This window comes from Ricinus communis, chromosome 9 (assembly GCF_019578655.1).
Source record: "Ricinus communis isolate WT05 ecotype wild-type chromosome 9, ASM1957865v1, whole genome shotgun sequence".
Lineage (NCBI taxonomy): Eukaryota > Viridiplantae > Streptophyta > Magnoliopsida > Malpighiales > Euphorbiaceae > Ricinus > Ricinus communis.
The window spans coordinates 16,255,665-16,327,753 of NC_063264.1; the positions used below are offsets into that span (position 1 = coordinate 16,255,665).

The following is a 72,089-nucleotide window of genomic DNA, read 5'->3' on the forward strand; positions in this document are numbered from 1 at the left end:
TAAAACTATTAACCCTAGCTGCCACATAAGAAAAATAGGCAATAACATTGTTTTGAACTTAAAGAAGAGATTTATTCAAATATTAGCCCACATTAGTCTTCATGTATTTGGACTTGCAAAACATTAAATAAAGCCCATTCAGATGTGTTTTTACTTGGGCCTATCCTAGCATGACCAATTGGGCTTCCTTGACTAGCCCAATCTTGCATATAGCCAATTAAGGTTTCTTGTAGCTTCTTGGACCTTGACCTTGTAATTGGGCCTTGTAGCATGCTCAATGGATCCTTAGCTTTATCTTTGGTTTTCTTGTTGTCCTCTCCATCAAGTCCATCTTTAAGTTTGGCTATGTCCATATCATTATTTTAATTATATTAATATTTTGATAGCATTTGTTTGAAATTTGAATTAATGCTCACTTAGATTTGATTTTAGGGGTCAACTACACAAAAGTGAAAACAAAACTAAAAAAAAAAGCTATTGGTGGGCTTGTTTGTTCAACTATTATTGAAATACTGAAGGTTATAATATTTAAATTTCTTCATTAGATTTTCTTGGCGGCCAATTGTGACAGCTTGGCCTAAAAAAACGGTCTGATTAGGGCGGGAAGTACAGCTTCAATTCATAACAACTCAAATTTAAAACTTCTCACAAACTCTTAATTTTAAAATGAATAGATTAAATTAACTTTTTATTATTTAGTTAATCTTATTTACTATTCTTTTAATTTTAATTTAAAATAACTTATTTTGAATTTCTTCTATAAATAAATAAATAACTGTTTAAAATATTTTTTAAATTCCTTAAAAATACTAATTTAATATTAAAATAAAAAAAATATTTTATTTTATAAAATTCTTTTAAAAGAATAAGTAATGCTGCACTTAATAAAAAGAAGAAAAAATAATTAAATTAATATCTATGTCATTAAGAATATAAATGATAACAATTCACCGATAAACAATCATATTATTAAAACCTCTCTGATCAACAATCAACACAACTGTGATACAGTAATTATTATTTAAAGCCTCCCTGATCAATCACGAATAGGAATTCCAACAAAGGTGATAGAGAGCAACAGTTTCCTCTTTGGTTCAATCTCACTCTGAATTTCCATAACTATTCCATCCTCTCGAATCCCCTCACTGTTGTGTAAGTGTTAAGCCTCAAATTGGTCCATTTTGATTTCCTTAATTTAGGTACATAATATTTTCCAATATAAGATATTCAGAATATTTATCAATCGTTCAATATTGAAATTTAAAATACTATAAAAGATTTTATCAATCATCAAATTTCACAAAATATCTAAAACTCCTCAATTTTTTATTTTACTAAAATCAGTCTTGAAAATTATCAAAACTTTAGAACATTTCATGACCTTTTCACTATTGATCCAATAGTGTACAACCAATATTTAACACATTTAACAGTTTGTTTTTCTCTCATCTTATGTACAATTTTCAGGCTCTCTATCGATGGTTCACCAATAAAACAATTTAAGAACTTGAACTCCAGTGGCATTCCATTCCTAAGGAATCAACCAATAAGGTCGCACTCAAGTATATGGAATGGTGATGACTGGACTACAAGAAGTGGGTTCATCAAAATAGACTGGACAAGAGCTTCATTCACTTTTTCCTTCAGCAACTTCGATGTGAGAGCCTGTGTGTGGTCTTCCAGTGGATCTTCTTGCAATGTAAAGTCCCCATCTGCAAGACCCATAGATTATAAATGGCTGAATGAGGGGCTTCATGTGAACAAGTCTTGAAAGGCTAAGGTGGATGCATAAAAATTACATGATATACTGCACAGACATCATGCGTTTTCCTCATGGCCTGCTCCCAGAATGTGCAGTTACTGCAATCACTTAGAGATGGCTGCCATCATAATTAACATTACAATAATATATAATAATATCCCTTGTACACCACTACTAATGTTCTTGTATGTAAGAGGAAAATTTGTGAAGGAGCCAAAGATAAGTTTAAGTTAAGGGGGGTTGAATGGAAAAAGAAAATCAAAAGTAAAGATTTAAATATTTCAAAATTGGAGGCCCAAAAAGAGGAAAAGAAATCTAAAATCTTTAATGAATTTTTATACATATGTACAGAAATATATATTTATATATTCTTAAAATATATATATATTTTTTAAAATATATTAGCTGCTATATATAAAAAATATTTTTTAATTATGAATACTAAATAAAAAATATAAAATAAAATCTAAATTAGCTGATTTATTAATGATGTATTATTTTAAAAATTAAATGATATTTTTTATATATATTACTAATATTTTTTTAGCTATTTAAGATGCTAACCATATAGAGACAGTATCAATATTATTATTATTTTTCTCTATTGAAAAACCACAAAATTAGAGCTTACTATGATCTACAGTTTTAAGAATTTAATTTATCGTATATTAGTCATAGGAGTGTAAATTAATATACAATAATTTGAGTTTGATTTACTTTTTAATTTTTTTAAATATATGCAAAGATTATATATTCGAATTTAATGTTATGCATAAGCTTCTTAAAATTTGAGTTGAATTTAAAAAAAATAAAAGTAGTCGAATTCAAAAGATAATTGTATTCTCCAACTGACTATAGTCGTAAACTTTTAATTTTGTCATAAAATAAAATATATATAATATTCTTGAATAATTCTTATTTATAATTAACAAAAATTACTAAATATTTTCTTTTCGTTTTTTATGTTTAAGAATATAATAGCTTCCAATTTTTTTCAATTAGAGATTGAAATCTTTTATTTAATTTTTACTAAAATGAGTAGTTTTAGCTAATTTCTTAGTAAATTTTGTTTTTCCAACTTGCTATTTTTTGTAATTTTTCTAAATTATTTACCTTATTTATAAATTGATGCAATAAAGACAAGAATTACAAATGATCCTTTAAGCTTTCAAGGAGGTCCAATGACAAGATCCAAGTCCAAAAGTATGCAAGAAGCTTTGTTGGGCTTAATTAAAGACATTTGGAGTGTTCAAACACAACAAGGCTCAGTCCAAGATTTAGGATTGCAAAAAGGATCCAAAATCATCAATTTAGTGCAATAAGTTTGGGCTGAACTCATAGGTCCAATAAGATTCATTTGAAGCCTTTTTTTTATTTTCATTTTATTAGGTTTTTTCTTAAGTTATGGTGTGATTAGTTGTCTTTTAGAGTTACAAAATAGAATTTTTGAATGATAATCTTTGTTTGCTCTTTGTGAGTGTTTTTGCTTAAGTTCTTGCATGCACTTTGAACTTATCAAACTATTTTTAGTTTGTGGCGTTCTCTAACCAAAATCTTGTGTTTGATTCTTAACTTATCAAATCATACTTGGTTTGTGGCGTTTGGAGTTGAATTCAAGTGCTAGTTTCATTGTTGGAACTAGTTTTTGTCCTAACTTCACTTGAGAAGATCCTTGGGTTTTGGAATCATCTTGATTGGAGGGTGTTTTCTTGCATTCCATATGTATCATAACTCATTAGTTATTGGGGTGTGTGGTTGCTAAGATGATGATTTCCTATCATTTGGTATCAGAGCTTGCTTCAAGTTGAGGTTTGCTTATCTTTGTGTTTTGTGTGTTATTAAAGTTTCTCATCTTCTTTATTTTTTTTTGTGCCAAATTCTTCTTGTTTCAATATTTTCCTTCTAAGTACTCATTCTTTTCAAAGTTTACACCTTTGTGCGCATAAAGTAAAACTTCGTTGTCCTTTGCTAAAAAAAAAAAAAAAAATTGTGTTGTTCATAATTTCTTTCGGTTGTGTTATTATCATTAAAAAAAGAATCACAAGATCAAAAAAAAAAAAGAAAGTTTGAGTAGCATAGAAATCATATTCTATTATTTTATTCTATTGCTTTCTTGTGTCTAGCTACTTTAAATTTGGCCCGACCTAACAACTTAATCTAGACCAACCTTTTTTTCTTTCTTCTTTTCACTCCATTGAATTGCCATAATCTGATTTGGTTTGTTTAGGTGATTAGTTCATCTAAGAACCTAAAGCAAAAGCAAGAGAGGTAAAAGGCAATAGTGGTGAGACTAGCATCGAGAAAAGCCAAAACTTTGAGTGAAACACGAGCGGTGTGACATTTTAATTGAGAGACACACGCGAGCGAGTGTTTTTTTTGTGAGGCTATACTAACTTGTTTTTCAAGTTTTTCGCACAATGTCAAAAGAACAAGTTTCAAGTAGTGTTGGAGCATCCATTGAGCAAACTTTGCAAGCAATGCAAAAAGAGTTTGAAAGAATGTATAGGCGAATGGATGATGTTGTTGAAAGTGTGAGAAGGCAAGGTGAAACTATTACAAGAATTCAAAACGAGCCTAGAAGAGAAAGGCAACTAGCCTTTGAACAAGAGGATTATGATGCCGAAGATGATTTGGAGGATGACCAAGCAACCATTTTTGGTGGAGATGACCATCCTAGGAGACACAATAGGAGATCAAGGCAAGATGGTGTAGATCGCAACCTAGGCAGCATCAAAATGAAAATTCCTTCCTTTCAAGGAAAGAATGATCCTGATGTCTACTTGGAATGGGAGCAAAAGGTGGAGATGATCTTCGAATGCCATAACTATTCGGAGGAGAAAAAGGTAAAACTTGCTGCCGTTGAGTTTTGTGATTACGCTAGTGTTTGGTGGCATCAATTGTATAGGGAAAGGAGACGAAATGGAGAAAGACCCGTAGGGTCATGGATGGAGATGAAACGCATCATGAGGAAGAGGTTTATTCCTAACTATTACTATAGAGATTTGCATCAACGATTGCAAACTCTAAGGCAAGGAACCATGAGTGTGGAGGAGTACCACAAAGAAATGGAAATGGCTATGATTAAAGCAAATATGGAGGAGGATAGAGAGGCTACCATGGCAAGATTCTTGAATGGTCTAAACAAGAATATTGCTGATCTTGTGGAGTTGCAACATTATGTGGAGCTTGAGGACATGGTGAATGTGGCCATGAAAATTGAAAGGCAACTCAAGCGAAAAGGTGCAAGTAAGTTTGATTCTAAACTTAATTCGAGTTCTAGTTCTTCTAATTGGAAATCGAATTGGAGTAAAAGGATGATAAATTTGCTAAGCCTAAAGTGGATGAGAATAAGAATAAAAATGAAATAGGCAAAAACAAAGTTGAGAATCAAGCTAATCAATCTAGAAGCTTGAAGTGTTTTAAGTGTCTTGGACATGGTCATTATGCACGTGATTGCCCTAATAAGAGGACCATGATTGTTAGAGATGGAATTGTTGAATCCGAAAGTGAAAATGAAAATGATGATGAGAATGATGACATGCCAACTTTAGAGGATGTTAGTGATGTTGAGTATGCTAAAGGGGATGTGTTAGTAGTACAACGCACACTTAGTTTGCAATGTAAACACGATGAACATCGAGAGCGAGCGTGAGAATTTGTTTCATACTCATTGTTTAATTGCTAATAAGTTGTGTAACATGATTGTTGATAGTGGAAGTTGTACTAATGTTGCTAGTACTTTGCTTGTGGAGAAATTGAAATTACCAACTACCAAACAACCAAGGCCTTACAAGTTGCAATGGTTGAATGATAGTGGTGTTGTGAAGGTAAATAAGCAAGTGCTAATTTCTTTTTCCATTGGGAGATATAAGGATGAGGTGCTTTGTGATGTAGTTCCCATGTATGCCGGACATGTTTTATTGGGAAGACCTTGGCAATATGATAGGCGTGTGATTTATGATGGGTTCAAGAATCGATATTCCTTAACTATTGATGGACAAAAGTTCAATCTTGGACCATTACCTCCCAAGGCCATTTTTGATGATCAAGTGAGAATTAAACAACAATATGAAGAGCTTGAATCTTCATATGGGGAATATCAGGGGAGGGAGCAAGAAATAGTGAAAAAGAAAAAGGTGAGGTAAGTGGTAAAAGTGAGTGTAATGGGAAACACAAGGTGAGAGAAAACAAGGGAGATGAGAGTGAAAGAAAGATGAATGTGTATGCAAAGCCAAGTGATGTGAGGAGAACACTAACCTTGAGGCAGCCCTTACTTGTACTCATGTACAAGGAAGTTTTGATGATTTCTAATGATCTTAATAAGGATTTGCCTTGTGTTGTTCTTGAGCTTTGCAGGAATATGAAGAGCTTTTTCCGAAGATGTGCCTAAAGGATTACCACCAATTCGAGGGAATTGAACATCAAATTGATTTCATTCCGGGTGCAAGCATACCTAATAGGCCAAAGCATATAGATGCAACCCGGAGGAGACAAAAGAAATCCAAAGGCAAGTGAGTGAGCTTATGGATAAGGGGTACGTAAGAGAAAGCATGAGTCCTTGTGCGGTTCCTGTAATTTTAGTGCCTAAGAAAGATAGTTCATGGAGAATGTGTGTTGATTGTCGTGCCGTCAACAAAATAACGGTAAAGTATCGCCATCCTATACCTATGCTAGATGACATGTTGGATGAATTGCACGGTGCTTGTGTGTTTTCTAAAGTGGATTTAAAATCTGGATATCATCAAATAAGAATGCGTGAGGGTGATGAATGGAAAACCGCTTTCAAAACTAAACATGGATTATATGAGTGGTTAGTCATGCCGTTTGGTTTAACTAATGCTCCAAGTACTTTTATGCGATTGATGAATCATGTTTTGCGCGCTTTCATTGGAAAGTTTGTAGTGGTTTATTTTGATGATATTCTTGTGTATAGCAAATCTTTAGATGAGCATGTAATACACTTAAAGCTGGTTTTTGATGTGTTAAGGCAAGAGACATTATATGCTAATCTTAAGAAATGCACTTTCTGCACTAATGAAATTACTTTTCTTGGATATATTGTTAATGACAAGAGAATTCATGTTGATCAAGAAAAAGTAAAAGTAATTAGAGAGTGGACAAAACCTACTAGTGTGCATGATGTTAGGAGTTTTCATGGTCTTGCTAGCTTTTATAGGAGATTCATTAAGGATTTCTCTACAATTCGCATCTTTAACCGAATGCATTAAAAAGAATGTGGGTTTCAAGTGGGGAAAAGAACAAGATGATGCTTTTAACTTGCTAAAAGAAAAACTTAGTTCAAGCACCTTTACTTGCTTTGCCCGACTTTGCTAAAACCTTTGAGGTTGAGTGTGATGCAAGTGGAATAGGTATTGGTGGAGTCTTGATGCAAGAAGGAAGACCAATTCGCGTTCTTTAGTGAGAAGCTAAGTGGAGCAAGTCTAAACTACCCAACTTATGACAAAGAGTTTTATGCTTTGGTAAGAGTTTTAGAGACATGGCAGCACTATCTTTGGTATAAGGAATTCATTATACACACCGACCATGAGTCTTTGAAATATCTCGAAAGGACAACGGAAGCTAAGCCGTAGGCATGCTAAATGGGTGGAATTTATTGAATCCTTTCCATACATCATCAAGTACAAACAAGGTAAAGAGAATGTTGTTGCCGATGCTCTATCTAGAAGGTATGCTCTAATTTCTACACTTGATGCAAAATTATTGGGTTTTGAGTTCATTAAGGAATTATATAATTCAGACCATGATTTTGCTAATGTATATGGGGCATGTGAGAGAGGGGGTTTGACAAGTTCTATAGACATGATGGTTTTCTTTTTAAAGAAAATAAGTTATGCGTGCCTCAATCTTCTTTAAGAGAGTTGCTTGTGAGGGAGGCACATGGTGGGGGTTTGATGGGGCACTTTGGTGTGAGAAAAACTTTAGATGTTTTAGAAAATCATTTCTTTTGGCCACAAATGAAAAGAGATGTTCAAAAAATATGTGAGAGATGCATCACTTGTAAACAAGCTAAATCTAAAGTGATGCCTCATGGGTTGTATACTCCACTTCCCATACCTAATGAACCTTGGGTAGACATTTCTATGGACTTTGTTCTAGGATTACCTAGGTCAAGGGGAGGGAAAGATTCTATTTTTGTTGTTGTTGACAGGTTTAGCAAAATGGCACATTTCATTCCATGCCACAAGACAGGATGATGCAACTCATATTGCGGGGTTATTCTTCAAAGAAATTGTAAGATTGCATGGGGTTCCAAGGACAATTGTCAGTGATAGAGATGTCAAGTTCCTTAGCCACTTTTGGAAGACACTTTGGAGCAAGATGGGAACAAAGCTTCTATTCTCAACAACTTGTCATCCACAAACGGATGGACAAACGGAGGTGGTTAATAGGACTCTCTCACAACTATTGAGGGCAATAATTCAAAGAAATTTGAAGAATTGGGAAGAATGTTTGCCACATGTTGAGTTTGCATACAATAGGAGTATTCATGGTACAACAAATTGTTCACCTTTTGAGATTGTATATGGGTTCAATCCATTAACTCCAATGGATTTATTGCCATTACCCATTGATAAGGCTAATTTTGAAGGCAAGCAAAAAGCTGAATTTGTTAAAAGCTTACATGAGAATGTGCGTACTCAAATAGAGAAAAGAAATCAACAATATCAAAAGCAACACAACAAGGGGAGAAAGAAAGTTGTATTTGAACCGGGTGACTGGGTTTGGGTACATTTGAGAAAGGAAAGATTTCCAAGCCAAAGGAAGTCTAAATTAATGCCAAGAGGGGATGGGCCATTCCAAGTTCTTGAAAGAATTAATGACAATGCCTATAAGATAGATTTGCCAAGTGAGTATGGCAATGTGAGTGCTTCTTTTAATGTTGCTGATCTTTCTTTATTTGATGTAGGTGATGAAGTTAACAATGAGGCTGATTCGAGGACGAATCCTTACGAGGAGAGAGGGAATGATGCAATAAAGACAAGAATTACAAATGATCCTTTAAGCTTTCAAGGAGGTCCAATGACAAGATCCAAGTCCAAAAGTATGCAAGAAGCTTTGTTGGGCTTAATTAAAGACATTTGGAGTGTTCAAACACAACAAGGCTCAGTCCAAGATTTAGGATTGCAAAAAGGATCCAAAATCATCAATTTAGTGCAATAAGTTTGGGCTGAACTCATAGGTCCAATAAGATTCATTTGAAGCCTTTTTTTTATTTTCATTTTATTAGGTTTTTTCTTAAGTTATGGTGTGATTAGTTGTCTTTTAAAGTTACAAAATAGAATTTTTGAATGATAATCTTTGTTTGCTCTTTGTGAGTGTTTTTGCTTAAGTTCTTGCATGCACTTTGAACTTATCAAACTATTTTTAGTTTGTGGCGTTCTCTAACCAAAATCTTGTGTTTGATTCTTAACTTATCAAATCATACTTGGTTTGTGGCGTTTGGAGTTGAATTCAAGTGCTAGTTTCATTGTTGGAACTAGTTTTTGTCCTAACTTCACTTGAGGAGATCCTTGGGTTTTGGAATCATCTTGATTGGAGGGTGTTTTCTTGCATTCCATATGTATCATAACTCATTAGTTATTGGGGTGTGTGGTTGCTAAGATGATGATTTCCTATCATAAATTTAATTTACTTTTACTTATTCTTATTTAAATAATAAAGGCAAAAAAAAAAAATTCCATATTACATGTTCCAACGTATGCTTTTTTCTTCTTTCCCTCACTCCTTGAATCAACCAAGTTAATATTATAATCTTCTAAAACCTATGGCTATATAATCCAAATCTTCATAATTTTACTCATAAACGTTAGATTGGTAGAATTTAAAGAAAGATAATTAAATCCTTATACTTCAATTTATCTCAATTTTACTCTCAATATTTTTAAAAAGTTCAGTTGTATCCAAATTACTAACACCATTCACTACTCTATTAACACTGAAACCCACTAAAATTTATACCCAGTAATAAAAAGACATTTACCCCTACATTATTTTACTAAATTAATAATGTAATACTAAAGATTAATAATAAATTAAAATTTTATATTATTTTCTATTTTTTTCTCTTTTATTATCCTAAACAATTTACTGTCAGTCACTACCATATCCCGATCATTAACACTTAGCCTCGTTAGTCTTTTTTGTGTGCGTCATTGATCTATCACCACCGAGTTATTGTTTCTCTTTTTTTTTTTTAATTCTTGCTTTTTATTTCTGTATAAAGATCTCTCCTCTTATATTTGCATAATTAATATACTATTCTCTATTCATCTTCTTCATAGACATCTGCATTCCTATCTTTATTCTCTATTTTTAATCCGACGATGACACCAAAATTATCACCTTTTTACTATTCGATACTCTAGAACAAAAATAAAGTTATAATATATATTATCTTGATTTTTAATTTTTAATGGGCTAAAGAAGGTCATAAAAGCACGTCATTAGTGGTCAAAATAAAAAATCCAAATTGGATATTGGTGGAGTTAGAAAGTCCTTCCGATGAAGTCTTTCTGCCTAAAATACCAAATGTCAACTGGTCTTTTGGTCTTTCACAAGAAGTAGAGAGCAAATATTTAAGCCTTGAAAGACCATTGTTGTTGAAGTTTTTGTTCAGGCACAACAAAAGTTGAGTTTAAGAAAGACTCTAGCTGCTCAAAACAATAACACAAAGGAAGAGGAAATCATCTTATCAAAATTTGAAATGATGGCAAGCAATTCCAAAAACCCAATAAGCACTTGACTTCAAATTTTAATTGTTGGGATAAAGTTGAGGATCACTCAAGTGAGGATAATGATTATAGGAGATGCTGACTTAAGCAATATTTTATTTTCGATTGGAACTCCCAGTAAAGTTTACGATTTTCCACAACCTTGCCATTTTGGAGATAACTCTAATATTTATCATATACCTATAATTTCTGGTTGAGTAGACAATGAATTTTTAGGCAAAAATATAATTTTAAGCTTTTGAATTTCAGTTTTATTCTATTGAGTCCTTCAAATTTTTATTTTATTTTTTGAGCCTTTATTTCTATTGTTTTTTTTTTATTGAAAACCTAATAGTCCTTGATCAAAGTATAAAAAAAAAATTCAACAGAATAAACAAGAGTCTTATGAAATGTGTAAAAGTCTTTAATAATACCTAAAATAAAAGTATAAAGATTTTGATAAAACAACTACATCTATTTTTCCATATCCAATTAAATATATTGGATTGGACTTATTAATAATATTAATATTTATAGATTTATATGGTACCGTATATCTATAGTACATTAGAATGACTCCTGTAAGAGAAAACAATAAAACCCAAAATATCTTATATATGGGCTTAGCATAAGAGGGTAATAAAATAAACAAAGGATTCTTTCACAAATACTCAAAAAGAAAAAGCTAAATATATCATTTATACTGTAAAAAAAATTTCTTTTAAATATACTATAAATTAGATATTTTATTTTAAAAGTACGTGGACAACATATCTATTTCATTTATAATTCTTTCAATACTTCTATTCTCATCTTCTCAAACAGCTTTTCCATTTTTCTCTTTACACGTTAGCCAAACACTAGACTCTTATCCTTTTTCTTCCATTTGCCTATTAATATTACTTTCTATAATGATTTTAAAATGAAAGTCAATCATTAAATGGAAAATAATCAGATCTGAAATTTTTATTTTTTTCATTAAAATATAGATCGAGTAACAACAATCTCAGTTTTTCTTTTTCAGGTAGATCTTTGATTGTTTTGATTAAAATTGAGTTTTAATTGATAAATCAATGTTATCTTAGGATGTTGGTAGTAGTTAAAGGGTTTTAAGTTGAAATTTGAAAATCAAAACTGAAAATTGCAGGGAAATATAAAATCCAGAGAAATGGTATATATTTTCTGCAAAAATGTAGAAAATGGTATGCTTTTAAATACAAATGGTATATAATATAAAAATTAGAATTATTTTGAAATATTTTATGAATCATTAATATTAAATTACAAATTAAATTTATATTATTGTTGAATTTATAAGAATATAATTTATTAACAGCTCAATGATTAATATAAAAAATTGGACACTATATCCTGAAAAGGCCTTATCTTCACTAATCATTTACCTGTTTCCATTAAATTCGGGAAGGACATGTACAAAAGTAGAGAAGAGAGGAAAGGAAAAAAAAAGGTTGTGCAGAGAATGGAGAACTGAGGGGCAGCAAAGATAGAATCAAAACGTCAAGAGCATTTGATTCAGGTAGTGAAGGACCTATCTGGTTGAAAGAAAAAAATAAAGGTAAAATTGGAGTGAAAAAGAACAGAGAAGATGGAGACAAAGAAAACAAATAAAAATTAGGAGAGAGAGATAGAGAAGAGACCTAGTTGTGTGATGTAGAATAATTATAGCAGCAACGTTTTATCTCCCTCATGTAGACAATTTGTATCTTATCTAAAGTAACATGGGCTTCTTTCTTTCTTGTAGTTGTTTTATTTTAATTTGGTATGCATGAGACCTTCGTAGATAAGGAAACAGTTAAAGAAAAGGGAAAAAACAGTGGCAGATAATTGGAAATTTTTTTATTTCAAAAAGAGAAGGTTAGTATGGAATAGGAGTATAAAGACAACATAATTATACGTACTAGCAAAGCATAAAAGGAGATAGTTGAGGTCCTTCCATGAAGAGTATGCTAAATAATAGTTTGTACATTCCAGCTGCTGTAGCATCTCCAAGCCGTTGAACTATTACATCTATGCACACCTGCAGCACCATAAAACCATGAAGTTTTGATACTCCAACTATTCCACCTAGCAGCAATACAACATAAGACACCTGATGAATCAGTGCACATATAAAGTATGTAGCATGATATGTCTTGGCATTAGTTAGAAAATAGAAGCACTATTCATCCATGCATAAAGGAGTTTCAAGACCGTCTGTGTGATGGGTTACAATTCCACAAATATATAAAATAGAATGAGGATAAAAATGGTGGGCGGGGAAAAGTACAGATGACACTGTTGCTGATTCACTTAAACGTGACATTCAGAACGGGAAAGGTTTGCAAACCTTTGCTTTATATTTATCTTCTTGTGAAACAACAGTAAACAGAAGTTCTCTTCCAGGCCTGGTCACCACATAAGTTAGCACCTGCAAAGTAAAGAAAAAAGGAACCGTGAGATCCCAGAGTGACCTTTAACTTTCTTGACCAACACAGTTTGCCTCTACTACTGGTAAAAATAAAAGGCCAATGAAGGAACAAAGAGAAATCAGCAATTGTGACAAACCTTCCTTAATGCCTCACAGATGGCAACAGCTACCCATGTTGGCCAAACAGCAACAACAATTAAATTTAGAAAGGCAACAACTGGAGTCAAGCATATAGCTGTAGTAACCCCAGCAATAGTAAGGATGCGCCCCTGTATGTGTTGTGATAAGTGGAATAAAGAGATGAACTATAATAATACGAATTAGCCCCTGGAAAACTAAGGAATAACGAAATTTATCCCATAGCTTTTCTTCTTCTTCTTCTTTTTTTTTTAAGCTGCCAGAGCATGATAGTAACTTCCACAATCTGGAATCAAGCTTCTAAAGTATTATGTCTCTTAAAACATCGTGATAAGATTAACTTTGATTCCCATATATGCATGCATAATTACTAGCACCAAGTGGGAATAATAATAAAAGGACATTATTTTCAAATAAGTGAACATTTTTTAGATCATTATTAAGCCTTATATAATAATTGCCTTCTGGTAAGCAGCCATTATTTTGAAAAAGAAAGTTTTCTTTCAAGTAGATATAACTAATGAAAACACATTGATTCCATTAACCACAACAGAAGCTATAAGGAAATTTAAGTTTTACTATGGCATCTATCACCGCCATGACCTCAAGGATACGACTCCAAATTTAAGGCTAAAAGTTGGTGTTTGTACTTTTCTTTCCAAAAGCGAATAATTAGTTAAAGACTCAAGACTGCACCATTAACAAAAATGACATGTCTTCTATTGTAAAGAACTCATTACACAATAGCATACCGTTAGAGTAAGTTGTCCAGCAAGGACAAAAACAGCAATGAAGCTATTTATCTGGGCAAACAATCTTCTTCTGCCAACCGAACTTGTAACAGTCATGGCAATTACAGTCATTTTCTACACTTGCAAAGATGAAGAGAGGGAAATCAACAGTTAGAGGACAAGCATTGTACATTATCCAAGCAAAAGCATGTAAATAAGATGCCACAACCAAAAGGGAGAAACCTGCCAAGGCCCCAAAGGCAACAAATCAAACTCGAATCAACTGAGTGTTGATTGCAACCAAAAGCAACGATTCCCAAATATGAATTTTAATTGTATTGGAGTCTGAGGATAGAAGTATGTTAATTGTAATACAACCGACATTATAGTTGGTATAACATTTTGTTTTGGGAAGCAACTATTTTCCATACCATTCCAATATGGGTAGTTTCTTACCCTTGCCCGCCAAGTGCCCTAAAATTTAGCGCATAAGAAACTAAGTAATAATATAACCTCTATAGTGAGCCCTTCTTAGCATTTTTCTCTCATTTTATCTCCCCTTATTTTCCTGGTGGACAAATGAATGGATTGTGAAGGAAAAACATAATCTCGGTAGTTCTCCATTCTTGTACAACTCATATTTCCTAGCTATTCAGTCAAACAAAAAGTTTATTTTACCTGAAAATAGAAGAATTATGAGACGACTGCACTCAGCCAGAGGAATAAGGCCACATACAATAAATAAGTTGAAGATTGTATAAGCCAAACTCCATCCAAGATGCTTGAAAGCTGAGGCTTCATTCTAGATGTAGGTGACTTTGGAGAAAGTATTTTCAAAGATGCTTTTGTTTTGTCATCAGTCTTACTTTGCTCATCGGGATCAACCTTTCTGTACCCATAAGCAAACAGTCATTCACAGAAATTAGGGTATACCAGCAAAAAAATGTAAAATTTCAGTTATGAAAATCGATTTACAAGTCCTCTTCAAAGAAGTTTCCTTGAAGAATAACACTCGGCCAATTGTACCAATCAATCTTACACAAAATAATATGAGAAGCACATTTATCATACATATCAAATTGACTAGTGCAAGAGTTCATAGATTGTCAAGACTGTCCAAATGCATTCTCCAAGACCAAAAGATAACTCTATGCTGGGAAACAAGAAAGACAGAGAGAAGAAAAATAAAAGGTATTAAATAGAACTACAGGGATTGAAATAAAATTCATGATCATTTCAACATATGTTGTTGAAAGGAAAGGCTTCAGATGCATCTTGGACTTGACCTACATGTGGACGGATAGACTATACAAGCCATGGCTCATTCATGTGTGCATGCATTGACATGTCTTCTATTATATAAATATGATACAATACACAATCTCATCTGCAGCTATCAAGATGCTTTTAGCAACTACTTGTAATTTGTTAATCTCAACAGTAGGTACTCATTCCAGAGCAAATCACATAAATGGATTAGTGCCTATGGCAACTCCTAACTATACAAATATTCAACTTATAGCAATTAACACATAGTACATGAAGCAAAGAAATACAAAAAGATAGATGACCTTATAGGAGATAATTCTTCAGGAAGTTCGGACATATCTTTCTTAATTCCTTTCGATGCTTGTACTGCAAGTTCCGTCAACAAAGCCGCAAATAAAAGTAGAACTGAAAAGAACCAGCCCATGGTTTAAAGCAACATAAGATAAATAAAAATGTGGAAACTTTACATCATATGATTGAAAAAGCTTACATACATGGCCTAACCAAGCCATTCCTGTGGCAAACACTGATCCAAAAAGCTGTCCAAGTGTAGCACCAGCACCTATGAACCCAAACAATCTTGAACCTGACTGAATGTGAAAACCAATGTTAAATGCAGATTAAGACAACCACAATTCTTTTTAAGATGCCATGTCAATCAGTTTGACTAACATCAATATTTAGATCCTCCTTTAGTTCGGTGGATATGGAAACTGTACCCTACACATTAAATTTAAACTCATAAATTAAAATAATCAAATTTCAGAGAATAATGAAGAAAAGTAGGAAAGAGGTATTAGAAAACCACAATCTCTCATCTTAGAAGTCATGCTATAGCACCTTGGTTCTGAATGTTGAAATTCCACCAGCTGAAGAATGCCATAAAACAAAGAATAGAACAAGTGATACACTAAAAAACCTGTGAATTAAAAGTAAACCCTGAAATTTTAAAAAGCACCTGTTACAAAGACTATATGTATAAGGACATTAATATATTTTTTTTAAAATAATAATTATAAACAGAAAAAAAAGGGAAACGAAAAAACTATTTCCACTAACAAATAAAAAAAAATTATTAGAAAATACGAGAATTGACTAAATGGAATTGCATTACTAAAATGTTAGAGATGCGAGCCTACATCACCCACCTTTTAGGGTTGGAGGTGCTAAGGCTTGTGCTTCGTGCACCTTGCACCCCAGGTGTGCCTTTAACAACTTCAGAATCACTTAAGGCACAGTACTGCATAAAAATATAATTTAATTAAAACTGTATATGCCGGAACTCATATCCTACTTTGAGAAGCAGCAAGGTTTGCGAGGCGAGGAGAAGCAAGATGGTTTTCTATGATGTAATCTAATAATGCACCAGTAGCACTTTGCCCACCCTCTATGGGGTCATCGCTGAATAAATCAAAAGAATAGAAGGCCTTTAGATTAAGTTCAACAATATATTATTGTGGACAGATTAAAGCCGACTTTTGATAAGAGTATGATAATATGTCTGCATGTGTGCTCATTTGGGTGTTAAAAGTCATTTAATTATAACAAAGTGATAGCCTGCCACAGAAGTGCACATGCTGTTTTTCAGTAAGCAAGATGATATTAAAAATTACAGATGTCACCTGACCAAAATGGTCCCCAAACCCCAGGAATGAACAGCTTACTCTGTAATACAGCCATATGACAAGTAGAAGTACCACAGACTAAAGTCATACGATAATATATTGCTTCCTCATCATACTCTAAAACTATTTATTTTGTGGAAGTCCTAATTGTACTGTTTTGGAATTCAAATTGAGTATTAGATTTTCATGGTCAATCTGGCCTGACAGATTGACCTATCTACATTGTTTTATTTAATCCTCCTTGTTCACAAGACCAATTGGAAATGAAGCTAGACTTAATGTCCTTGTGATTTGTAGAGAAGAGCCTCATAAATCTGTCATAGATGACAGTTTGTTGATTATGTATAAATAGTAGTTTGATTCTTCCATATTATAGTACTCAAAATATTGTTCAATAGTTCGAATAATGAAATGTCTGGAAGACAAGGATAAGTAATATAGGATCAAACATAGTTATTAAATGCGCATACTTAGGTGTATGTTTGAGAGACGTGACTTGCAAAATTAGGAGAGAGAGATAGAAAAGAGACCTAGTTGTGTGATGTAGAATAATTACAACAGCAACGTCTTATCCCCCTCATGTAGACAATTTGTATCTTATCTAAAGCAACATGGGCTTCTTTCTTTCTTGTAGTTGTTTTATTTTAATTTGCTATGCATGGGACCTTCATAGATGAGGAAATAGTTAAAGAAAAGGGAAAAAACAGTTTTAAACTAAAATGTTACAGACGCGAGCCTATATCACCCACCTTTTAGCGTTTGAGTTGCTAGGGCTTGTGCTTCGTGCACCTTGCACCCCAGGTGTGCCTTTAACAACTTCAGGAATCACTTAAGCCGCAGTACTACGTAAAGGTATAATTTAATTAAAACCGTATATGCCGGAACTGATATCCTACTTTGAGAAGCAGCATGGTTTGCGAGGCAAGGAGAAGCAAGATGGTTTTCTATGATGTAATCTAATAATGCACCAGTAGCATTTTGCCCACCCTCCATGGGGTCATCGCTGCATAAATCAAAAGAATAGAAGGCCTTTAAATTAAGTTCAGCAATATATTATTGTGGACAGATAAAAGCCGACTTTTGATAAGAGTATCATAATATGTCTGCACGTGTGCTCGTTTGGGTGTTAAAAGTCATTTAATTATAATAAGCTCATTGGTATTCCAAAGTGATAGCCTGCCACAAAATTGCACATGCTGTTTTTCAGTAAGCAAGATGATATTAAAAATTTACAGATGTTACTTGACCAAAATGGTCCCCAAACCCCAGAAATGAATGGCTTGCTCTACAATACAGCCATATGACAAGTAGAAGTACCACAGACTAAAGTCATATGATAATTTATTGCTTCCTTATCATACTCTATGAAGACGCTGTTTATAAGAAAGGAAATATTTTTTCTTTGTCACAAGACTTAACACATAATAAAGGTAAGGGATCCGTGTCTCATTTTAACTAAAATAATACCTTTAACATCAAAATCTGCATCAGGAAGAGGAACACTCTCCATGATCCCCACATCACCAGCATGAGCATCAATCAGTGAAGTCCCGACAAGAGTTCTAGCTTCAAGACCTAGTTCCTAAACATATAGGCAAATACTTGAAATAAACAATACAGAAATCTCCCATAGGCTTATGGTTGATAATAATAGATTCACTCTGCAAATGCGACTTGGTCCGTGGACCCCAACGAAGCACCATCTGAAATCAATGTGAATTCTTCAGTACAAAATGCCTTGCCTTCGCAGCTGCAAGAGTCAAACCAGAACCCAGAGGATGACAAGGGAAAGCTACACTTCATCCCGTTTGATGACAGGTTACAAAAAGAAGAGTAAAATATCAGTAAATTGCATAACTAAAATGATATGTTAAAAACCAACAACATTATGCTTTGCTTTTTTTTTTTAGATGCAGAACTATGTTTCAAATTGTATAACAAATAAACTTTATCAATGTGCATCATAAAAGAAGAAAGTGTTATAATCGGACAAATCATGGAGAGGAGGGTGTACTCTATTGCTGTGTTCATTCAACATAAGAATCTATAAGTGACACAACCTGGAAATTAGTCTTAACATAAGAATTTCTAAAAATACACTTTCCTTTATGTTGATGGCAAGTTTTAAATAAAGTATTATGAAATTGATATAAAAAATAGTGCAATAATAAAAGATCAAATCAGATTATATCAGACTAAATCAGGCGCCACTTCCAACTTAAACTAAGGGCTTAAATCCCATAAATTCTTGTATCAAAGCCTTTCAGATATTCATTGAATTAAGGGGTAATTGCAATTTTCCAATCTAGAAAGCAGTCCAAAGAAACAAGGAAGATTCCTAATTCTAGTTTAGAAAATTCTCTCTGGGTAGTCCCTATAAGAATGGCAATAAGTCAAGATCCGGCCGTTGGACAAAGTGCCCTTTTATACACATAAACTACATAGACGGGAAACAACAATACCCAAAAATCAACCCTTCATGTGTCATAGAATCTGGTGTATGAATTTTCAAATTTGACTGTCAAGAAAAGACTTAGAACAGAATTCAGGACTTAGCAAACAAATATTAAAATCAACCCTTAGCTACCAAACCAAAGCTCCCACCAGCGATGCATCAACAAATATATCACATGGCATCAAAAAAATAGATTTTCTCAAGCAATTAATCATCTAAAACTACTATTTACACACAATCAACAAACTGTCATTTATGACAGATTTATGAGGCTCTTCTCTACTAATCACAAGGACATTAAGTCTAGCTTCATTTCCAATTAGTCTTGCGAACAAGGAGGATTAAATAAAACAATGTAGATAGGTCAATCTGTCAGGCCAGATTGACCATGAAAATCTAATACTCAATTTGACTTCCAAAACAGCAGAATTAGGACTTCCACAAAATAAATAGTTTTAGAGGACGGATCAAAGTTTCTATAGGTTCATATTTTGCCTCATTTGGAGTTGTGGAACTCTAGATAATGCTCAAACAAGTCGACTGTCACACAGCGGACAGAAATCCAAAACTCCAATCAAGTTCACACTAAAAAAGGACCAACCTAAGGTTCACATAATTTGGCATAGCACCAATCTAACATCTCATGCCGTAATACAACAATTAAGCCATAAACACAAATCAAACACGATCAATAATCATCAGTTAAAGTAACCCAAAGCCCTTACTCACTTCATGCAACTAAATAAAATTAAAAAATAGTTACTGAATTATGCAGAGATGAGGTTGAAGTACTAACCTTAGAAATAAAAATGAAGAGAGTGAACAAAATAAGAAAATAAGGAAGTTATAATTAGCCAAAGAATCATCCTCAAACAATGTAATTCTTAGAGTTGATAGCTTCAAACTCATCATCAGTTCTCCAATTTAAACTCTAAACAGCCTTCAATATCCCTTGTGCCGACCCAATCCTTGTGTACTTCGAGCTTAATCTTCAAACATAGACCAAATTTAACAAGCATCAATTTCCAATCCAATCATAATATCACATATATGCCCAAAATTACTAAACCCAACTCAAGCCTGTCAACAAGAAGTTAGTATCTTAAGTAAGCTTAAAGCATAGCCAGGAGAGCTATGGAGTTGGATTTAATCAAAAAAGCCTTTACCATAGACATAAAAAGAGATAACCAAAGGAAGAGTATGGTGAATAGTAAAAGTTGTAGAGAATATGTATCAAGAAAAGAGAATTAGGACATAAATGGTTCCATTATTTGAAAACTAGGTTTACAATCATACACCTCGAAATATTTTAAACTGAGCTAACATACAAGTCTTAAAACATTTTCAAATGAGAAACTCGACTCAAAATCATATCAACATATTGTCAGAATAGCATGAAGCATCCACTCATCTGCGATACACAATAATTATTATTTAAAACCTCATTGAGCAATCACATACATTTCACGAAAAGCAGTCATATCATTATGCACTTGCAAGCACCACGGCTGAATCCTTACAGTTTATTGTGACGTCTCGAGTGCAATCTAACTCTTGTTCGAATGTCAAACATATAGAGAACTTTGGTCCATTGTGGATCTTGTTCGAACCATTCAAATACTTTGATAATTCTTAGCAAAATCTATTTTAGTATACTTTTTCATTTTCTCTTTGTTTTAAACTCGCATCATTGTGTTCGAGACTGACAACCAATATGCTACTTGATGTATTTGACATGTGAATTGATGATACATGAGTGAACACGTGCGACTCGGTACACATGCATACTACTGAAAGACCATTAGACACAAGGCTCAAGTTCAAAACTTAGAGAAAATGACAACGCCATTTTAAAAATAGTTTCAATCATCTTTTCAATGCTTACAATATGTTCAAAGCAATATAGATACATACTTTATTTATAGGTTCATTTCAAACTCTAATGGACCATAATTCTCTAAATATCGGACTTATCAAGGAATCTGATCCTCTTGGACGCCGAGACGTCCCCACTTTCGCTATCCAATTAGCCTCTTTGGATAGTGGCAACATTTTCTTTGATGATTAATTAGTATCAGAATGATACAAGCACAAAAAATCACATCAAATTCAATAAACAGGAAGCAACAATTGTTTAGAATAACAAAGCACTTCTAGACTAAAAGCAAGCAATTCATTATTATCACAAGCAGTTCATATAACATTTGAACAACTTATGAGGAAAATGAAATCATAGCACTTATCATTTTAAATATATAATCTCTCCCTCTATATATACAAAGACACACATTTATTCAAACACAATGGCCAATAAAAATCTGTTAAAGAATAAATAAACAATAAAAATGCAACCTAAAACCTCATTTTCCTTTTCCAATATTTAATTTAAATAAGAGCAGCGCTTCCTTTAGAAAAGAAGTTGAAATCTAAAATATATAAAATTAAAATTAAAATTAAAATAAAGTCAAACAATTGAATTGACAGAATTTTTGATATCACCTTAGGCACTGAATAAACAATTAGCATAAAGATACACAAGTTTCAAGCATTGACAGGAGGAAAAATGCATATCTTTATCTTCAATCACGCTCGAGCCATGCACCAATGCAGAACATAAGAGCAACGCTTCATCTAGAAAAGAAGCTGAAATCTGAAAAATTAAAATAAAAAAATCAACAAATTTAGTTGCAATTTAGTTGACAGAGTAATAATAAAAGATAATTTTGGGTATCACTTTAGACATGAGTTGTGTGATTAAATTGCACCTCTCCTTCATGTCGGCATTGCCACATGGTTTTATTTGCTAAATGAAGAAAGAGAAAACTCAAATATTAATTTTATATTTAGGAACTTTAGGACCGAGAAAGAATTGTACCATGAGAAGGATTACAGATGCGAGGAAGCGTTAGAGTCGTCATTATCAAATGAAGAAACGATGTCGCTGAACTGCATTAACATCAACAGTTCTCCAGGCTCTTATCATGGAGCTTTTGAACTACAATTTCTTCTTAATATTTATTTTTTCACGAAATTGAATGGAATAAAAGAAGAGTGCCTAATGTGTAACAAATGAAAAGGGCATTCTCCTGTATCTTTTTCAAGAATAACAAATGAAAAGCTCTAACAATTGGAAAAACAAACAAAAAGACAAAAATATATAATTTCATCTTGCCAATAGAAAGTCGAAATTAAAGAAATTGATCGCACATTAAACCTATTGAAGAATAAGCACTAGGAACTACGAAATGAGATGCTAGATTTAGAAAGCCTAGAGTTACTCTTTTCTTCTCTTCATTCTATGACTGCTACAGCAATGTCAAGTGGTTGAGAATAAACCCATTTCCCCAGTATGAACTATATTTTCATTTCAATCCACAGAAGAATCAGAAATCAAATAGCATCACAGAAACAAGGAACGGAAGAAAGACATTTTGATTAATACTGAAATTGAGGATTTCAGCCCTAGGAGAATCGCAGGATTCTGATGCAGTGGGTTTCACAGTTGGGTGAAAGGAAAAGGGAAAAGAAGGTTTTGGATGCTCTTCTGAAAATGGACGCTTAATATTACTCGTTCAACGGTAAAATCTTTTCTAATCAGGAATAATTAGGGATGTCCTTTTTCCTAATTAGGTTGCAGTGTATTTGTATTTATACTTTTATAAGTAATTTCGAAAATTGTAAAAAGATTTCTATATTAGTCGATGAAAAATTATCCCCACCTAAAGTGAGATTGCAAATAAAAATAAATAAAAAATACTTTATATTTAATTGGTAGGCATTTGTTCTTAAAATAGATCACATTCAACTGTAAAACTCATTTTTGACATAAAAATATCATTTTATGCATAATAAAATTATCTACTTTTCTTGTTTTCTCCAATAAAGAAAATAACTTTCTAGTTTGTCTTTAAATTCTCTTTTTATATTAAATTATTTATTTTATTTAATAAAATATTCATATTAATTTTATATTATTCTTTTAAAGTATTTTAGTTATTTCTATTTTTATATTGTCTTTTTGACATGATTCATAATATGAAATAATATTTATAATCGATTTTTTAAAATAAAATTATTATCTTTTCTTTATTTTAATAAAAATTATTTAATAACTTATTTTTTATTTTTATAATAGCTATGCTTAAAAATATTTAGAAATTATGAAAACGACTAATAAATAAGAACTTTGAAAAAAGTAATAGAAAAATTAAAGAGGAAAGTTTAATAAAATTAAAATAAAACTAAATTTGAGAAATATTTTATCTGGTGTTTGATTGATTTTATATGACTTGATGACTTGTTTTTTATTAGACCCAAACAATAATCTTTTTTTATTTAATTTGAAATTTTTTATAAATTGAGTCAATAATAAAGTTTATTATGGAAATTGACTTATTGTAGCATGAATTTTGGTGTATATGGCAAATAGGGCTTTTGCTACAATGATAGCAAGAAGAATGGTGTTAGGTTTAATGTGAATAATATGTAGATAAAGTAATTTTAGATTTGACTAGAGAGCAAAAAGGAAAAGAAAAATTAACAATGATTTGTTGATGTAATAGCTTCACCACAAATCGTGTAGTTGTTGTTTTTAAATGCTCATCCAAACGATATAATTTGGTGTAAATTTTTCAGAGTTGCATGTAATTTATCTTCATAAGAACGTGCACTCGTCTTAAAGAGATTTAAAATTGATTAATTTAATTATATTAATACTTTGATAGCATTTTTTTGAAATTTGAATTAATGCACACTTAGATTTGATTTTATATAATATTTAAATATCTTGTCGGCCAATTGTGACAGCCTACCCTAAAAAAACGGTCTGATTAGGGCGGGAAGTACAGCTTAAATTCACAACTCAAATTTAAAACTTTTCACAAACTCTTAATTTTAAAATGAATAGATTAAATTAACTTTTTATTATTTAGTTAATCCTATTTACTATTTTTCTAATTTTAATTTAAAATAACTTAATTTGTATTTCTTTTACAAATAAATAGATAACTATTTAAAATATTTCTTAAATTCCTTAAGAATACTAATTTAATATTAAAATAAAATATTTGTTTTTTTTTATGAAATTCTTTTAAAAGAATAAGTAATGCTGCACTTAATAAAAAAGGAGAAAAATAATTAAATTAATATCTATGTCATTAAAAATATAAACGACAACAATTCACCGATAAGCAATTATATTATTAAAGCCTCCCTGATCAACAATCCACACAACCGTGATACAATAATTATTATTTAAAACCTCCCTGATCAATCACTAATAGAAATTCCAGCAAAGGTGACAAAGAGCAACAGTTTCATCTTTGTTTAGAAATTATTAAAATGACTAATAAATAAGAACTTTGAAAAAGGTAATAGAAAATTAAAGAGGAAAGTTTAATATAATTAAAATAAAAATAAAATTTGAGAAATATTAATTTGTTCATATGCCTTTTCTTCCCTAAAGAAAGCAGAGTTCTCGAAGAGTTTCATATTAGAAATGGATCCAATTGAACTAGGAGCTTCTTCCTGTCATTCCAGAACCCAATAAGACTTTTTTGATCCATATCAACCGAAACCCTAACCTTCTTCATGTTAAAAATGAACTCGAAGGTGTAATAGTCTTCATCTTGATAAAAACCAACAAATAATTTTCTAGTAGTTCTCATATTTTTCAGGTTGATTTTGCTTAGGGGAAGGTTATGGAGAAACCTAGAACAGGCTCTTTAAGAAATACAGTTGATCGATAAACGTGTCAACCAGTCATTCCATAAAAACCCAAGAGAAAATTGAAAATAAACTAAGGAACAATACTTATTTCTTTTAATCTCTGAAAGAGTCAAACATGATAATGGAAGTATTTTAATTTCTTTTCTAAACTAAAAATTCCTTCTCTAACTTCTAGATTTTTTTGAGATGACTCTTCATCATCAACCCAGATACGTTACAAAAGAAAAAAAGTCTACAAACTAGAATCTTCTCCGAGTGAAACATCTGCAAATTAGGAGGTTGAAAAGGTCTTCTCTGAGCACTAAAGGTTCTTCATTCTCTGAATAATTGCACCACAACCACCCACCCTAAAGCTTCAGAACTACAATTTTAAAGGGGAAAAAGGAACTAAAAAGGCACTCTTGAAAAAAGAACCTAAAAGACAAATAGTAAATATACTCTCCACTCAGAAAAAAGAGACGAGAGACAGAGAGAGTAAATATATTTCATGCTCCCGGAGTTTAGTGAAAAAGACTTGCCATCTTAATCTTGTGCTTATTATTTTCCTTTTTCCCCCTCTTTTTTAACAATATTTAATTAATCATATAAACTTTTGCACCTTCTTAATAAAATAGTTTAGTGCTAATATTTTTGGTATTTTAGTTCTAGTATTTTATTAGGACTAATTTTTTTGTTAAAATAGTAAAATTTGAAATATGCACATGGCTAGTGTTTTTACCATTATAGGGAAATATATATTATTTCCATGTAATTTCAACAGTTAACTAATAAAAGAAGGGGTAAATTACACGCACAGTCCTTCATAGGGCTAGTGTCATTAAAGTTTATAAATCTTAATTTGTATCATTAAACCTCTTGGACTTTAATTAGAGTATCATTATCATCTAACGCTATTAAGACTGATAAATGGAAAGTTGACGGTACAACACCTAAGCTTTTTTCCAACTCATTCAACTAGACACATCAACTCATTAATGAATCTTAAGCTTATGTGTGAGTCAAGTTGCACATTACCGTTATCATTTCTCCTATTTCTTCTCTTCAACTCCTCTCTCATCTATTGCATTCATTCTAGATTACTAATGTTATTTAAAAATATTATGTAATAAGAGTAAATTAGTATAATCATTACCATATAATCATGTCAGCTTTTTAAACGACGTAAGTCATTTTTGCCTCTATTTACGAACAACACAAACTACATGATATCTTGACGACTAACGTTATTTAAAAGATTGATGTAATAAGAGTAAATTAGTTTTAATCACTGTCATGTAATCAAGTCAGCTTTTTAAATGATGTAAGTCATTTTTGCCTCCGTATTTTAGAGTGTTGCCATCCTAGAAGCCTGCTAGAATTTTTGCCCTTATCGGATCATTTCTCTAGGCCAGACTATCACATGTCCACCAGTTTCCTCCTGGTTTGTCCTCGAACCACACATCTACTAGGGGAGTCCTACTCTGATACGATTTTTAATAATCTAGAACCAGATCACAATGAGGTATTGTCTGATTTGGTACCCATTGGCCTCACAGTTTTATCGCCTTGGCGGATTCGAGATCCTAGAGACTCATCTTGAAATTTCTTCGAATCAAGCAGATTTAACTTTGGAGTTCCTATAACCCTACAGCCAAATAACGAAAAGGCTTCTCATGTGATTAGTTCCAACTCTTTACATTTATGTTATTAACCATTCTCTGCCCTGTTTCAATGTGCAATACGATTCATTCACGTACCCCGTACCTTAGAGTGTTGCTATCCTAGAAGCCTGTCATAAGCTGCTCCTTGTCCAAGCATCCTATCCTTACCGTGGCGTCAACTTTTGCCCTCATCGGATCATTTTTCTAGGCCAAGCTGTCACATATCTTCTTCACTAAAAAAATACTATATGTATTTATACTTTCCTCTAATTGATATAGCCACTATTTTTATGTGTGTTATTAAAACCAATTAAAAAAAGCCACACAAGAGCAGCAAAATTACGAAAAATAACTCCCACGAATAAAAAGAACTAGTCTAAATTAGAGAAAAAGAGAGTTGTCTAAGCATCTAAACAAAAAGATCTAATAATAATCAATCTTTAACGGTGATAATAACATAAAGAGTGTTTAATGCTAAAAAATAAGCAGAGTTTTGAATATACTTCTTGATGATATATAATTTTAATGGCCTTAAAAACTACATGAGTATCCAAATGGGGCTAACACCTATAGCTATTCAGGTTATGCATTACAATCTATATGTTTGGGGTACTGCTAATCAACCTGCTCCAAAAACTCGGTCTAGGTAATCGTAACATGAATAGGAATATCATTGGTGATTATTATAAAATAGCTATAAAAAGATATTTACGTCCCTGAAATTATATCGATTAGTCAATTTAACACTAACTTTCGATTGAATCGAACAGACGCATGATTTTTTTTTTGTAATATCTAAACACCTTTAGCTTTCAATTTAACCTAACATATACATGAACTTTATTTTGGTAATATTTAAATGTCTTTTATGCAATACACGTGGACGTATTGAATGATGATACAATGTCAAAAAGTGTTAAAATATCACAAAAAGAGCAAGTTCGAGTGTCTATTAGCCTAAATTGAAAGTTAGAGTATTTTTACTGATTAAATGACCAAAGTTCAAGGTATAAATATGCATCCCTTTCGACATTAATTGGAATAAATACAAATCAAATAGATGATGAAATAGTGTTAGGATGTTATGGATGGCCAAAATAAAATAAAAATAATATACATAATACAGTAAACAATAAAAAATAATTTTTAAAATAAATTAAAAAAGTGCAATTACTTTTTCTAGCCTTACCGGACCTCCACCATCATCGGCCATTGTTACCACTACCACTTACCACCACCATCGCGGATGTAACAAAGAACCTTAGTTTAAGGCCATGCATATTCATTGATCTCAATAGAGAGGCCCATGAAACACTAATCTAACTAATGAGAACAGTTGATCACCTATATATCTGATATAAATTAGTTTCAGGCCATTTATGTAATAGGACTAGTACTCATATTCAATATTCTTGTTTTCTGAACTTGGATTTCTAATTCTTTATTGCTTCTTTTGTTGTTACTTTCTACTATAATTGCAGCAAGAGATTATTAAGAGCTCATCCTCCCAAACCTACTACATTGAATTTAAACGATGAAACACAAAGTAGAACAAGAAAATTTCTTTGTTGTTTTGGGTCATATGTAACCCTTTATAACCACTTATTACAAGCTCTCTTAGCATTGATGTATAAAGAAGTATAATTGCTTTTGAAGAGGTGGTCTTTCCTTTCTTGCTTCTCTTTTCCACCAGAGAGAAACCAAGATTTTGGTTTCTCTAAAGCTCTCTTTTATGTACAAGTCAAACATGAATCTTTGTAAAGAACTGTTTTCAGGAATTAAGTATCATACATACATACATACATATATATATATATATATATACACACACGTGTGTTTATATGTGTGTGTGTATGGGTGCATTGCATTTGGCTGCAACTTTTTCTAGTGTAAATAACCTTTCCTCTGACTGGAAAAAGAAAAATATAGTGGCCAACTAAGTTATACTTGTCATTCAGTAAGGAGGTCTTAAAACAAGACTCAATTTTGAACACTTAGAAACTGTATGATTGGTTGAAATCTAATATCCTTTTTTATCATAACAATGAATTGTTGCAATCTGAATAGAACTATACTAAATTGACGAATTAAACACATGCTTCTGGGACTCGTTCCATATAAAGAATGTAGCAAAATTACAAATTTTATATCAAATAATACAAGCAATTTCATTTATGAGATATATTCTTCTTAAATTTAAATGTTACAGGGAAAGAAAGAAGAAGAAGAACAAGGAAAAGGAGAATTAATGGTGATAATTATTTTGTAAATCTAATAGACTCATTATTAGCCACATCAACTTTAAGTAACTGTGATAATTATTTTATTACGTCGAAAAGCTTAAATTATAGGTTTTTGATAATTTAAGAGTTTATTTACGTTTAAAAATAGTTAAGGGCTAATTCACTATCGCATTAAACATTAGGGCAAAAAGTATACCTTTTCCGTTTAGTTTTAATGAGAAGAATTAGTTTTTTTGTTATCTTTTATCTTCAATAGTTGAAAACCTCAGTTTATTTCTATTGTTTTCATACACAACTAATTCCAACACTTACTACCATTACCGCAAGCATCTTAGTTTTCTAATTACTAAAATTGGTAATTAAAATTGAGTTTGATGTATCCCCTATGATATATATTGAAAAAATTAAATTGATATCAAATTCGTTAATTTGGATGCATAAATTATTTGCATTATGTATATTAATTTAACTTTGAATTATTTTTTATTTTTGAATTTAGTTGTATATATTATTTTCATTACGTGTATTAATTACTAAAAAAGTAATAAATAATTGAATGAGTTATCTATGATTTTTCTAACAAATCAATAAATAAAAAAAGATATACTTATGATTTTTTTCTATAAAATAATTCAAGGAAATTAGAAAAATTTAATAATATTAATTATTTTAAAAAAGTTTAACACTTGATAATAAGTTTAAGAATTGAATTTAACTTTCCATTATAAAGACTAAATTAAGCTCTTTGACTGATAAGAAAAAAATGACAAAAAGAATTAATAATTAATTGAGAGCAACTATTATGGAGGCATTATTGTACTTCTTAAAAAGCAAAATTGGACATGTAAATTTGTCCAGATTTTAGTAAGATAATAGTAATTAACTCATATTTATATACAAATGTATTAATATTTAGATATATTCTTTTGATAGGAGAATGTTGTTATTAATAATAATATAAAATTAACAAAATTGAGCAATGCAATATTATTAATTAGTAAAATATATATTTTAAAAATATAAGAGAAACTATAGTATTAAGGATAATGTAAATTATTTTACCAAATTTTAGAAAATATGATTATATTATAATGCTAAAAAGTTATTTTGAATTACAAATATGAAAAAAAAAAGAACTTAAACTTAAGACCTTGCTGAAATTAGTATATGCAACTAATTCTTTTATTTTATTTTTTGATGTAAGAACTTAAATGAAATTACATGCCAACTATTACATGTAACAATTGCTATCATATATTTTCTTTTCAATATATTATAAAGGTAATTCCAAAAACAATGCAGTCTAAGTTTCAATAAATAAATGATGAAACTCGTTAGCTTATCTATTGATAAGATAATACAATTTTTTTTAAACGATGTTAAATCTTAAAATTTATTTAGAAATCGCAGTTAGACCGATATTTTTAGGTACCTGACTCGATTGGACTGTTATGTAACATGTTCGAGTAATTTATACGTGTCGGTTTGAATATGAATGCTCAAATACTTGCTCCAAACACGATTATTAAAACAGATACAGTATCTGATACTCGGTTAAATGATATACATATATATCGTGTATGAAATAAAATAATTAACAATAAAATTAAAAGATTTTGTTTAAAATTACGTATAATTTTGTACTTTTTATTAATATATCTTAGAATTTAATTATTGTAAACGAGTACTTATTTAATTTTTTAAATATTTATGTAAAGAGATATTTAATGGGCAGGATATCCAATATCTATTTAAATATCCAAAAATTTATTTTATAGCTATATATATTAAATGAGTTTTTAAGGAGTTCAAATAGTATATTTATATGTAATTTTTATTCGAATTTAGACAAATTTAAACATCAAAAATAATTTTTTAAATGAATTTAAAATAGATTTAGATATATATTTTTTTAATTGAATTTGGATATAAATTTTCTTAAATAGATGAAATATCTGTGGTCATTCTTAATCTTGTTGGGTTAAAAAAAAAAGACTATTGAATTAGCTTGCAAAGAAAAAAGAAAAAAGAAATGTTGTAGAGGGCATATGTGCAAAATTTCTGGACAGAAATTAATTAACCTCACAGAATAATTAACCTCACATAATAAAGATCCGCATTTTCAAAACTTTGACAAAAGACCCACTCCGCTAGCATCGGCGATTAAATGCAAGCAACCACATTAGAAGAATATGCCAATCGCTAATAAAAAGTAATTCAAATTAGAAGAAACTAGCCGTTGGGGCTCACAAATCCAAATGGTATATATATTGGATCACAACACAAGTTGTCCATTTTTCTTCATAGAAAGACAAACAAATCTCTTCTTCTTCCTCCTCAATTCTCTCTATTTCTCTCTCTAAACGCTCCTCCCTCTTTCTCTCTCTTAATGCTCCTCTCTCTCTCTCTTTCAATGATCTGTATTGTACTTATCTTAAGAATTCCGTGAGTATTATTTTTATTTGTTGAATTTATTTCCTTAAAATCGAAGCTTTAAATGGTTACAAATTGAAGGAAATGCTGTGTTTCATGATCTTTTCCTCTATGTAAATTGGATACGATTATTTTAGAAATGGCAGGTTATACTTACCAAATGATTTGTCTCTTTGTTACTAACTTTCCTTTTACTTTTCCTTTAAAAACTTTTGGTGCTGTTTTGTTATATTAGATGCTATTTTCTTTCTTTTTCTTCTTAAATTTTCTTGCGATTGAATTAATTTCTTTATTTGAGACGAGTTTATCGATTGCTTAGTCTGGATCTGTTGCTACTGCTTATCAAAATTGTAAATTATTATGATAATTAGACAACAAAGGAGGCTTATTATTGGTGGAAAATATAAATCACTTGATTTTGTAGTTTCCTTTTATAACTTCACTAACCGAACTTTGAGTACTGGCCTGGGTGCAGACCCCGCAGAGAGACTTTACGATTAAGAATTTTTTATTAGAATGTCAGGGACCTGCTGAACTCAGAATCAGGTCAAAATCTCAAGCTTTTAGATGACTTCTTCCTTTCTTTCTTTTTTTTTTCTGAATGAGTAGATTTTCTAATAGGTGTTCTCTTGACTATATTTTGTGGTTCTCATGTGCAGAAAGGTGCTGTGGTCGAGAAGTTGGTAGAAGAAACAACAACCAATGATTAGCATTTGAGGCATCTTATAAGTATGTGTGACTAGTGAAGAACTGTATTTTTGCATTGGCCTTTTTGAAATCACCCATGATTTTCAGAATTTTGTAGACCTTGCTGGAAGTGAAAGAGCTTCACAGACACATGCAGATGGGGCGAGGCTCAGAGAAGGCGATCATATCAATTTTAGTTTGATAACTCTCACAACTATGATAAGAAATCACAACTGTGATAAGAAAGCTCAGGTCAGACTTGAATATTAGCATACTTTTTTATTGTCAAGTTTTAACTCATATCTTGCTTTTGTCTCCAACTTTTACATGTAGAATATATCCTTCGTCATATCGATACTTGCATGTTGTAATGGATTATAAGATAACACCTAAGTGATACTGTCAGAGCCATCTAAGCAAGTTCAATGAGTACTTGTCTGATTCCTATTGACTACATACTGAATTTCTTTTTCCTTGCAGTGTTGCGAAAAGAAGTGGTCATGTACCCTACCGGGACTTCAGCTTCCCGGCAAGTTTTGGAAAATGAGATTGAAAACAGAGCACCGGAAAATGAAGACTTCATTTCATATCCGGTGAGACCCAGCCAGAGCCTGTGAAAGAGACTTCTACAATATGTGGAGACGTTTCATCAAAGGAAGGAACTCCAGGCTATCGTCATTCTATTTCAATTAATACGAAGAAAATGCAGAAGGTGGTTTAGAATGCAGCAGAGGAGAATGTGAGAAGCATAAGAGCTTATGTGACAGAATTGAAGGAACATGTTGCCAAACTGCAATACCAAAAGTAGCTACTTGTTTGCTAGGTATAGTATTTGCAGTTCCTTTGGTTCTCTACTACTATGTTGGCCTGTTATTTTCATTTGAATTTACGTAGTAACTTAGTATCAGGAAATTCATTTTCATATTCTTCATCTGTCTTCTCTATAGGTCATTAAGCTGGAAGCAAATGAAGCGGCATTTGGCAGAAATTGGTAATTCAAGCCCTGCTCCTCATGTTGGAGATGAGCTTACAATTTCTATCGTCAAGGTTTTTCTCTCTTTTTTAGCCTACGAACTTACACGAACTGACACATTACTTGCAACTGTTAATAATCCATTGAATGCTTAAACTAATTTTCTTTTATGTCTTGCTTAAACTAGCTCGAGCAATGAGACGTGAAAGAGAGTTTCTGGCAAAGAGGTTGACTTCACGTTTAAATGAAAGTGCTGAGATAGTGGTAAAGCTTGTAGGATTCTATGAGAATTCCATTTGAGCTAAATTTTGCACTACCAATAGATAACAGACCCTGGATTATGGGGTGGAACCCAATTTCAAACCTTTTACATTTCTGACAATTACATTTTTCATTTGTAAGTATTTCCTATTTCTGTACTCGTAAATGAATTTTAGAGGTTTTTTCTCCATGCATCATTTGTTTATATCTTTACTTTTGCTCAAATTATGATGTGACCAATGCGCATGGATATGGCAATCTTAATATTTTAATAACAAAAGAATTGATTTATCTTGTTTCCATATGATCAATTATTTCCTCTGTTGATTGGTGGATCTTCCACTTGTGAATTGTAAAATACCAACAGTTTTAATTGATGTTTCCTTTTCTCCTTTCCTATCAAGAATACCAACAATATTAGTAGACTTTACAAATTTCTACAAGTGTGACTCTGCAATAAAAACTAAGTTATACAATACTTTTGTGTCTTTTTTAAGTCCTTTAATTGTCTGCATTCTTCCTTTATCACTTGTATCCATCATAATTAGATAAATTGGGTACTTTCGGGGCATTGTAGAAGAAAAACTGCTACTTCAAGACCCATACCCACCGGTAATAGTAATAGGCTGTTTCTTTTCCAACATTATGTCTATTTTAAATTTATCATCTTTACTTCTTTCTTTTTATATTTCTTAATGAGTTCAAATTATATTACTGGATTATAATTGTCTGTAGTTTGAATTGAAACAAACATATGAGTAGTAATTACGAGTCCATTAGAATCTAATAAAATTTATTAAAGAAAATATGGCTTATAACTGAAGATAATTAAAATTTCCATTACAATAGTCATAATATTATAACACTTTATTTTGTTGGTTTAGCTTCTTTTGTCGGTGGAAGTATTAAATTTAATAGTTTATTAATTTATTACTGATTGTGCTATTTCAAATGCAAGTTTATTTTCTGTTATCTCTTTTCCAGTAGTTCTAATATTATTTTATAGCTGTTCTTAATTCGCTTTTAATTTCTTTTATTTTATAATTTATTTGTTTATTTGCAATTTTTATTTGTTAATGTCCTTTACTAACCTAAATCTTTTCATAATGACAGATTCTACTTATCTGGTTTAGAGATCCTAAGCGGTCTTCTTTAGACTTTTAGGATTAGTTTAGTTAATTAATTAGTTTTTCTTATTTGATTGTTTTGAGGCTTTTAAGCCATGGTTGCAATTAATTTTCCTTAATCGTCCCGACCTCCTTAACCCCTTTCTGGATTTCTTTTTTCTCCCCCCTTCTATGTATGTTCTTTTTATTGTTTTTAGGTTTTCACCACACATGTCTATAAGGGAATATAAAACCAACTTAGAATTTATGAGTGATCACCCCACATGCCTAACATAAGATGAACAAAGCTTACCAATGTAAGCTTCGTATGCCTCATAGTTCATTTTTAAAATGCTAAGCTAAAATGAATTTGGCACCTAGATTTAGGTAATAAAATTATACTCTAATTTGGTCACCTTGCATGTAAGAGTTTTGAGTGCAACTTATAGGATTAGTTGGGGGTACCAATTAGGTTAGAATTATTTGCTCACATCACAGTAAATTAGATAAGAAAATATTCATACTTTTAAAATAAGTAGAATTGACTAGATTAATGTAATTTGATTAAGCTAGAAAAAGATTCATTTACTTTAGTGGAATCTAGGTGAGCCTAGGCAGAAAGGGATGCCTCTTCAAACCTTCAATGTGATACTGAAGAGGGGAATATTAGGCTATTCACAAGGGATATAAAGTTGTGTATCCTTACTCTCTTATTTATGTCGATATTTTTCGGTGGCGACTCCACTTTTTCGATGATAACATGATAATTGTGGTCTTCTAGGTTCCCTAGAGCAAACAATTCATTTTAAAAGGAGCCTAGTATGAAGAGCGGTTTCTCAACGTAGTGAAGTGGTTTAAAATCACTTGGGGCCTAAGTCTAAAAACTATTGCACTTACACATTCCTACTATATGGCGAAGGGGATGGAAAATTTTTGAACTAACTAAAAAATACTCGGTATTAATTGGTAATTCATCTAATTAACTACTTTAATACATTTCTAATCTTAATCTAAAAATTCAATCCTACAATCCTATAAGAAAATATACATTCCTACTCCTACTAATTGAATTAATTAATGAACTCTATTTCAAACTCACACAATGATTAATCTTGACCTGGCCTCGAGTGATTTGCAACCTCCTCACTGTGTTGAGAAACTGTTTTTCATACTAGGCCAATTTCAAAAAGAGTCATTCGGTCTAGAGATCTAGAATACAATGATCATGTAACCATAGAAAAAAATTAGAGTCACCACCCGAAATGTCAGTACAAATAGGAGAGCGAGGATTCATATGCCTATTCTTCGCTAAAGAAAGCAGAGTTCTTGAAGCCTTTTCATATTAGAAATGGATCCAATCAAACTAGGAGCTTCTTCCTGTCATTCTAGAACTGAGTAGGCCTTTATTGATCAAGACTAACTAAGACCTAACCTTCATGTTAAAAATAAACTCGAAGGTGTAATAGTCTCCACCTTGATAAAACCAACAAATAATTTTCCAGTAGTTCTCGCATTTTTTAGGTTGACTTTGCTCAGGGGAAGGTTATGGAGAAACCTAGAAAAGGCACTTTAAGAAATACGATCGATAAGCGTGTCAACCAGCCATTCCATAAAAAAACCAAGAGAAAATTGAAAATAAACCAAGGACCAACACCTATTTCTTTTAATCTCTGAGAGAGTCAAACAAGATAATATAAGTATTTTAATTTCTTTTCTAAACTAAAAACTCGTTCTCTAACTTCTAAATTTTTTCGAGATGACTCTTCATCATTAACCCAGATACGTTACAAAAGGAAAAGAGTCTACCAACTAGAATCTTCTTCGAGTGGAACATCTGCAAATTAGGAGGTTGACTGAGCACAAGATTCTTCATTCTCTGAATAACTGCACCACAACCGCCCACTCAAAAACTTCAGAACTACAATTCTAAAGAGGAAAAAGGAACTAAAAAGGCACTCTTGAACAAAGAACCTAAAAGACAAACAATAAATATGCATTCCAATCAGAAAAAAGAGACGAGAGAGAGAGTAAATGTATTTCATGCTCTCGGAGTTTAGTAAATGTATTTCATCTTTTTAAATATTAAGATCCATTGAGCAAAGAAATTAATCTTCGAGTGATTTGGACCCGACCAACAAATTCAAGGGGCAAATTGCTACTTAAACCATATAAGAATCAAAGTCAGCTACCTCTTTTAATTAAATCCTTTAACTGGTTTGACTTACAGGAAGAAGAAACAAAAAGAGATACTTCCTCCATCATACTAACTAATAGATTAGTTCTAATTATACAATAATTTCTAATCTTAAAAAATAATATGTTAATTATATTTTTAAAATTAATTTTACATTTAATTGATAAATTAAGAAATAGAAATTTTAATAAATATATATATTTTTGACATATAAATATTATACTAATATATAATTTTTATATTTATTCTATATTTAATATATAGACAACTGAATACCGAATTAAATTTCTGTTACGTTTGGCTTTTCAGTTCAAATAGGATAGTGCATACCCCTAGTAATTACCCTCTTTCTTATCTTTACAAATTTTATAAAGTGCTAATAGATCTGATTGCTTGGTTTTGGGATTTATGCTTGGTTCATTCTAATTCTTTTTTCTTGTCTTCGTTGGTGAATGTAATTATCCATTTTTTCTTTATAGATCTTGATTAAATGCTAATGAATTTAATTGCTTGGTTTGATTTTTTATCTTTTAGAAATTAATGCCTTTAGTGATTGGTGATTTGAGTTCTTTTTATCATAAAAGGACTCCCAGTTGGTTTTAATATGCTCGAAAAATTCTTTTAGTCCATTCCTTCTACTACTATTGAAGAGATTAACTTCCTTCTTTCTATTTTGTTAATAGTTTCCTTAATTATATATATATTCTTGTTGATAATGTAAAATAGTTACAATAAGAAAAAAGGAGAAGTGTATGTGTTATTTAAGAGTTTAAAAACTGAAAAGGTAAGGATAAAGAATGGGAGGAGGAGACTAAGAGAAAAATTTGGTCATTTTTCTAGACACTAAGACCTAAACTCTATGTCATGTTCCTTATCTTTTTTCTTTTTTGCTTTGTTGTTACTGTTTTAGTTTTAATTACTATAATGATAGTAGACACTCATTATCTACTTATAATATACTGGAAAAATATTATATACTTTTAACTGCATTTTCTATTGTTATTCTAGTATTATTCCTATGTTTGCTTATATAGTTTTAGCCAATTCTAATTATTGGTTAAAAATTAAAGCAAAAAGTTCAGTTTTTTTCTTCTCTATTCCTGTGATATGATTATGTTAGATCATGTTAATCATGCATAGGAAAAATAAAATTTTGGATTCTAAAGAAGCAAAACGTACATCTTATTAGATTTTTTTATTAAATCTTTTCTTAGTTTCTTTTTTATTTTACTAGTTTTACATATGTACGGTTCTTTTTTATGGGGAAAAATAAGCTTGTGTAACTTTTTTTTTAAACAAAACCTAACATTGTAAGAGACTTAAGATCATGTTGTTCTCTTATGCAAAATTCAAGGAAGATGAAGATTTTTGATAGTGAGTATAAATCATGTGGCAAGCTTAACGAAATGGATAAAGCAAAAAAGATTTGGAGGAGAACTTGATGTGATCGTCATGTGATTTTTTTATTGACACATTGTATATGATAAACAAGTAGTTCTATGATATTATTAATAGGTATAATGATAGGACTATTCACTTTGATACTAAGTAAGTATTATTTTTTCATAGATGTGTTTTCAGTTGTAAATTTTATTTATTTGGATTTGTTATGAATGAATTATTATTGCTTCAGTTTAAATGTATAAGTGTTAGTCTATTGCCATCAAAGGAATTTTGTATACTCACATATACTTATAATTAGGGCTGAGCACGGGTCGATCCAATTCGGTTATCTATAAATCACTAGTACCATACCAAACCTTGGTTCTTTTAAAGTTGAAGGTACCAGTACCATACCAAACATAAAAGGATCCGTACTGTATTATAGCAATTTTTACGGTTAAATATAGTTCGGTTCGGTGCTATTTTCGGTTCTAAAAAATTTTAAAAATACAACTTTAATCTCATTTTTAATCAAATATATTTAGAAAAAATCTAATTACCAACCTAAAGAAAGTAGCATGAAAATCTGAATTAGAATTATAATCACATTCTTGAACAATATATTTTACAATGTTCAAATATAAACCATTAAAATATGTTACTGCTAGCATAAAAATATTTTGCAGATGGCAATCCTTAAAATAAAATATTTTTTTGCAGTTGCAGCCAACAATCTATCTAGTAAAAATAAAAGTAAAAAAGTAAAAAAAAAAAAGAAAAATACCCGAGACTGAGCAATAGTGACATAGTTATAGGAAGAGAGAGCGTTAAAAAGGAAGACGTCTACGCGAGCCAATTTTTGCTTCTGCCTTTCTACGAGCCAATTATGTGTGGCGCTAGAGAGAAAGTCATCCAGGCGAGCCAATTTCTTCCTTCTTCCTTTTGATTTTATGTCCAAAAATTTTCCTTAGGGATTTTATCTTTCTGAATTGAAAATTAAGAGGTGCGATGGTGTGTTCTAAATAGGAAGACGTCTATGCGAGCTAATTTTTTCCTTCTTCCTTTTGATTTTCTGTCCAGAGATTTGCCTTGGGGATTTTATCTTTCTGAATTACAAAATGGGAGGTGCGGCGGTGTGTTCTAAAGAGGAAGACGGTGTGTTCAAATTGTTAGGTATAGGCTTGTAGTATGTGGTAAGAAAATGTATTAGGGTTAAGTTAGTAGATAGTAAATTATAAATTTAGTATTAGAGTAATGTATATTAGTATCAGTATATTATATGATATACTAATATATAACTTATATTCTTTTATAGAGTATAAAGTACATTATAATATTATAGTTACTTTTAATATGTAGTATTTTTTTTCTTATTTCGATAATAATTGCTTGAATTATATAAAATGATAAATATAAAATAATTTTTTTATAGAGTAATGATGAGCATTGTTTTACACATATTTGCTTGCATACTATTGCGTATGTTCTTAGCAATTATTGTTCTTTTATTCCCAGATCACCCGTGTTTTGTGTTCTTTTGCATTTCAGGAACATTTATAGGACCATCATCGGTGTTTAAGCAATTATAGATCAATATGTGCGGAAACGGACGAGAATTCATCAAGATCGGACAAGAGCCCGCGTTGCACACATTGAGCATGGCCTGAGTCAAGGCCGTGCTGACCATCACGGTCTGGACTCTAGCCGTGACCAACCATCGAAAATTGGTCTTCAAAATAATGGTTTGAGCACGGTTTCCGTAGCCACCACGGCCTCCAGCACGGCCCGTGGTGGCCAGCACGGGGAGCAACACGGTCATGGTGAAACCCTAGTTGGTGAGATCCACAGTTTCAGCACGGCATGGACTCCGGCCGTGCTGACCAGCACGGCCTTGACCACGGCCGTGCTGAGTTAAATATATAAGAGAAATGAATTTTTCTTAGAAAGGGGAAGAGGGGAAAAAGAGTGACATAGAGCCCTGGCGGCTGGTTCGGTTTCTGCACAGTATTGAGTGCGAGAGAGAGTTGCGGGGAGTAAGAATCCCGGAATCGCAAGGTTCCGAGTGCAAAACAGTAGTGGAGCAATTCAAGAGGCAGTTTGGGAGATTAATCAAAGTGTAGATCTAGATTTGAAGCTGTTCATCCAATTCGAGAGAAAAGGGTGTACATATTTTATTTTCATTATTCTTTCATTGTAATTGATTTCCTAGATTGTTTTAAACATGAACATGTTTAGCTAGACTGATTTAATCCATTGGGATTTCTTTACTATGTTGGCTTGATATTATACTGTAGGATTGTTTGAGTTGGTTTTGTATTCTTCTTGTTTTCAGTATTAATAAGATTATGCATTATTCATGAGACGTTGTGAATTGTGATGTTTAGATTGCTTTATAAGATTGAGAAATCCGTTTGGCAATTGGAATTTTGTATAACAAGAACTGGTTAATAATCGCTTAGAGATAAGGATAATTAACTAGCCGGATTAAGAATTAACAAAGCTTAATAGAGGCGGATTAAAGCTTAATGCTAATTTAAGAATCAATCGTTAGGAAGAGATTCCAACTTTAGGTTATTAGGTTTAGGAATTCGGTTATCTCGAGAGAGAAACCGAATTCGGATAAGAATTCGTCCACGGGTAGCATAATTAGACTCACCGATCCTTTATCTTTTGTTCGGTTGCCAACTAGTTTAGATTCCCTTTGGGTTTGTCTTCTTGTCTTGATTATTTCATTTATCAATTACTCCTGCATCTCCCTCAGAACTTAGCTTGTAGTTATTAGTTAGTTTAGAATTTATTCATCATCCATTTTAGGTTAATATAACAAAGAACAAAGGAGTAACTCTGGGCTTTCACTTTCCCGAGGAATATGACCTTGATACTCGCCATTAGTGCTAGACTGCATCAGTAGGTACACTACCTTAGATGTAGGTTGCATATAGAGCCCATCAAGTTTTTGGCGCCGTTGCCGGGGAATGTTTGAAAACTAGAGTGAAATTTGCTATTTGTTAATTTAGCCATTTTTTTTCTTTCTTTCTTATTATTTTATGATTTTTATTTTTATTTGTTTAATTATTTTATTTTATTTGTACATATTTATTTAGTTTAAGTTTATGATTCAGATAGTGAATGATAAGGAGGTTCAATGCTAAATTCAAACTCTTTGTATGACACATTGGAAAATGGGATCAGGAACCAAGAGAGTGCTAAAAATTGGGATGCCCGTGCATCTTTAGATGCTCAAGTGGAATCGTTTTGCAGGGCTACCGATCAACTCTCTTCTCCTATCCTTTCATCTCAAGTCTTTTGTGAATTTTGTTGTGGTTTACATGTGTGTAATGATTGTCCATTGTATAGTAATGTTGCTCATTATTCTTATAACTGTGAACAGGTGAATTATATGGGAAGTTGGCCAAATGACTCGTATGGAAGCACCTACAATCAAGAGTGGAGCACTCATTCACCCTTTGGATGGAGCTTAGATGGCCAAGAACCACTAGCAATTCAGCAACTACATCAGCAGCCTAATCTTGCACCTTCAACTCAAGATGAAGAGTTAGTGTCAGAGGAGCTGATGATGAGGTTCATAACAAGTCTTGAGGAAAGATTCCAACAAACAGAGAGGGTACTTAAAGGTCAACAAGCCTCAATTAAGAACATAAAGCATTAAGTAGGCTTGATCTTTCAGTTACTAGTGGCAGAACAATGGGGAGCTCCATCAAACGCTACTGAATCAGAGGAGCATTTGAGCGCCATCACTTTGCGTTCAGGTGAGAATTTTTCTGGTTTATCTACTATGTTTGACGATAATGCTTCTGTGTAGGATGATTTCTTGAACATGGAGATGGAACCAGAAAAGGAAGAGGCAAACATAATCCCTCTGAAAGACTACCAACTGGAATGTATAGTTGATGATGCTGAGTTGCAGTTAGAGGAATTGTTGGTAGATTTTCCATAAGTTCCTTCGATGATGGAAGATGAGCACGAGTTATCCAATGAAGAAGTCTTGGAGGAGCTCGAGTTTCTCCTAGCAAGTGAACCAAGCCAAGGACTGAAGAAAACCATCAACACTCCTGAAGAAATTGCCCAACCATCGATCCTTCCAATTGTTGAAACTCTAGCTTTCAAATTGGAAGAGCCCCTAGAGCATCATGACTACGTGCAAATATATGAGGATCGAGTTTTGCCCATCATATTGGCAGCTTGCTTGACTGTCGGGAAGAGGGAGTTGACGATTATCCCTCTAAGCGGATATTTGAAGCCATTTGCTTGGAAGAAGGATGGATGGTCGCCAATCCCCACCATTTGCTTTTCACCATGAGTCCATCTAAGAAGACTCATCACATAAAAAAGAAGCGCTTTTGGGAGGCACCCCAATTTTTATCTTTAATTTCTAATTTTTTAACCTTTTTGTTTTGAAACATTTTATTAGTTTTAGTTTTCATATTTTCAGTTTCGATTTTATTTCTTTATTTTATTATTTTCAGATTCTACCGAGGAGGCACTGAATTTCCACAACATCAGCCTCGATGGATGATCAGGGCAATCCCCTAGATCTTTTTATTTTTTCAGCATTTATTTACTTTATTTTTCATACATGTCATGCACTTTGATTGTATTGCCTTTGTTCTCTTAGTTGAGCATTCCATGCGGGGTATCCATAACATTTTACACTGAGGACAGTGTGTTCTTCAAGTGTGGGGTGCTTATGGGTAAACCTTAATCTCTCATATGGATTTTTAATATATCTGAAATTGCCATGGCTAGGTGTTTTGTATTTTTAGGGGATGTTAGGACACTGTGTTTTTATGCACTTGAGTATGCTATTTTTGAGCTGATTGATGACTTGATTTATAGAATTGTAGTTACTTTTCTTTGTTGTTCATTGTCCTTAGAAAACAATCTATGGTGTTTTATACATCAACCCTGCCGGGTTAAACCGGTGTTATTTAATTATTTTTTCGAATTGTCGAATTTTAACTTAGAACGTTGATAATATCATATGCATGTGTTTCTTAAGTAATGATTCAATTAATGATGTTGCGAACCAACTGCACCTAATACCACACCTGAAAGTGAGATTTTGAGCCAGTTGAGCATTCATTATACTTATGCTCTTTATATTTCTTGTTTGAGTGTGCATTGTACTTAACTTTGCTTCTAGAACTTGCTTTGTAATGCGTGTTGAAGTTACATGAATATTGTGAATACCATGAGATGATTTGGGCGATTTAGGATTCACCACATTTGACTAAAAGCCTATCACCTTATGTTTCCATTAGTTAGCCAATTTTTGAGCCTTAACCTTTTCTTTATAATTTACACCTATACACTTCAATTATACCATTCTTTACATTTATCTTTCCTTTACCCTTATGCTGGAATTTCTTTCTGTGATTTATTCAACTTTATGTGGGATTAAAATGCTAGTTGCTATGTTGGTAAATTCACTAAATCTTTTTGATATTTTAAATGCTCCCTTTGATCCAATTTGTATTTGTTATTCTTTATGTTTATTCGAGTTGTATGCAGCGGTCGCTAATAAGTTGCTAGTTCATTATTAATAAAAAAAAAGAGAAAAAAAAGGAGAAGAAGAAAAAAAGAAAAAAAAGAATATATAATAAACAAATCTCTTTAATTATTTATCTTTTTATTGGATTTAGAGCATTTGCGAGCGTTATTCTATGAAGTAGGGATTTTAGTGAATGATTCTTTTTGTGATCTTAGGCATTTAATCCTTTGAGCATATACTATTGTTTATCGTACGAATTCCAGCACTTTCACACTTCTATCCAAATCTTCGTACCTTTACCTTAGCCCTATTTCAACCTTGGTAAAGACCCTTTGATTTTGGTATTTACTTATTCAGTAGCGAAGATATGATTTATGAGCAAGCTTATGATGAGCAGGTCTTGTGCATTTGCTTTGAGGGATTTGTTATTCACCTAATATACACTTTGAGCGACTTGAGTGATCCCTGTGAGGCATTGGTTCATGATGTTTGTGTTGAGTTGTCATTTAAGTTACTCATGCATTAATATTATTTCCATTCTTTGTTAATGATTTGCAATTTGATTTATGATTGAGTATCCTTTGAGATGTGTTGAGTACTATCTGTTGTGGACTAGGGGCATAAACTGCAAGGAATTGCTAACTGTAGTTTTATGGGTTGAGTTGTTAATTGCTTGAGGACAAGCAATAGCTTAAGTGTGGGGTAATTTGATGAGCATAGTTTTACACATATTTGCTTGCATACTATTGCGTATGTTCTTAGCAATTATTGTGCTTTTATTCCCAGATCACCCGTGTTTTGTGTTCTTTTGCATTTCAGGAACATTTATAGGACCATCATCGGTGTTTAAGCAATTATAGATCAATACGTTCGGAAACGGATGAGAATTCATCAAGATCGGACAAGAGCCCGCGTTGCACATATTGAGCACGGCCTGAGTCAAGGTCGTGCTGACCATCACGGCCTAGACTCTAGCCGTGACCAACCATCGAAACTTGGTCTTCAAAATAATGGTTTGAGCACGGTTTCCGTAGCCACCATGGCCTCCAGCACGGGGAGCAACACGATCATGGTGAAACCCTAGTTGGTGAGATCCACGATTTCGTACGGCATGGACTCGTGACGGCCTGACACGGCCATGCTGACCAGCACGGCCTTGACCACGGCCGTGCTGAGTTAAATATATAAGAGAAATGAATTTTTCTTAGAAAGGGGAAGAGGGGAAAAAGAGTGACATAGAGCCCTGGCGGCTGGTTCGGTTTCTGCACAGTATTGAGTGCGAGAGAGAGTTGCGGGGAGTAAGAATCCCGGAATCGCAATGTTCCAAGTGCAAAACAGTAGTGGAGCAATTCAAGAGGCAGTTTGGGAGATTAATCAAAGTGTAGATCCAGATTTGAAGCTGTTCATCCAATTCGAGAGAAAAGGGTGTACATGTTTTAATTTCATTATTCTTTCATTATAATTGATTTTCTAGATTGTTTTAAACATGAACATGTTTAGCTAGACTGATTTAATCCATTGGGATTTCTTTACTATGTTGGCTTGATATTATACTGTAGGATTGTTTGAGTTGGTTTTGTATTCTTCTTGTTTTCAGTATTAATAAGATTATGCATTATTCATGAGACGTTGTGAATTGTGATGTTTAGATTGCTTTATGAGATTGAGAAATCCGTTTGGCAATTGGAATTTTGAATAACAAGAACTGGTTAATAATCGCTTAGAGATAAGGATAATTAACTAGCCGGATTAAGAATTAACAAAGCTTAATAGAGGCGGATTAAAGCTTAATGCTAATTTAAGAATCAATCATTAGGAAGAGATTCCAACTTTAGGTTATTAGGTTTAGGAATTCGGTTATCGAGAGAGAGAAACCGAATTCGGATAAGAATTCATCCACGGGTAGCATAATTAGATCTTTTGTTCGGTTGCCAACTAGTTTAGATTCCCTTTGGGTTTGTCTTCTTGTCTTGATTATTTCATTTATTAATTACTCCTGCATCTCCCTCAGAACTTAGCTTGTAGTTATTAGTTAGTTTAGAATTTATTCATCATCCATTTTAGGTTAATATAACAAAGAACAAAGGAGTAACTCTGGGCTTTCACTTTTCTGAGGAATACGACCTTGATACTCGCCATTAGTGCTAGACTGCATCGGTAGGTACACTGCCTTAGATGTAGGTTACATAAAGAGCCCATCAAGTAATATTATAGTTATTTTTAATAGGTATTATTTATACAATATAAATAATTATTAATAAATATATGTAAAAAATTCGGTTATACGGTTTGGTCCGGATCAGTACAAGATGGATCGGTTCTAGTACGGTTATGGTACGGTTTTTACTAAAGAACCAGTACCATATCGTAATAGTAAAAAAATTCGGATCAGTTCAATTCGGTTATAAAAAATTTCAGTTATTTCGGTTATGGTATTTTCTGATATGGTTATTCGGTTCGGGTGGGAGTCACTGAGATCCATGCTCAACCCTACTTATAATATACTTTAATGATACATTTTGTATACTCGAAATAAACTTAGTGTAAACTATATACTCATAATATATACTTAGAATATTTATTACATCAAAATTTACATAGCTCATGTTTTCTTTTCAATATCTATTGTGGTGAAGAAAAGTAGGAATTATATCCATATAAATTCTTAAAAAAATATAAAAGATGGTTTTAAAATTTGAATGGAGAAGACTCAGTAATAATTAGAGTATCATATGCCTGAAATAAACTCATTATATACTTACTATACATTTTTTACTGTATTCATACATGTCAATAATAACAATAGTAAAAAAAGAACTGATTCTTTCAACACATGCATTTTGTCAAATATCTAAACTACAATATTTGATTTAACAAAAAACCAATTACATTTTCGTAATTTAATATTTTATTTGGTAATTTTGAAATAAATATAATGAGAAAAATTTAGTAAGAATCATAGTATCATATATCTGAAATATATTCTCTACATACTTAGTATATATTCTTTTCTATATATCTTATAGTTTTATTGGCAAAATTGATTACTCATCTTAAGGGATAACATATGACTCATAAATAAAAGAAAAAATAGAAATAATTTTTATTCTTAATTTTCTAATTCGTTTAACATTTTCCTAGAATAAAAATAATTCACAAAAGTTCAAGCTAATTAATTTATATTTTCTAACAAAGCTCATTCAATAAATAATATTATTATTGTCTTTCATTGTCTGTCTCATTTCTTGTAGCTTCATACACTAAAAATATGACAAATAATGAGTGCAAATAAAAAGAAAAGCTCTTCAATACCTTAGAAAAAATGAAAGAAAGTTCACTAACAGCCAAAAAAGAAAATAGTAATTATCCCAAACTTTAACCCTATATTAAACCCCATTTCTCATTTCTTGCATTTTCACACAGCAACCAAGAATGTGACATAATGATATCTATAAGAGCAAATAAAAGGAAAGATCACCAAAAACTAAAAAAGAAAAAAAGAAAAGAAAAGCTCACTAAAATATTGACACCGTAAAAGATAATAGTTATTATCCCAAACTTTAACCCACTGTTACTTGAAAGAAACATGTCAAATCACTCTTTCTTTCTTGTGCTCTAGCTATCTCTTTCTCTTCCTCAATATCTACTGTATGGAGCTTGATAGAAAGTTGAGGAAGATTTTCCTTACCTTTCAAGTCTTTTTTTAAAGATCTACAAAAATTCATCAGATCTTTAAAAACGTTGATTGAATAAATTCAACGAGTAAATAAAATATTGGTCTCAATAGTTAAAGAAGATGATGTAGTTGGCCACAATGTGTAAAGAAGGTAATAATAGAAAAGAAACGAATAGTTTGGCGTGAATTAGAAGAATGCAAAAGAGAGATTACTGTAAAGAAGGTAATAATGAGTATGAAATGTAATAAGGTACATTAGAAGATGGAGGCAGTTTGGAGAAAGCTAAGAACACGCGTCTTTTTATAGATTAAGTGTAGAAAAGTTAAATTCTTATTCTTAGAGTAATTTTGTAAGATTTTGAAGATAGAAGTAAAGAATTTAATTAGGTTAGTTTTTTTTAGGTATTTGTATAAGATTATTTTTTTTTTGAATAAGCTTCTTGATATCTTATCTTAATGGCCTTAAAAACTACTTTAGTATCGAAATGAGTCATATCTATAGTTGTCCAGGACACATGCATTGCATCTTATAGATTTGGATTACTGCTAATCAGCATACTCCTAAAATTCGGCCCAGGTAATCGCAACATAAATAGGAATGTCATTGGTGATTATCATAAGATAGTAGGATTAATTATTGATACTGTGTTGAGATTTAGATAAATTTACAAGTCTAATTTTACTTTTTCAAAAACAAATTAATACTCTTTTTATGTTTGATTTTGTTAACTGTTAACCCTTTTTGTCATATTTATTTTTGCAAGTCAACTCGGCAAAAAAGCTTAATTGATAAGATAAAAGTTTATTTTAGTCTTTCTACTTTAGAGGTAATTACTATTTGCCCCCTGTGTATTTTCATATTATACTAATTAGCCTATATAACGTTTAGATAATATATCTTTTATCCCTTTACTTTACAATTTTATACTAAAAACTCATTCCGTCATAATTTTTGTTAAATAATGGATTAAATACTATTTACCTTTTGTAGTTTGGCCTAATATATGAGTCGGTTCCTGCATTTTTTCTATTACATTAAAATTCTTTTGAGTTTTAATAAAACTAACTACTACCCCATTTCGTGTTAGTCGAATGATTAAATTGGTAATTTAAGATTATAATTTGATCCTTAAACTTATTATCAAATATCAAACTCGTCCAAAATTAATTTCATTTTCATTGTCTAATTTTTATACAAAAATCAGTTTTAGTATCTATATAAAAAGTTAACCACTGATCTTTAATTACTCTAATTTTTAGCATAATTAAATTCTAGTAAAATCTAAATATCTTAAAAGTACTTATATAAATCAAAATATTGAAAATTCATATAATTTAACTTTAATTTGTTAAAATAAAATAGATATTACTCTTATTACTCGTTACAGTAGAATTGTAACTTTAATAAGAAGTTTGATGATCAAATTATACTTTTTTATTGATTTAGTTCCTTTATTGCATTGACTTTCAAAATGCAAGGAGATTTTAGTGCAATAAATACAATATAGGAGGTAATTTGTATATTAAACAAACAATCATGGGGCAAATAGTATAAAGCCAAACCTAATTAATAATTTTCTAACAAAAATTATAATTTTTAGTATAAAATTACAAAATTGAATGATAAAAATTATATTTTTTAAATATTATGAGGTAACTAGTATAATATGGAAAAACACAGGGGGCAAATAGTAATTACTCCTTAACTTTATTATAAGTTTAATTTGATCTAATAAAAAGTTCTATTTAGCCACTAAATTTATTAGAAAGTATCAAATTCGTTTGAAATATATAAATTAATATTTTTTAATTGTTCTAATCTCTTAATATGATTTTTTTTAAACTTTTATTTTAAATTATAATTAAGAATTATATCTCCAACCTATTTAGATTTGGAAAAAGGTGCATCTTCTGCCTTAATGTTAGGTGTGAAGAGTGTATTAACCTTTAGACTATTTTTAGGTGCAAATAAACCTTTAAAGTGTCCAAAAAATTGTAATTTAAAACACAGTTAAATTTTTTGATGTGGCAATTATCTTTATCATAATAAAAATGGACTTATCACAACTGATGTGTCAATAAGAAATTGGCTAACAATATCTATTAATACACTATAAAATAAAATAAATAATTTTAATTAAAAAATAAAAAGCTAAATATATATTTACATTCTTGAACTTGTATCGATTAGTTAATTTAACACTTTAACTTTCGATTTAACCTAACAGACACTTTAATTTTCGATGTGCAATCCGATTCATTCATGTACCCCGTACCTTAGAGTGTTGTCATCCTAGAAGCCTGCCATAAGCTGCTCCTTGTCCAAGCATCCTATCCTCTCCCTAGCGTCCACTTTCACCTTCATCGGATCGCTTCTCTAGGCCAAGCTGTCACATATCTTATTCACAAAAAAATACTATATGCCTATGAATGAAAGTGCGTCAAATCACAAAGTACGTATTTATACTTTCCCCTAATTGTTATAGTCACTATTTTTGTATGTGTTGTTAAAACCAATTAAAAAAGTCACACAAGAGCAGCAAAAATACGAAAAATAACTCCCACAAATAAAAAGAACTAGATTAAATTAGAGAAAAAACAGATGTCTATGCATCTAAATAAAAGGATCTAATAATAATCAATCTTTAACAGTGATAATAACATAAAGAGTGTTTTATGCTAAAAAATAAGTAGAGTTATATATATAATTCTTAATGATATATAATTTTAATGGCCTTAAAAACTATATGAGTATCCAAATGGGCCATACCTATAGTTGTTCAAGTTATGCATTACATCCTATATATTTGGATGCATAAATTATTTGAATTATGTATATTAATTTAACTTTGAATTAATTTTTATCTTTGAATTTAGTTGTATATATTATTTTCATTATGTGTATTAATTACTAAAAAGTAATAAATAATTGAATGAGCTACCTATGATTTTTCTAACAAATCAATAAATAAAAAAAGATCTATTTATGATTTTTTTCTATAAAAGAATTCAAGGAAATTAGAAAAATTTACAAAAATTAATTATTTTAGAAAAGTTTAATACTTGATAATAAGTTTAAGAACTGAATTTAACTTTTCATTTTATTAAATTAAAATTATAATAAATATAAGGACCAAATTAAGCTCTTTGACTGATAAGAAAAAAAAGACAAAAAGAGTTAATAATTAACGAGAGCAACTATTGTGGAGGCATTATTGTACTTCTTAAAAAGTAAAATTGGACTTGTAAATTTGTCCAGATTTTAGTAAGATAATAGTAATTAACTCATATTTATATACAAATGTATTAATATTTAGATATATTCTTTTGATAGAAGAACGTTGTTATTAATAATTAATATAAAATTAATAAAATTGAGCAATGCAATTGTATTAATTAGTAAAATATATGTTTTAAAAATATAAGAGAAACTAGAGTATTAAGGATAATGTAAATTATTTTACCAAATTTTAGAAAATTTGATTATATTATAATGCTAAAAAGTTATTTTGAATTACAAATAATAAAAAAAAAGAACTTGAACTTAAGACCTTGCTGAAATTAGTATATGCAACTAATTCTTTTATTTTATTTTCTAATGTAAGAACTTAAATGGAATTACATGCCAACTATTACATGTAACAATTACTATCATATATTTTCTTTTCAATACATTGTAAAGGTAATTCCAAAAACAATACAATCTAAGTTTCAATAAATAAATGATGAAACTCGTTAGCTTATCTATTAATAAGATAATACAATTTTTTAGACGATGTTAAATCTTAAAATTTATTTAGGAATCACAGTTGGACTGATATTTCTAGGTACCTGACTCGATTGGACTGTTATGTAACATGTTCGAGTAATTTATACGTGTCGGTTTGAATATGAACGCTCAAATACTTGCTCGGAACACGATTATTAAAACAGATACAGGTATATAATATTTAAATTCAGTATCTGATACTCGGTTAAATGATATACATATATATCATGTATGAAATAAAATAATTAAAAATAAAATTATAAGGTTTTGTTTAAAATTACGTATAATTTTTTTGTACTTTTTATTAATATATCTTAGAATTTAATTATTGCAAACGAGTACTTATTTAATTTTTTGAATATTTATGTAAAGAGATATTTAACGGATAGGATATTCGATATCTTTTTAAATATCTAAAAATTTATTTTATAGCTATATATATTAAATGAGTTTTTAAGGAGTTCATATAGTATATATGTATGTATTTTTATTCGAATTTGGACAAATTTAAATATCAAATTTTAAATAAATTTAAAACAGATTTAGATATATATATTTTTAATCGAATTTGAATTTAAATTTTCTTAAATAGATGAAATATCTGTTGTCACTCTTAATCTTGTTGGGTTAAAAAAAAGACTATTGAATTAACTTGCAAAGAAAAAAAAAAAGAAAACGTTATAGAGGGCATATGTGCAAAATTTCTGAACAGAAATTAATTAACCTCACAGAATAAAGATCCTCATTTTCAAAACTTTGACAAAAGATCCACTCCACTGGCATCGGCGATTAAACGCAGGCAACCGCATTAGAAGAAAATGCCAATCGCTAATAAAAAGTAATTCAAATTAGAGGAAAAAAAGAAGAAGAAACTAGCCGTTGGTGCTCACAAATTCAAATGGTATATATATTGGGTCACAACACAAAGTTGTCCATTTTTCTTCATAGAAAGAGAAAAAAATCTCTTCTTCTTCCTCCTCAATTCTCTCTATTTCTCTCTCTAAACGCTCCTCCCTCTTTCTCTCTCTCTCTTTCTCTGATTCTGTTTGGAAAGCTTGCTGTGCATAGATCTGCTTTGTACTTACCTTGAGAATTCCGTGAGTATTGTTTTTATTTGTTGAATTTATTTCCTTAAAATTGAAGCTTTAAATGGTTACAAATTGAAGGAAATGCTGTGTTTCATGATCTTTTCCTTTATGTAAATTGGATACGATTATTTTAGAAATGGCAGGTTATACTTACCAAATGATTTGTCTCTCTGTTACTAACTTTCCTTTTTCTTTTCCTTTACAAACTTTTGGTGCTGTTTTGTTATATTAGATGCTATTTTCTTTCTTTTTCTTCTTAGATTTTCTTGCGATTGAATTAATTTCTTTATTTGAGACGAGTGTATCGATTGCTTAATCTAGATCTATTGCTACTGCTTATCAAAATTGTAAATTATTATGATAATTAGACAACAAAGGAGGCTTTTAATTGGTGGAAAATGTAAATCACTTGATTTTGTAGTTTCCTTTTATAGCTTCATATCTTGCTTTTGTCTCCAACTTTTACATGTAGGATATATCCTTCGTCATATCCATACTTGCATATTGTATTGGACTCTAAGATAACACCTAACTGCTACTGTCAGAGCCATCTAAGTAAGTTCAATGAGTACTTATCCGATTCCTGTTGACTACATACCGAATTTCTTTTTGCTTGCAGTGTTGCGAAAAGAAGCGGTCATGTACCCTACCGGGACTTCAGCTTCCCGACAAGTTTTGGAAAATGAGAATGAAAACAGAGCACCGGAAAATGAAGACTTCATTTCATATCCGGTGAGACCCAGCCAGAGTCTGTGAAAGAGACTTCCTATAATATGTGGAGACGTTTCATCAAAGGAAGGAACTCCAGGCTATCGTCATTCTATTTCAGATAATACGAAGAAAATGCAGAAGGTGGTCTAGAATGCATCAGAGGAGAATGTGAGAAGCATAAGAGCTTATGTGACAGAATTGAAGGAACATGTTGCCAAACTGCAATACCAAAAGCAGCTACTTGTTTGCTAGGTATAGTATTTGCAGTTCATTTTGTTCTCTACTACTATATTGACCTGTTATTTTCATTTGAATTTTTGTAGTAACTTAGTATCAGGAAATTCATTTTCATATTCTTCATCTGTCTTCTCTATAGGTCATTGAGCTGGAAGCAAATGAAGCGGCATTTGGCAGAAATTGGCAATTCAAGCCCTGCTCCTCATGTTGGAGATGAGCTTACAATTTCTATCGTCAAGGTTTTTCTCTCTTTTTTACCTTACGAACTTACACGAACTGACACATTACTTACAGCTGTTAATATCCATTGAGTGCATATACTAATTTTCTTTTATGTCTTGCTTAATTTAGCTCGAGCAATGAGACGTGAAAGAGAGTTTCTAGCAAAGAGGTTAGAGGTTTTTTCTCCATGCATCATTTGTTATATCTTTACTTTTGCTCAAAGGTGTGACCAATGCTCATGAATATGGCAATCTTAATATTTCAATAACAAAAGAATTGATTTATGTTGTTTCCATATGATCTATTATTTCCTCTGTTGATTGGTTGATCTTCCACTTGTGAATTGTAAAATACCAAACAATTTTAATTGATGTTTCCCTTTCTCCTTTCCTGTCAAGAATACCAACAATATTAGTAGACTTTACAAATTTCTACAAGTGTGACTCTGCAATAAAAACTAAGTTATACAATACTTTTGTGTCTTTTTTAAGTCCTTTAATTGTCTGCATTCTTCCTTTATCACTTGTATCGATCATAATTAGATAAATTAACTACTTTCGGGTCATTATAGAAGAAAAACTGCTACTTCAAGACCCATACCCATCGGTAATAGTAATAGGCTATTTGTTTTGTAACAGTATGTTTATTTTAAACTTATCATCTTTACTTCTTTCTTTTTATATTTCTTAATGAGTTCAAATTACGTTACTGTATTATAATTGTCTGTAGTCTAAATTGAAACAAACATATGAGTAGTAATTAAGAGTCCATTAGAATCTAATAAAATTTATTAAAGAAAATATGGCTTATAACTGAAGATAATTAAAATTTCCATTACAATAATCATAATATTGTTTTGAGGCATACATTTGTGATATAGTAATCGAGTATAATACTTTATTTTGTTGATTTAGCTTCTTTTGTCGGTAGAAGTATTAAATTTAATAGTTAATTAATTTATTACTGATTATGCTACATTTCAAATGCAAGTATATTTTATGTTATTTCTTTTCCAGTAGTTCTAATATTATTTTATAGTTGTTCTTAATTCGCTTTTGATTTCTTTTATTTTATAATTTATTTGTTTATTTGTATTTTGATTTGTTAATGTCCTTTACTAATCTAAATTTTTTCATAATGACAGATTCTACTTATCCGGTTTAGAGATCCTAAGCGATCTTCTTTACACTTTTAGGATTAGTTTAGTTAATTAATTAGTTTTTCTTATTTGATTGTTTTGAGGCTTTTAAGCCATGGTTGTAATTAATTTTCCTTAATCGTCCCGATCTCCTTAACCCCTTTCTGGATTTCTTTTTTCTCCTCCCCCCTTCTATGTATATTTTTTTTTATTGTTTTTAGGTTTTCACCGCACATGTCTATGAGGGAATAAAACCAACTTAGAATTTATGAGTGATCATCCCACGTGCCTAACATAAGATGAATATTAGTAAGCTTCGTATACCTCATATCTATGTTGATTTTTTAGCATGCTAAGCTAAAATGAATTCGGCACCTAGATTTAGGCAATAAAATTATACTCCAATTAGGTTAGAATTATTTGTTCACATCACAGTAAATTAGATAAAAAACTATTCATGCTTTAAAATAAGTAGAATTGACTAGATTCATGTAATTTCATTAAGCTAGAAAAGATTCATTTACTTTAGTGGAAATCTAGGTGAGCCTAGGCAGATAGGGATGCCTCTTCAAACCTTTTATGTGATATTGAAGAGGGGAATATTAGGCTCTTCGCAAGGGATACAAAGCTGTGTATCCTTACTCTTTTACTTATGGCGATATTTTTGGGTGGCGACTCCACTTTTTCGATGATAACATGATAATTGTGGTCTTCTAGATTCCCTAGAGCAAACGACTCATTTTGAAATGAGCGTAGTATAAAGAGTGGTTTCTCAATACAATGACGTGGTTTAAAATCACTTGGGGCCTAAGTCTAAAAACTATTGTACTTATACAATCCTACTATATGGCGAAGGAGATGGAAAATTTGTGAACTAACTAAAAAATACCCAGTATTAATTGGTAATTCATCTAATTAACTACTTTTAATACATTTCTAATCTTAATATAAAAATCCAATCCTACAATCCTATAAGAAAATATACATTCCTACTCCTACTAATTGAATTAATTAATGTTTACTCTATTTCAAACTCACACAATGATTAATCTTGACCCCGGCCCCGAGTGATTTGCAACCTTCTCATTGTGTTGAGAAATTCTTCTTCATACTAGGCCAATTTCAAAAAGAGTCGTTCTATCTAGAGACCTAGAATACAATGATCATGCAACCATAGAAAAATTAGAGTCGCCACCCGAAATGTCAGTACAAATAGGAGAGCAAGGATGATGACTTTGTTCATATGCCTATTCTTCGCTAAAGAAAACAGAGTTTTGGAAGCTTTTTCATATTAGAAATGGATCCAATCAAACTAGGAGCTTCTTCCTGTCATTCCAGAACCCAGTAGGCCTCTTTGTTGATCAAGATCAAATAAAACCCTAACCTTCATGTTAAAAATGAACTCGAAGGTGTAATAATGATAGATTCTAACCTAAATATTTTCATAATGACAGATTCTACTTATCTGCTTTAGAGATCCTAAGCGATCTTCTTTAGACTTTTAGGATTAGTTTAGTTAATAAATTAGTTTTTCTTATTTGATTGTTTTGAGGCTTTTAAGCCATGGTCGTAATTAACTTTTCCCTTAATTGTCCCGATCTCCTTAACCCCTTTCTAGATTTCTTTTTTCTCCTCCCCCTTTCTATGTATATTCTTTTTTATTATTTTTTAGGTTTTCACCGCACATGTCTATATGGGAATAAAACCAACTTAAAATTTATGAGTGATCACCCCACATGCCTAACATAAGATGAACAAAGCTTACCAATGTAAGCTTCATATGCCTCATATCTATGTTCATTTTTAACATGCTAAGCTAAAATGAATTCGGCATAAATTTAGGTAATAAAATTATACTCTAATTTTGGTCACCTTGCATGTAAAAGTTTTGAGTGCAACTTATAAGGTTAGTTGGGGGTACCAATTAGGTTAGAATTATTTGCTCACATCATAGTAAATTAGATAAAAAATATTCATGCTTTAAAATAAGTAGAATTGACTAGATTAATGTAATTTGATTAAGCTAGAAAAAGATTCGTTTACTTTAGTGGAATCTAAGTGAGCCGAGGCAGATAGGGATGCCTCCTCAAACTTTCTTTGTGATAAGGCACGAAGGTCAGCACGGGCAAGGGCACACTCGTGCTGATCAGCACGGCGAGCCCTTATGCTTCAATGGTGCACCAATTTGGCATGGGCGGGGGCACGGCCTGGTGTTACCACCCATGATGCCTTCGGAAGCCGTGATGAATGGCCGAAATCCCCCAAGTCTTCATGTGTCTTTCATCAGGGGCTTGACTCAGGCTGTGCTGATGGGCATGTTGTAGCCCATGATGGCCACTGAAACTGTGGTGAAGGGGAGGTTTCCGGGCTTTCCTTTGCCATCTCGGGTCGCCGAACTCCCTACCTTGATGTGTGCTTTAACACTCTAAGATATGTTAGTCCTCCAAATTGCGTATGAGCATCGAGTAGGTTAACTCCTGCAAAACTCAAGAATAAACACATTCAACATCTAGTAAAAGGTTCAATAAACTAAAATCATCTCAAAATAAAATAAACTAAAATTAAACTGAGATATCAAACGAGAAAAGTAAAGAAATAATTTAAATGTCCACAAACTCAAAAAGCATAAATAGATTCGGGAATGCCTTCCGAAGGAGCTTCTTTTTGTTCGAGTCGTCTAGCTGGACTCAGCAGTATTCCTGCATCGCGTGGGGCCATAAGCGCAAGGAGGATGTCCAATGTGTGCAGTAGATGACCAAGGATGTGCTCTCCACACCGAGTCGGAATGCCTATTCATCCACTCCAACACCTGTCTAGGTGATTTATCATAAACAAACTTGCAACTACCCTTCTCGGGTGTATCATAGTACAAAGTCTCAAATTGATACAAGTTGTTTTCTTCAGATGAATAACACACATCAACAGAGAACAAGACATGTATAGCATTATCCAATTATCCTATGGTTGCTTATCACATGCAAGACCAATTCCATTAATACTGCAAAAATGGCATGAACATGGTCGGCGGGAGAACTATCAAATGGGAGTAAACTAAAAGTAAAACAGTCATCCCCTACATTAAGTTCTAACTTTCCCTCAAATATGTCTATTTTAGCTCTAGCCTTGGCAAGAAAAGATCTCTCCAAAATCAAATGGTACACCATGCTCATTATCCATATCCATAACCATAAAGTCCATAGGAAATATGAACTTATACCTTGACTAGCACATTCTCCACAATCTCCCTAGGAAGCTTAATAGAACGGTCAGCTAATTGAATGCATATCCTAGTGGGTTTTGCCTCCCCCATACCTAGCTTATTGAACAAACTAGTGGGCATGACATTTATGCTAGCCCACAAATCAGCTAATGCATCATCAACACACAAGTTACCTAAAGTGCAAGGAATAGTAAAACTCCCTGGATCATGACTTTTCTCTAGCAACTTGCTCTGAAACATTGCTGAGCACTCTTCGTTAAGCTTAACATAGGCTACCTCCTCCAACTTCCTTTTTCTACTAAGTATGTCCTTTAAGAACTTGGCATACTTTGGCATCTGCTTCAATGCATCAATAAAAGGCAAGTTAATATGCAGTTGTCTAAAAATATCCAAAAACCTACTGAACTGCTCTTGCGCTTCTGCTTATTTGAGTCTAGCAAGATAAGGAATCTTGGGTTGATATTCCCTGACTGGGATCAGTTTCATCTTTTGTCCCTCAGGTTCCTTAACCTTACTGCTCGCCTCAGCCTGCATATGAATAGTGGAGTCATCATAAACAAACTTAGAAGGAGCTGAAACTAACTTACCTAAACGTAAAGTGATGGCGTTCACGTGCTCCCTCAGGTTAGACTCAGTGGTGCTAGGGAGCGCTCCTTGTTGCCTCTCAGACAACATCTTAAAGATTTGGCCAATCTGAGTCTCCAAGTTTTGAATCGAGACCTGTTGATTCCTAAGTGCACTATTTAGTTTGCTGGAACCTCATCTCCGTAGTCGTCACAAATTTCATCATAAGCTCCTCAAGATTTGACTTCTTTTCTGGTGGAGGAGGAGCTTGTGCAAGCCCAGCTGGCTGTTGTTGCAGCTACTGATGAAGTTGGGATGATTGCACCACCCAGGGTTGTATGTGTTGCTGTAAGGGTTGTTCTGCTGCCTTGGGGCATTCCCCATATAATCAACCTGCTCAACATCAGAAGATACAACAGAAACATATAGAAAAGTAGAAGAAGGTGAAGCAAACATACCTTCTGCAATACAGTTCGCACTATAGTGCGGGCCACCATAAAACTCGCAGCTAACATTTGTTGCATGAACCGGCATCTAGAGTTGGTCAATCTTCTTGGTTAGAAGCTCCACCTGAGCTACTAAGGCTGCTGTAGAATCCACTTGGTTGACCACTCCTTGTCTTCCTGGTCAGCTCCTAGAGGATTGCCACTGATAATTGTTCATGGCCATTTCCTCTATCAAGTTTTGAGCCTGCTCGGGTGTCTTACTGTTTAGCGCCCCACCTACTGCAGCATCCACCATCTGCCTCGTCGCAAGGTTCAACCTGCTGTAGAAGGTCTTCACCTGCATCCACACTGGAACTCTATGATGTGGGCAGCATCTCAAAAGGTCCTTAAACCTCTCTCATGCATCGTATATGCTTTCATCATCAAACTGCACAAAAGAAGATATGTCATTTCTAAGTTTAGCAGTTTTAGCGGGAGGAAAATACTTATATAGAAATTTTTCGACCAATGCCTTCCAGGTAGTAATCGTCTTCTGTAGAAGAGATTGCAACCATCTCTTTGCTCTGTCCCTCAAGGAAAATAGAAACAATCTCAGCCGAATGGCGTCATCGGTTGTTCCATTTATCTTGAATGTGTCACAAGTCTCCAAAAAGTTGGAGATATGTGCATTGGGATCCTCGCTGGGCAATCCTCCAAACTGCATGCTCTGCTGGATCATCTGGATAACATTGGGTTTTTATCTCAAAATTGTTGGCCGCTACAGCAGGTCTGACTATACTAGTTTTTGTCCCATCCAAAGATGGTGGAGCAAACTCTATATCGTCCTCTGATCATCATTGGCTTGGGGGTTGTGGTTCTCCATCACGTTAGCTCTATGAACTTGAACTGTAACCCCAACTTCCTCCTCAACTGCTTGCAAACGTCATCTCAATAATCTAAGAGAGCACTCCGGGTCAGATAAGGGTTTTATGGGATCAGGGTTAGAGCTCTTAGTCATAAACTACCTGAAACCGACAATCCAAACAACCACCAATCAACAAAAATAATGAAATAAAGAATAAAGAATAAATAAATAAATAAATAATGACTAAAGTAACACGAAAATAATTCACTCTAGTTCACCGTTATGGTTCTCCGGCAACGGCGCTAAAAACTTGATGGGCTATTTATGCAGCTACAATCTAAGACAGTGAACCTATCGATGCAGTCTAGCACTAGTGAGTATCAAGGTCGTATCCCTGTAGATCGGGTGAACCTAGAGTTACTACCATTCACTATATTATCTAGTCTGAAATAGAGTGTGAGAATTCTAAATTAATTAACTAATGATTATGAATACAAATAAATGAATAAACAGCAACTGACAAAAGATAACCGCAACAAGAGAAGCAAACCCAAAGGGGGACCTAAGTGATGGAATTCTAAAGGTTGATTTTATAAATTACTAATCTTGCTTACCCGTGCCTAAATCCTGAATCGAACTCGGTTCCTCTCTCGAGCTCACCGACTTCCTAAACCTGCACTAACCTAATGGAATCTCTTCCTATCAAATTATTACAGAGTAGCATTAAGCATGATTTAGATCTATTAAGAGTTGTTAATTCTTAATTCGACGAGTGAATTAACCTTATCTCTAAGTGTTAACTACCAGTTCTTACTATTCAAATTCCAGTTGTAACAAGCATTTCTCAATGTCAAGAAACAACCTAAAAGACAATTAATTCAACGTCTCAAATTAATTGAATCAAACTTTATTACTGAATAGTAAAAGATCACAAGAATGGCAATTACAAATCTAATAACTAAGCACAATCCATCAACAATAAAGACCCCAATGGGTTCAAAAGATCTAGCTACTCATGTTCATGGTTAAAGCAAAATAAGGAACAAACAAGGAAAAGAAAATTGAAGGCATATACACCATTCTCTTTCAAGTTGGATAAGAAACCCTAATTTTCCAATCCAAAATATCAAACCCTAATTTTGCCTCTTGAATGCTCCCAAATGTTGTTTTGATCTTCAAATCGATGTTGAAACAAGTGTAATCCTCCCTCAATTGATGAATTTGATCTCCCAAAGTTGACAATTGAGGTCTAGAGAACAAGTGAATTGAGTGTATATTGGAATTAGGTCGGAGAAATCGAGCCTCCACTCACCAAATCGAACTTTTGCCTATATAGTCTCTTTAGCACAGCCGTGGTCAAGCCTGTGCCGGAGTCCAGGCCGTGCTGAACCTAAGGGTTCCGTTGTATTGACCTCTTCCAAGCAGTGCTGAAGCTAGTACTTAGCCACCACGGGCCGGGTGGAGGCCATGATGGCTACGAAAACCGTGCTAAAAGGCACTCTTGGAGGGCAACTAATTGGCAATTCAACACGGCCGGAGCCCAGGTCGTGCTCAACCCTCAAGGTGCTAGTCCTCGTCTAATTTGATGAATTCTAGTCCGTAATACACGTATTTCCCTCGATTGTTGATAGTGTCCTTCGAAAATGACCTGAAACGTGAAAGGAAATAAAAGACAGGTAATTCTAGCATAAAACGAGATAATCATGCACAAAAATGTAAATGATTAGGCATGAAAACATGTGTAGTATGATGGCTATCATTATGTATCCTTACTCTTTTATTTATGTCGATAATTTTGGTTAGCGACCTTACCTTTTCGATGATAACATGATAATTGTGGTTTTCTAGGTTCCCTAGAGCGAACGATTCATTTTGAAACGAGCCTAGTAAGAAGAGCGGCTTCTCAAAACAGTGATGTGGTTTAAAATCACTTGGGCCCAAGTCTAAAAAACTACTGCACTTACACATTCCTACTATATGGCGAAGGGATTGGGAAATTTTTGAACTAACTAAAACAAATACCCATTATTAATTGGTAATTCATCTAATTAACTACTTTAATACATTTATAATCTTAATCTAAAAATTCAATCCTACAATCCTATAAGAAAATATATATTCCTACTCCTACTAATGAATTAATTAATGATTACTCTATTTCAAACTTATACGATGATTAATCTTGATCCCGACCGCTAGTGATTTGCAACCTCCTCACTGTGTTGAGAACCTGTTCTTCATACTAGGCCAATTTCAAAAAGAGTCGTTCGGTCTAAAGATCTAGAATACAATGATCATGTAACCATAGAAAAAATTAGAGTCGCCACCTGAAATGTCAGTACAAATAGGAGAGCGAGGATGATGACTTTGTTCATATGCCTATTCTTCGCTAAAGAATTGAAGCCTTTTCATATTAGAAATGGATCCAATCAAACCCATTCCAGAACCGAGTAGGCTTTTGTTGATCAAGATTAATTAAAACCTAACCTTCATGTTAAAAGTGAACTCGAAGGTGTAATAGTCTCCATCTTGATAAAACCAACAAATAATTTTCCAGTAGTTCTCGCATTTTTAGGTTGATTCTGCTCAGGGGAAGGTTATGGAGAAACCTAGAAAAGGCGCTTTAAGAAATACAATTGATCGATAAGCGTGTCAACCAGCCATTCCATAAAAAAACCAAGAGAAAATTGAAAATAAACCAAGGACCAACACCTATTTCTTTTAATTTCTAAGAGAGTCAAACAAGATAATAGAAGTATTTTAATTTGTTTTCTAAACTAAAGACTCGTTCTCTAACTTCTAAATTTTTTCAAGATGACTTTTCATCATCAACCTAGATACATTACAAAAGGAAAAGAGTCTACCAACTAGAATCTTCTTCGAGTGGAACATCTGCAAATTAGGAGGTTGAAGGGTCTTCTCTGAGCACTAAAGATTCTTCATTCTTTGAATAATTGCACCACAACCACCCACTCAAAAACTTCAGAACTACAATTCTAAACAGGAAAAAGGAACTAAAATGGCACTCTTGAACAAAGAACCTAAAAGACAAACAATAAATATGCATTCCACTCAAAAAAGAGAGACGAGAGAGAGAGTAAATGTATTTCATGCTCTTGGAGTTTAGTAAATGTATTTCAGCTTTTTAAATATTAAGATAAATTGAGCCAAGAAATTAATCTTAGGCTGATTTGGACCCGGCCAACAAATTCAAAGGGCAAATTGCTACTTAAACCGTATAAGAATCAAAGTCAGCTACCTCTTTTAATTAAATCCTTTAACTGGTTTGACTTATAGGAAAGAAGAGACGAAAAGAGATACATCCTCCATCATACTAACTAATAAATTAGTTCTAATTATACAATAATTTATAATCTTAAAAAATAATATGTTAATTATATTTTTAAAATTAATTTTATATTTAATTGATAAATTAAGAAATGAAAATTTTAATAAATATATATATTTTTGATACATAAATATTATACTAATATATAATTTTTATATTTATTCTATGTTTAATATATAGACAACTGAAAACCGAATTAAATTTCTGTTAGGTTTGGCTTTCTGATTCAAATAGGATAGTGCATACCCCTAGTAATTACCCTCTTTCTTATCTTTACCGATTTTATAAAGTGCTAATAGATCTGATTGCTTGGTTTTGGGATTTATGCTTGGTTCATCCTAATTCTTTTTTCTTGTCTTCTTTGGTGAATGTGATTATCCATTTTTTCTTTATAGATCTTGATTAAATGCTAATGAATTTAATTGCTTGGTTTGATTTTTTATCTTTTAGAAATTAATGCCTTTAGTGATTGGTGATTTGAGTTCCTTTTATCATAAAAGGACTCCCAATTGGTTTTAATATGCTCGAAAAATTCTTTAAGTCCATTCCTTCTACTACTATTGAAGAGATTAACTTTCTTCTTTCTATTTTGTTAATAGTTTCCTTAACTATATATATATTCTTGCTGATAATGTAAAATAGTTGCAATAGGAAAAAAAGAGAAGTGTATGTATTATTTAAGAATTTAAAAACCGAGAAGGTAAGGATAATATAAAATGAAAGAATGGGAGGAGGAGACTAAGAGAAAAATTTGGTCATTTTTCTAGACATTAAGACCTAAACTCTATGTCATACTCCCTATCTTTTTTCTTTTTTGCTTTGTTGTTACTGTTTTCGTTTTAGTTATTATAATGATAGTATACACTCATTATCTACTTATAATATACTCGAAAAATACTATATACTTTTAACTGCATTTTCTATTGTAATTCTAGTATTATTCTTATGTTTGCTTATATAGATTAGCCAATTCTAATTATTGGTTAAAAATTAGAGCAAAAAGTTCAGTTTTTTTCTTCTCTATTCATGTGATATGATTATATTGGATCATGTTAATCATGCATAGGAAAAATAAAATTTTGGATTCTAAAGAAGCAAAACATACATCTTATTAGATTTTTTCTTTTATTAAATCTTTTCTTAGTTTCTTTTTGCTTTTACTAGTTTTACATATGTATGGTGCTTTTTTATGGGGAAATCAGCTTGTGTAACTTTCTTTTATTAAACAAAACCTTATTAACATCGTAAGAGGCTTAAGATCATGTTGTTCTCTTATGTAAAATTCAAGAAAAATGAAGATTTTTGATAGTGAGTATAAATCATGTGGCAAGCTTAACGAAATGGATAAAACAAAAAAGATTTGAAGGAGAACTTGATGTGATCGTCATATGGTTTTTTTTTATTGACACATTGTATATGATGAACAAATAGTTCTATGATATTATTAATAGGTTTAATGATAGAACTATTCACTTTGATACTAAGTAAGTATTATTGTTTTATAGATCGTAAATTTTATTTATTTGGATTTGTTATGAATGAATTATTATTGCTTCAGTTTAAATGTATAAGTATTAGTCTTTTGCCATCAAAGGAATTTTGTATACTCACATATACTTATAATATACTTTAATGATATCCTTTGTATACTCGAAATAAACTTAGTATAAAACTATATACTCATAATATATACTTAGAATGTTTATTACATCAAAATTTACATATCTCATGTTTTCTTTTCAATATCTATTATGGTGAAGAAAAGTAGGAATTATGTCCATATAAATTCTTAAAGAAATATAAAAGATGGTTTTAAAATTTGAATGGAGAAGACTCAGTAACAATTAGAGCATCACATGCCTGAAATAAACTCATTATATACTTACTGTACATTTTTTACTGTATTCATACAGGTCAATAATAACAATAGTTTAAAAAAAATTTGATTCTTTCAACACATGCATTTTGTCAAATATCTAAACTACAATATTTGATTCAACAAAAAACCAATTATATTTCCCTAATTTAATATTTTATTTAGTAATTTTGAAATAAATATAATGAGAAAAATTTAGTAAGAATCATAGTATCATATATTTGAAATATACTCTCTGCATACTTAGTATATACTGTCTTCTATATATCTTAAAGTTTTATTGGCAAAATTACACATCTTAAGGGATAGCATATAACTCATAAATAAAAGAAAAAATAGAAATAATTTTTATTCTTAATTCTCTAATTCGTTTAACATTTTCCTAGAATAAAAATAATTCAGCGAAAGTTTAAGCTAATTAATTTATATTTTGTAACAAAGCTCATTCAATAAATAATAAATAATAATATTATTGTCTTTCATTGTCTATCTCATTTCTTGTAGCTTCATATACTAAAAACATGACAAATAATGAGTGTAAATAAAAAGAAAAACTCTTCAATACCTTAAAAAAAATGAAAGAAAGTTCACTAACAGCCAAAAAAGAAAATTGCAATTATCCCAAACTTTAACCCTATATTAAAACCCCATTGCTCATTTCTTGCATTTTCACACAGCAACCAAGAATGTGACATAATGATATCTATAAGAGCAAATAAAAGGAAAGATCACCAAAAACTAAAAAAGAAAAAAGAAAAGAAAAGCTCACCAAAATATTGACACCATAAAAGATAATAGTTATTATCCCAAACTTTAACTCACTGTTACTTGAAAGAAACATGTTAAATCACTCTTTGTTTCTTGTGCTCTAGCTATCTCTTTCTCTTCCTCAATATCTACTGTATGGAGCTTGATAGAAAGTTGAGGAAGAATTTCCTTAACTTTCAAGTCTTCTTTTAAAGATCTATAAAAATTCATCAGATCTTTAAGAACGTTGATTGAATAAAATTCAGCGAGTAAATAAAATGTTGGTCTCAATAGTTGAAGAAGATGATGTAGTTGGCCACAATGTGTAAAGAAGGTAATAATAGAAAAGAAATCAATAGTTTGGCGTGAATTAGAAGAATGCAAAAGAGAGATTACTGTAAAGAAGGTAATAATGAGTATGAAATGTAATAAGGTAGCATTAGAAGATGGAGGTAGTTTGGAGAAAGCTAAGAACACGCGTCTTTTTATAAATTAAGTGTATAAAAGTTAAATTCTTATTTTTAGAGTAATTTTGTAAGATTTTGAAGATAGAAGTAAAGAATTTAATTAGGTTAGTTTTTTTTAGGTATTTGTATAAGATTGTTTTTTAATAAGCTTCTTGATATCTTATCTTAATGGCCTTAAAAACTACTTTAGTATCGAAACGAGTCATATCTATAGTTGTCCAGGACACATGCATTGCATTTTATAGATTTGGGTTACTGCTAACTAGCATACTCCAAAAATTCAGCCCAGGTAATCGCAACATGAATTGGATTATCATTGGTGATTATCATAAGATAGTAGGATTAATTATTGATACCCTCTTGAGATTTAGATAAATTTACAAGTCTAATTTTACTTTTTCAAAAATAAATTAATTGATAAAATAAAAGTTTAATTTAGTCTTTTTACTTTAGAGGTAATTACTATTTGCCCCCTGTGTATTTTTATATTATATTAATTACCCCATATAACATTTAGACAATATATTTTTTATCCCATTATTTTATAATTTTATACTAAAAACTCATTCCGTCATAATTTTTGTTAAATAATGGATTAAATACTATTTACCTTTTGTAGTTTGGCTTAATATATGAGTTGGTCCCTGCATTTTTTCTATTACATCAAAATTCTTTTGAGTTTTAATAAAACTAACTACTACCCCATTTTGTGTTAGTCGAATGATTAAACTGGTAATTTAAGATTACAATTTGATCCTTAAACTTATTATCAAATATCAAACTCGCCCAAAATTAATTCCATTTTCATTGTCTAATTTTTATACAAAAATCAGTTTTAGCATCTATATAAAAAGTTAACCAGTGTTCTTTAATTACTCTAATTTTTAGCATAATTAAATTCTAGTAAAATCTAAATTTCTTAAAAGTACTTATATAAATCAAAATATTGAAAATTCATATAATTTAATTTTAAATTGTTAAAATAAAATAGATATTATTCTTATTACTGGTACAGTAGAATTTTAACTTTAATAAGAAGTTTGATGATCAAATTATAATTTTTATCGATTTAGTTCCTTTATTGCATTGACTTTCAAAATGCAATGGTATTTTAGTGCAATAAATATAATATAGGAGATAATTTGTATATTAAACAAACAATCATGGGGCAAATAGTATAAAGCCAAACCTAATTAATAATTTTCTAACAGAAATTTTAATTTTTAGTATAAAATTATAAAATTGAATGATAAAAAATATATATTTTAAATATTATGAGGTAACTAGTATAATATGGAAAAACACAGGGGGTAAATAGTAATTACTCCTTTACTTTATTATAAGTTTAATTTTATCTAATAAAAATTTAGCCACTAAATTTATTAGAAAGTATCAAATTCGTTTGAAATATATAAATTAATATTTTTTAATTGTTCTAATCTCTTAATATGATTTTTTTAAACTTTTATTTTAAATTATAATTAAGAATTATATCTCCAACCTATTTATATTTGGAAAAAGGTGCATTTTCTGCCTTAACGTTAGGTGTGAAGAGTGTATTAACCTTTAAACTATTTTTAGGTACAAATAAACCTTTAAAGTGTCCAAGAAATTGTAATTTAAAACATGGTTAAATTTTGTTGATGTCGCAATTATCTTTATCATAATAAAAAATGGACTTATCACAACTGATATGTCAATAAAAAATTGGCTAACAATATCTATTAATACACTATAAAATAAAATAATAATTTTAAATAAAAATAAAAAAAGCTAAATATATATTTACATTCCTGAACTTGTATCGATTATTAATTTAACACTTTAACTTTCGATGTGCAATCCGATTCATTCATGTAACCTGTACCTTAGAGTGTTGTCATCCTAGAAGCCTGCCATAAGCTGCTCCTTGTCCAAGTATCCTATCCTCGCCCTAGCGTCCACTTTCGCCCTCGCTTCTCTAGGCCAAGCTGTCACATATCTTATTCACAAAAAAATACTATATGCCTATAAATGAAAGTGCGTCAAATCACAAAGTACGTATTTATACTTTCCCCTAATTGTTATAGCCACTATTTTTGTGTGTTGTTAAAATCAATTAAAAAAAAGTCACACAAGAGCAGCAAAAGTATGAAAAATAACTCCCACAAATAAAAAGAACTAGTCTAAATTAGAGAAAAAACAGTTGTCTATGCATCTAAATAAAAGGATCTAATAATAATCAATGTTTAACAGTAATAATAACATAAAGAGTGTTTTATGCTAAAAAATAAGTAGAGTTGTATATATACTTCTTAATGATATATAATTTTAATGGCCTTAAAAACTACATGAGTATCCAAATGGGCCATACCTATAGCTGTTCAGATTATGCATTACACCCTATATGTTTGGGGTACTACAAATCAGCCTGCTCCAAAAACTCAATCCAGGTAATCGTAACATGAATAGGAATATCATTGGTGATTATCATAAAATAGCTATAAAAAGATATTTACGTTCCTGAACTTGTATCGATTAGTCAATTTAACACTTTAACTTTCGATTTAATCTAACATACACACGAATTTTGTTTTTTAGTAATATCTGAACACCTTTATTTTTTGGTAATACACATGAATATATATACATGAATCTATTTGGTAATATTTGCCTTTAATACAGTATATGTGGAGGTATTGAATAAAGATACATATCAAAAAGTGTTAAAGTGTCACAAAAAGAGCAAGTTCGAGTGTCTATTAGCTTTTAAATTGAAAGTTAGAGTGTTTTTAACTAATTAAATGACCAAAGTTCAAGGTATAAATATGTATTTGGCAAAATAAAATAAAAATAATATGGATAATACATTAAATAGTAAAAAAATAATTTTATCAAAATAAATTAAAAAAATACAATTACTTTTTCTAGCCTTACCGAACCTCCACCATCATTGGTTATTGTTACCACTACCACTTACCACCACCATCGCGGATCTAATAAAGAAACTTAGTTTAAGGCCATTCATATTCATTGATCTCAATAGAGAGCCCCATGAAACACTAATCTAACTAATGAGAACAGTTGATCATCTATGTATCTGATATAAATTAGTTTAAGGCCATTTATGTAATAGGACTAGTACTCATATTCAATATTCTTGTTTTCTAAACTTTGATTTGCAATTCTTTAGTGCTTTTTTCTTTGTTACTTTCTACTATAATTGCAGTAAAAAGATTATCAAGAGCTCATCCTCCCAAAACCCACTAGCTTGAATTTAAACGATGAAAGACAAAGTACAACAAGAAAATTTCTTTGTTGTCTTAGGTCATATATGACCCTTTATGACCACTTATTATAAGCTCTCTTAGCATGGACGTATAAAGAAGTATAACTGCTTTTTGAGAGGTGGTCATTTCTTCTTTGCTTCTCTCTTTTCCACCATAGAAAAATCAAGATTTTGGTTTCTCTTGAGCTCTCTTTTATGTACAAGTCAAGCATGAATCTTTATAAAGAACTGCTTTCAAGAATTAAATATCATATATATATACATATATGTGTGTGTGTGTGCATTGCATTTGGCTGCAACTTTTTATAGTATAAATAACCTTTCCTCTGACTGGAAAAAGAAAAATATAGTGACCAACTAAGTTATATTTTGATATTCAATAAGGAGGTCTTAAAACAAGATTCAATTTTTGAACACTTAGAAACTGTATGATTGGTTGAAATCTAATATCCTTTTTCATCATTGAATTGTTGCAATCTAAATAGAACTATACTAATTTGACGAAGTAAACACAAGCTTCTGAGACTGTTTCCATATAAAAAATGTAGCAAAATTATAAATTGTATATCAAATAATACAAGCAATTTCATTTCTGAGATTTATTCTTCTTAGATTTAAATGGGACAGGGAAAGAAAGAAGAAGAAGAAGAGGGAAAAAGAGAATTAATTGTGATAATTATTTTGTTAATCTAATAGACTCACTATTAGCCACATCATCTTTAAGTAATTGTGATAATTATTTTATTACGTCGAAAAACTTAAATTACAGGTTTTTTATAATTTAAGAGTTTATTTACTTTTAAAAATAGTTTAAGGGCTAATCTGCTATCGCATTAAACATTAGGGCCAAAAGTATAGCTTTTTCCTTTAGTTTTAATGAGAAGAATTAGTGTTTTTTTTTGTTATCTTTTATCTTAAATAGTTGAAAGCCTCAGTTTATTTCTATTATTTTCATACACAACTAATTCCAGCACTTACTACCATTACCACAGACATCTTAGTTTTTTAATCACCAAAATTGGTAATTAAAATTCAGTTTGATGTATCCTTTATGATATGTTGAAAAAATTAAATTGATATCAAATTCGTTAATTTGGATGCATAAATTATTTGAATTTATTTCCTTAAAACCGAAGCTTTAAATGGTTACAAATTGAAGGAAATGTTGTGCTTCATGATCTTTTCCTTTATGTAAATTGGATACGATTATTTTAGATATGGCAGGTTATACTTACCAAATGATTTGTCTCTCTATTACTAACTTTCCTTTTTCTTTTCCTTTAGAAACTTTTGGTGCTGTTTTGTTATATTAGATACTATTTTCTTTCTTTTTCTTCTTAGATTTTCTTGCGATTGAATTAATTTCTTTATTTGAGACGAGTGTATCGATTGCTTAATCTGGATCTCTTGCTACTGCTTATCAAAATTGTAAATTATTATGATAATTAGACAATACAGGAGGCTTTTTATTGGTGGAAAATGTAAATCACTTGATTTTGTAGTTTCCTTTTGTAACTTCACTAACCGATCTTTGAGTACTGGCCTAGGTGCAGACCCCGCACAGAGACTTTACTATTAATAATTTTTTATTAGAGATTTATAATGAAAATGTCAGGGACCTGCTGAACTCAGAATCAGGTCAAAATCTCAAGCTTTTAGATGACTTTCTTCCTTTCTTTCTTTTTTTCTAAATGAGTAGATTTTCTAATAGGTGTTCTCTTGACTATATTTTGTGGTTCTCATATGCAGAAAGGTGTTGTGGTTGAGAAGTTGGTAGAAGAAACAACAACCAATGATCAGCATTTGAGGCATCTTATAAGTATGTGTGACTAGTGAAGAGCTGTATTTTTGCGATGGCCTTTCTGAAATCACCCATGATTTTCAGAATTTTGTAGACCTTACTGGAAGTGAAAAAGCTTTACAGACATATGCAGATGGGGCAAGGCTCAGAGAAGGCGATCATATCAATCTTAGTTTGATAACTCTCACAACTGTGATAAGAAAGCTCAGGTCAGACTTGAATATCAGCATACTTTATGATTGTCAAGTTTTATCTCATATCTTGCTTTTTTCTCCAACTTTTACATGTAGAATATATCCTTTGTCATACCGATACTTGCATGTTGTATTGGATTCTAAGATAACACCTAAGTGCTACTGTTAGAGCCATCTAAGCAAGTTCAATAAGTACTTGTCCGATTCCTATTGACTACATACTGAATTTCTTTTTTCCTTACAGTGTTGCAAAAAGAAGCAGTCATATACCCTACGGGGACTCCAGCTTCCCAGCAAATTTTGGAAAATGAGATTGAAAACTGAGCACCAGAAAATGAAGACTTCATTACATATCCGGTGAGACCCAGCCAGAGTCTGTGAAAGAGACTTATACAATATGTAGAGACATTTCATCAAAGGAAGGAACTCCAGGCTATCGTCATTCTGTTTCAGGTAATATGAAGAAAATGTAAAAGATGGTTTAGAATGACACATTACTTGCAGCTGTTAATATCTATTGAATGCTTAAACTAATTTTCTTTTATGTCTTGCATAAACTAGGTCGAGAAATGAGACGTGAAAGAGAGTTTTTGGCAAAGAGGTTGACTTCACATTTAAATGAAAGTGCTAAGATAGTCGTAAAGCTTGTAGGATTATGTGAGAATTCCATTTGAGCTAAATTTTGCACTACCAACAGATAACAGACCCTGGATTATGGGGTGGAACCCAATTTCAAACCTTCTACATTTCTGACAATTACATTTTTCATTTGTAAGTATTTCCTATTTCTGTACTTGTAAATGAATTTTAGAGGTTTTTTCTCCATGCATCATTTGTTTATATCTTTACTTTTGCTCAAATTATGGTGTGACCAATGGGCATATATGGCAATCTTAATATTTTAATAAAAAAAGAATTGATTTATCTTGTTTCCATATGATCTATTATTTCCTCTGTTGATTGGTTGATCTTCCACTTGTGAATTGTAAAATACCAAACAATTTTAATTGATGTTTCCTTTCTCCTTTCCTGTCAAGAATACTAATAATATTAGTAGTAAACTTTACAAATTTCTACAAGTGTGACTCTGCAATAAAAACTAAGTTATACAATACTTTTGTGTTTTTTCTAAGTCCTTTAATTGTTTGCATTCTTCCTTTATCATTTGTATCC

General features: G+C 31.5%; 4 long non-coding RNA genes, 1 other non-coding gene and 1 pseudogene across 8 annotated transcripts; 3 read left to right on the forward strand and 3 right to left on the reverse strand.

Moving 5' to 3' along the window:
- Positions 1 to 1,305: 1,305 nt before the first annotated feature.
- Positions 1,306 to 16,306, reverse strand: LOC8264017 (annotated as a pseudogene).
- On the reverse strand, positions 16,307 to 21,717 carry LOC107262542. The gene is made up of 4 exons (XR_001536417.3): positions 18,153 to 21,717; positions 17,435 to 17,688; positions 17,216 to 17,350; positions 16,307 to 16,461 (listed from the first exon to the last, which is right to left on the reverse strand). It is a non-coding gene; the product is annotated as an uncharacterized LOC107262542 (long non-coding RNA).
- A 24-nt stretch (positions 21,718 to 21,741) lies between these two features.
- On the reverse strand, positions 21,742 to 22,782 carry LOC107262137. The gene is made up of 3 exons (XR_001536027.2): positions 22,016 to 22,782; positions 21,875 to 21,943; positions 21,742 to 21,790 (listed from the first exon to the last, which is right to left on the reverse strand). It is a non-coding gene; the product is annotated as an uncharacterized LOC107262137 (long non-coding RNA).
- Positions 22,783 to 30,612: 7,830 nt separating this feature from the next.
- LOC107262333 lies at positions 30,613 to 33,395 on the forward strand. Of its 4 annotated transcripts, none has more exons than XR_007217249.1 (6): positions 30,613 to 31,195; positions 31,659 to 31,729; positions 31,843 to 32,122; positions 32,351 to 32,693; positions 32,818 to 32,917; positions 33,031 to 33,395. It is a non-coding gene; the product is annotated as an uncharacterized LOC107262333 (long non-coding RNA). The 4 variants fall into 4 exon arrangements; XR_007217250.1 differs by having other exon boundaries at positions 30,615 to 31,729; positions 31,843 to 31,912; positions 31,979 to 32,122; XR_007217248.1 differs by having other exon boundaries at positions 30,617 to 31,729; positions 31,843 to 31,912; positions 31,989 to 32,122.
- A 17,926-nt stretch (positions 33,396 to 51,321) lies between these two features.
- Positions 51,322 to 54,419, forward strand: LOC107262334. The gene is made up of 5 exons (XR_007217264.1): positions 51,322 to 51,841; positions 52,452 to 52,795; positions 52,920 to 53,019; positions 53,132 to 53,171; positions 54,147 to 54,419. It is a non-coding gene; the product is annotated as an uncharacterized LOC107262334 (long non-coding RNA).
- A 4,304-nt stretch (positions 54,420 to 58,723) lies between these two features.
- On the forward strand, positions 58,724 to 58,830 carry LOC125371279. Its single transcript, XR_007217584.1, has one exon. It is a non-coding gene; the product is annotated as a small nucleolar RNA R71 (small nucleolar RNA).
- Positions 58,831 to 72,089: the final 13,259 nt, after the last annotated feature.